The sequence below is a fragment of the Centruroides vittatus genome, unplaced genomic scaffold (genome assembly GCF_030686945.1).
Source record: "Centruroides vittatus isolate TY-2023 unplaced genomic scaffold, ASM3068694v2 contig_2873, whole genome shotgun sequence".
NCBI classification, from domain to species: domain Eukaryota; kingdom Metazoa; phylum Arthropoda; class Arachnida; order Scorpiones; family Buthidae; genus Centruroides; species Centruroides vittatus.
The window spans coordinates 1-53,531 of NW_027121825.1; the positions used below are offsets into that span (position 1 = coordinate 1).

The following is a 53,531-nucleotide window of genomic DNA, read 5'->3' on the forward strand; positions in this document are numbered from 1 at the left end:
TCTTAAACAGGTTCTACTGTATTGTAAGTTTGATATAATCCTTTTCTTTGCTTTAGAAAAGTTTGATTTTATTCAACTTTTTATTTTAATTAAACTAAATTAAATGTAGATTTAGTACAATGAGAGATAATTATATTTTTATACATAGATCATACAAAGTAAAATTGAACAAAATTTAAATAATTTCAAAAAATTAGAAAGTTTATATATTTATTTAATTATATCTGAATTTAATAATAAATGTTTTACTTAAAAATGTTTTAGATCATATCACAGCTAAATTATCAGTAAGAAAAAGGATAGGACCTGAATTTGTTTCAACAAATTTTACATTTTATGATTGCAACACACATACGTCGTAATATATTAGAATTTATTTAATAAATTGTTTATGAAAGAAGTTGTGTTTATTATTAAATTATAAATTTTTGAATGATAAATTTGTTAGTTGTACACAATGTGTGTCAAGTCCCTTTCCTTGTGATTGGTGTGTTCAAGGTCATCGTTGTACACATGACACTGGGGAAAATTGTCGTAATGATATACTTGTGACTGGTGTATCTGTAAGTATTTAATTTTTTATTAATGAGAAATATCTTCGTAATGGAATGGAAAAGCTATAAAACTTAATAGTGAATTACTTTTGCAAGAAAGTATTTTATTTATTAATTTTTGAAGTCATATTTAACTTTTGTTTTGTTAAGTATGCATATATTATAAGATTTTATTAAATTACATATATCATTTTTTTACTTAATATATTGTTAATGATTATTAATATATGATTATGTAGAGTATTGGTCCAAGTATAAGATCAGGTCCTGGATTTTGCCCAAGAATTAATACAACAAATGGAAGTTCACCTGTTATTTTAGTACCATCTGGTGAAAATAAAAGTATTGAAGTTAAAGTAGAAAATACACAGGTAAATAATTACAGAAAGTTTATTCTATTCAGAATATTTTTATAAAAATATTTTGTTTGCAGCCACTTCTTCTACAAACTACGTTTGTGTGTCAGTTTAACATTGAAGGTCGTGTTCGACAAGTTCATGCTCAGTTTATTGGTGAAAACATACATTGTGAACCAATGATGGTAAGTAAAATAAATTATAAATTCATAAATCTTAGATTTTACTCTGATAATGGATAATATTGACATTTGAAATTTAGTTTTCTTTTGGTACACAATCGCCAAATGTGACTGCATCATTTGCTGTTATTTGGGCTGGATCAAAACCTTTAGATAATCCAGAAAATATTCGTGGTAAGTATTAAAATTATAATATTTTGTAGTATTTCACTAAAATATTGATATTATATTTTTATGTTTTAATTAGTATTGGTGTACAGATGTGAAGGAATGGCAACAAATTGTGGAATTTGTTTAGAATTACATTCTAAATATAAATGTGGTTGGTGTTCTGATGGTATTGGGTCTTGTCGAGTTCGTGGACAATGTAATAGTTCTTTACTATGGTTAGACAGTAGTCAGACTTGTCCTAATCCTCAAATTACTAAGGTACTCATAATACATAGTTAATTAAACATGATTTACATTTATATATTAATTATTGAAAATTATTGTAGTTTACACCGATATCTGGACCTTGGGAAGGTGGAACAAATATCACCATCACAGGTATTAATTTGGGTCGTACATTTGCAGACATCAATGGTGGTGTAAAGATTGTTCAAGCTGATGAAAAAGTAATAGCAAATTGTATACCATATAAAGAACTGTATGAAAAAACAACAACGTATGACTTTTACTTATTTTCAGTTATATGCAATAATATGGATTTTGTTCATTAAACAATAATTTATTTATTTAGAATTGTTTGTCAAGTTGAAAGTTTGCATAATGTAAGTTCTGGTCTACTTACTGGACAAATATCTGGTTATGTTTTTGTTAAAGTTTTGAATGATTATAAAGCTCAGTCCACTTTCAACTATAGTTTTGTGGTAAGTTTAACTTATATATTTTTAATTAAATAATTTTCTTGTATATAAAATGTATTCAAAAAATGTGGTTTGTGAAAGATTCCTTAATATATACACACAACAATTTAGACAACTAAATTGCAATGGCAGACTTTTTCATTAAACGTATGCAGAAGTTTTCAAAATAACCTTCACTGAGACTAATAACACAAGTTTCATCTTATGTAGTCTGTTTTAATCAGGAGTAAAAGATCAATGCATTTAAAACACTTTAATCACACTTGTTAAAGCAGCAATGTATTTCAGGATTGAAAAAATCATCTTTCTTCAGGCTACAATGTATTTTTAATTGTTAATGTTGACTGTATACATTATTTGTAGCCTGAAGAGGGATAATTTTTTCAATCCTGAAATGCATTGCTGCTATAACAAGTGTGATTAAAGTGTTTTGAATGCATTGATCTTTGACTCTTGATTAAAACAGACTACATAAGATGAAACTTAGATTATTAATCTTAGCTGAGGTCATTCTTTGAAAAACTTCTATTTAATTCTTTAATGTGTGTTACATTATATTACATTTCAGTTTTATGTAGTAATGTAAGCCAATTTTGAAAAAGTAATATAAAATGCAATTCTTTACATTTCTGCAAAGTATAAAAAAATTGTATCTGTCATTTGTGTATTAATCTGTTGGCTATGGAGTTTTGAATTTCCTGTCATTCTCAGAATTGGAACCAAATTTTAAATTAATTTTCAAGAAAATATTACAAGTATATCAAAAACATGATTTGTCTTACAATTTTTTTAGTGGTATTATGAATTCTATTAGGATTAATATATTTTATCTTAGTAGATCTTATTTATCTTTAGGTAAAATACATTAGAAACTCATTAATTTGGCACCCAAATCAAGAATCTCCAAAAAACCAGCACCCTCTAAAAAGTAGCTGCATTTTGCAAAGTTCAAATTTTTGTTTTATACCAGATAATTTTAGCTGTGATTTGTACAATCTTAGCAAAACTGGTAACAGTGAACAAACTCAAAAGCTATTATGAAAGAACTGAATTAAGACATTCTGAAGTTCTGAAGAAAAGTTTGAAAGGAATTTAGTTTTCAAAATCAGTTACTAAATCAGATATTAATGCTTCCATTTTGAAACACAGTAAATAAACTGTAGATTTAAACATAAATCTTGCTCATCTTAGTTTGCAGGCATTCAAAAAATGAATGCAATCCTAGTTCAAATTCTTTTTATAATAAAATTTTTAAAGTATTATTTTATTAATAAATATTGTTTATTAGTTATGTTGTGTTGTTGTTTATTATTCTATTTTATTGTTTTTATAATATTGTATTAGTAAACTTTTAATCTGTTTATTCATGTAATTGAAATAATTTTGTGTGATTATTTTAAAAATTATACTTTAAGAAATGTTTAATAAAATTAAAATTTCTACAGAATCCAAGAATTATTAATATTACTCCTTCTGCTGGTCCTAAATCTGGTGGAACACACTTACATATCTGGGGAAGACATATGGATGCTGGCAGTAGTGTTGAAGCTTGTGTTGGTGGTTTACCATGTCATATCATAAAGTATGATATTATTTTATAATTTGTAAATTAAAATTTTAGATGCCTTAGTTTGGATTCACTGCAAGAGTTATATTTTAAGTAAGAATAAATTTTGACATTCTTTGGCATAAATCTTAAGAGATAAAGTTTTGTCATTTATTTTGTCCCTTATTATCTCAAATATACATAATATGTATGATTAATATAAATTATTTTATAATCTGGTTACATCGTTCTATTTTTTCCCAAATTAATTTTTAAAAAGAGCACTTTATTTTATAAGTAACATTTTCATTATCAATCCTCCAATCATAGAATTTATAAATAAAACCCCAAATAAATAGTTTTGATTTATTTCAACCCTTTTGCCGCCGTTTGCCCCACCCCCTGTTTACGTTTATTTTGTAAACCGATCGAGGGCAATATAGGTCAGTCAAGGTCAGTCAGGCAATATAAATTTAAAAATTCACCAAAAATCAAATTATCATATTTATATGAAAAAAAATCACGTACATTTACTAATATCTTTAATTTTAAATATGATATTTTTTAATAAATTTTATTAGAGAAATTTATGAAAAAAAAAAATCATCATAACTGACATTCAAACTTGAAAATTTTTTACATTTTGTCAAAATTAGCATTGTCAGTCACGGACAATGCTAATGTACTTCATTCTTATTGGCATTCTTATTACTTCATTCTTATTTTCACTGAGCCAGACGATGTAGAATATTGTTCTGTATAATTCGATATAACACTTATGCATGTACGTTTATTGGTTTGAAATTATCACACATTATATCAAACATTTGTTTGAAATCAAAACTTTATTCTGCTATCAACTAATATAATGAACTAATACACTTTATTCACTTCATATTGAACGAGATTATATATTTTTGTAATAAACATATGATTACCAGTAGCAATACATGTAACTTTTGCTGATATTTTTGATTAAAATTAAAAAGATATATAAAATATCAGAACTGAAGGTCATAACTTGAATATTTATAACTAGTTGAGGTATTATAGCTGAATAAACTTATTATAGCATGAATGAACTTATTATAGTAATATTATTGCATGAGTATGCTAAAAATTAAATAAAAAATTATCAGAAAATGACCTGGCCTTTTTGCTTAACAATTAGGCTTACAATAGATAGGGACCCCAGTCGCAAAAGGGTTAATAATTAGTTACACTTTACATCTCGTGTCAAAGAAAAAAATCTGTAACAGATAATAAATAAAAAAAAGTTTTATTTTTAAAGTTATTTTGTAGTTTTAGTGAACAATTTTGAGGTATTCATTTTAATAGAATGTCCATTTATCAAGTATGAGAGTTAATTTTGTATAGACTGATTTTATGATATTAATAATAAAAAATCAATCTATACAAAAATTGTCAATCATTTGAAATAACTTGTAATTTTTTTTGACAATCAGTCTTAGCATTATTATTATTAATATTTTTACAGAAGAGAACCAGAAGTAGCTGAATGCATTACATCACCTGCTCATAATGTTAAGAAAGGTACCGTAAGAATGAAATTTGATAATGGGTTGAGAGTATATGAAAAAGAATTTGAATATGTTGATAATCCTACCATCTCTTCTATTGAATCTGGACCAAGTGGCCAAAGAGGCATTCCCAAAGGCATTCCAAGGTATGAACTTTTAAAAAGTAATAATAAATATTTGTTTAACAGTAACTGTAAAATGAATGTAATTAATTTAATTTATGATTGTCTGATTACTGAAATATTGGTTTGTAAGATATACTAGGACTTTTGTTTTTGAAAATTTTATAAGTTTGTAAAATGAACAATAATAACTATTATATATTGGGATTCACTGTAAAAAGAAATGTTTGAAGTGAAATTCTCTTTCAGGTTAGGAGAATTTTATTTACATAATAATAAATTATATTATACTAAAAAAAATTTTAAATGATAATTCATTAAAACATTTAAAATTTAATATGCACTTAAATATTCTACATATAAAAGATTGTTTTGCTTTGAACATATTTCTTTGTGGATCACTATTTTAATTCTACTTGTTACAAAGACAAAACTGATAAAATGATACAATTGCTTATTTACAGTGTAATAATGTACTGTACAGTACAGCTAAGGCTTATTTGATATTTAATATCTATAGAATATCCATTATAATTAATCAACATCTGTTTTATTTTCATAATTGTAATGTTGATTGTTAATTACAAAAACAAACTAATTTACTATAATGTTCTTTACTACTAATTATTGTAAATTTTTTGTACATTTGAGAATTTTAAATTACATAATAAAAGCACAAAATCAGTAAATTATAGAAAATTATTTAAAATTAAATTTTTTAATAAATATACAGGGTGAGACAAAAATCACTTGATAGTGATTGATGTTGGTCTTCTAGTAAAAAGATTATGATAACATGTATCTGTAATAGTTTGAATTTGTTACTAGTTTGAATATTTGAATATCTGTGTAAAATATAACTACACAAATAAATAAAATAAAATAAAATTTGAAATTTTAGAATTTTATTTAATTGTGCATTACTATATACATCCTAACTGTCAAGTATTTTTTGCCTCATTTTGTATGCCAATTTTTTATACTAATTGTATCTTTTACAAAATGTTTATATTATAAGGGGCGATTGAAAAGTTTTTGTTTAAGGATGTGGCTGCAGCCTATATGCAAATTAGTGTATTGCCGATGTGGGGTATATAAGCACTGACAGTGAGGCATGGGATTATTGTGTGGAAAATGCTGAAACGTGAACAATGATGACGTTAATAACCACATGCGTCTAAACAGGACCAACGTGCTGTGATTTTTTTTTTTTTTTTTTTTTTTTTTTGCTGTCGAAGGAAACACACCCGTAGACATTCATTGGAAATGGAGAATGTGTATGGAGAAGCATGCCTGTCGAAAACCATTGTAGTGGAATGGTGAAGTTCGGAGCTGCTCACGATTTGACCCAAGATGCAGGTTGATCTGGGAGGCCAGCCACATCCAATACAGACAACAACAAGCGGGCAGCTGATGATCCAATTAGGGCGGATCGTTGCATATCCATACATGCGCTTTCAAAAGATCTCGACATAAGCTTTGGTAGCGTGCAACACATAATCCAGCAGGAGTTAGCCATCCAGTTTGATTGTTGTTTGGAATTTAATGTCCGGAGTATCTACTGGCTGCAGACCTTACGGTAGCCAGTTTTCCTGAAGTACCTGATGCATTTCAATGTTGAAGGCAAGATGTTCCTTGAGCGCATTGTTTCTGGCAACAAAAATTGGTGCCTGCAAAAATTGGTGCACCACTGGGAACCTGAGTCGAAAGTGGCAACCATGCAGTGATGTCATCCTTTGTCCGCTTGTCTTAAGAAGTTCAAGAGCCAGTCATCTGCTGGAAAAGTGATGCTTAACCCTGTTTTTCGATCACCAGGCCCATTGATTTCAAGGAACCAAGTGTCTCCGTCACTGGGGTATGGTACTGCGAGATGCTGGAGAGATTATGACATGCAATTAAGGTGAAATGTGCTGGAAAACTGCAAAATGGGGTGATTCTGTATCGTGATAATGCTGGTCCCCATACCACAAATGTCATAACACAGAAGTTATGTGCACTAATGTGGGAGACACTTGAGCAACCACCTTACAGTCCTGATCTCTCCTCGTGCGATTTTCACACCTTCAGTCCCTTAAAGAAGTCCTTAAAAGGTCAGCGGTTCCATCGAATGTAGAAGTGCAGCAGACAGTTTTGGACTTCTTCAAGCAGCAGAAACAGGAGTTTTACCAACAGGGTATATTCAACCTGGTGAAGCAGTGGGATACTTGCGTAAATGGTCATGGTGCTTTTGCATGACTGGCATACCAAATCTGGACTGTACAGCCTTCAAACAGAAACTTTTTGATCATGCCTTGTATTATATCAGAAAGTACACAAATATTTTAATTCATCATATTTGTTATTAATATTTGTTGTTTTCCTTTAAGCATGTCAGTACTAATTAAGTATACTGGTTTTGACTAGTCTGTATATTTTAGACTTTTATAAATAGGTATTTTATAATTGCACATTTATTTTAAAGTATTTGTAATTAGTTATTTAACAATAGTGTTGGTATTTAATAAAATTTTTATTAATTTTATGAACTTTCATCATACTATTTGTAAAATATCGTGTGTGTCTTTTGTTAAAATATAGTCAAATTATGCATGTATTTTGGAATTAAAATTGTTTAAATTAAATGACCATGTTATATTCACACACATTCATTTTCGTTTTATTTTTTAGTGGTGGGATTATGATAACAGTCAAAGGAACAAATTTAAATGCAGTTGTTGCACCTAAGATGTATGTAATGTATGAAGGTGAAGAGTATAGAAGTGAAAGTGTAAGTTTTTATTTTAATTTGATAATGAATAACATGAATTTTCATAATGATAGAATTGTAGTATTGTGTTGTCTTAAACCAATGAAAATTTGCTTTTTGTGTTTTTGTTATTCTTAAGACTAAGTTAAGTTTCGTTTTCTTGTGACTTTCCGAAACAAAACTCCTAATAATAAAATAATTAAATTTTCTGTATACAGTAAGACCCCACTTCACACGGGGGATGTGTTCCTAGATGACAGAGCGCTAAACAAAACAGCATTAAATGGGGTCATCTTAAGATGTAAATAAGGGGGATACGTGAAACAGAACAGAGAATAGGAAAATTTATCAGTTTTTTTTTGTTTTATTTTGTAACATTTATTGTTAAATACTTTTTTTATTACATTAATTATAGACTTATTTATTGCTAATATCGAAATTTATTCATAAAACATTCATGAAAATAAAAAAAAAGTTTGAGCAAAGAAGTTACGTATGTGGTGAGGAAGGTTCTTCCTCATTTGGCATCTTTTGTTTCTTTGTGAAGAAGTCATCTAACGTCGTTTGCCTTTTCCTGTTTTGTTCAGCAAGCAGTTGTCTATAGCAAGACATCGCATCCATGACACTTCGTCTTGCCTTTGAACTTCTATCAAAATTGAAATCATTTTGTATAAACTGATCCATTATTTCCATTATACCGGCTAAACTTTTTTTTAGAAAATTCGTTGAAAGTTCCTTTTGTTCCTCATCTTCAGAAACGCTAATTTCGTCATCTTCATGCACCTGTGTTCTACTAATTCTTTAAGATCGTCGTTGGAAAAACTTTCTCCAGTTGTAACTTGCAATAATTCTTCAATATCCTGCACATTTATATTATCCAACCCTGTTTCATTAGCTAGCTTGACAATTTCGTCAACCTCAACAATGGATTCTCTTGTGTCAACATCCTTGCTTAGCTCCAGCCATACATTCTTCCATACTCTTTTCAAAACATTTCTCAGTCACCTCATTCCAGGAAAGATTGATGTTGTGTACAGCATCTATGATGATATAGTTCTTCCAAAAATCTCTAATGGATTGTTTATCTCCTCCATCTGTTTTATCAATCAGTTGTCGGAACATCCGCTGCAGATAATAAGCTTTAAAATTTGATATTACACCTTGATCCCAACACTGCATGCAATCTTGGGTAATTCCAATACTACTGCGTAATACCGAAACAGCGTTAAGCAGGGTCTTACTGTATTATTAAAATTTTATACTTTCCTCTTTGAAATTAATTATGAAAATATGATGTAATAATTCTCATTTTAAAATTTAAAGTTTTTATATTAAAATTATTTATTTTTAGATTTTATTATTATATTTTCATATACAGTGGTGCCTTGTACTTTGAATTTAATTTGTTTCAGGAAGCTGTTTGAGTCAAAATCAGTTTTTTCCATTAGAAATAATGGAAAGTTAATTAATCCATTCCTAGACTGTAAACAATCAAAAAACCTAAATAGTCCAAAAAACCTAAATAGCACATAAACATAATTTAAGGTAAAGGCAATTAAATGCCCTAAATAGTAAATTAAAACCTGAAAACAATAAATAAAATACATAAGTACTGTATAATAAAATGAAAATTGCACTTATTGTACTTTAGTGAGAAATAATGATGATACATTTCTTAAGGTTGCTATGCAGCTGCTTGGCTTTCTTACAAGTACAGTAGAGTGTCGTTTATCTGAAAGCCGATTAACCGAAAGCTTTCCAGTCAGACTGTGTTGTGATGAATCGAACGTTTTTGATACTAGATTAACTTCTATAAAGTATAATTTTTTTTGTTTTTATATTTTTTAATATATTTATTTTGTTTGTACAAAATAAAGAAATAATTTTTAACGATACAATAGCCACGATTATTATTATAAAAATTTTTGTTAGGCTTAAAATCGACAAAAATTCAATGCATAGCGACACACAATGGAGAAAAATTTCAACATGGGATATGTTAATATATTTTTTCATACATAATCGGTTATCCGAACAACCCAGTCCCCAATTGATTCGGATAAACGACGCTCTACTGTAATTCTCTTGGGGATATCACCAGCCTTCTCATTTAGCCATACTAGGAGGAGTTTCTTCTCCATCTCAATAACATGTGATCTCTACTGGAGGTCACCATTGTCACATCTTTACATTTCACATTTGCTGCTTTTATTGCTTCTTTGTTCTTAAGAATGGTACACACTGTTGACTTTGGTACCTTAAAAAAAGAACTTATTGCAAAGTGTTAAAGTGGTACATGTACTCACATGTGTATGTGTACCACTTTAATACTTTGTGATAAGTTATTTTTAATCTCAATTATTGATACTAAAGCCTTTCTCTTAGGCTTCATTGCTTTCACAACTTCTTGGATGCCATGGTTAATGGCTGATGGCATAGAGCAAAAGATGACTTTGATGCACAACAGATGGTGTTTAAGCAATGAGCACATTTTATCATTGCATATGCAGCTTGAATGTAGAAGCATTGTTCAATCTTCAGGTCAAATTTCTTTTTTTGAATTTATCATTTGAAATCTGGAACATTTGATGTTAGTCATTCAAAATATGAGATACCACTGTATTATTAAAATATTAAAATCATTACATATTTTTTTTACATTATATTAAATTTTTACAAAATAGTTGAAAAATTTTAATTAAAATTTGTAATGTTTATTTTGTTTAATATAATAAAATTTATTTTTGACGTAAGACACTGCTTTTTTTTTTCTAATATTTTGAATAATAAAATTGGATTCTTTAAAATTACAAAATACAAAATATAAAAAATTACAAACATCAAGGTTTTCATAAAGTTATTTCAAATGTTAGCATTTAAATGAATACACTAAACTCTCTACTATTGTGCTCAGATTATCTGAGTATCATCAAAATATTAAAAGTACTGCAAAATGACAAAGTATGATAAGCAACATTCAGCTTTTCTTTTCTCCCTCAATTGTCAATTCTAAGGGACATAAGTGAGGTGATTCTAGAATATTATTTTGCAGTAGGAAAAATTGGTACTATAAATAACAGATTTGAAAAAATATCCTAAAATTAAAATGCAGTAATTTGGAAAAAATTAAAATTTTACATACAAATGTAAAATTTAAATTTCTATGTGATATTCTTGAAAATAAAAGAAATCTATTTTTATGTTTATTGATTAGTTATACATTTCAGCTTATACAGGGTGACAATAATTAACCCATACAAGTTCTTTGCATCGTAAATTTATTAAAGAAATAAAAATTAGGAAAATAACAGTAGATAGCAGTGAGAATACTTTATGTATTAACTAGATTTTCAGCCAGTTTCAAAGTGGCCTCCTTTTGCCTTGATGCAGAGTCCCAAATGTGTTTTGAAATTCTCGGCGATGGGCCGCACCTCTTCTGGAGACAGTTTGTCCCACTCCCGGCGCAAGGATTGCTTCAGCGACTCCAAACTTTCGTGGCGCTTAGTGCAGGCCCTGGCCTCCAAAATGGACCACACACTGTAGTCCATCGGGTTTAGATCCGGCGAGTATGGTGGCCATTCCACAGATGAGATGAAATCAGGAAAATGGGCCTTGCATCACTCCTGAGTCTTCTTCGCCCTGAGGCACTCAGGGGGAAGAAGACTCAGGAGCCGGCGCCGAGTCCAGTTGAAATGTCCATTTCGCACTGCCAAAATGATGCTGAGCCCACAGAAGTACCACGGTCTCAAGAATGTCACTGCGGTACACATCTTGATTGATTTTCGCCCCCTGATCAACGAAAACAAGGGCCGCTTGCACAAATTCTTGCCGTCTTGCCGCTTGCACAAATTCTGCCCCAAACCATGACTGACGTTGGATTTTGGCGATGTTCAATGATGGCTGAGCATCTGGGAGCCTCTGCAGACCAGTTCTTGTCGTTTTGATGGTTGTGCGCCTGTTGTATGGAGAAAAGCTTCTTGTTTGTGAAGAGAATGTGCTCCCATTGTCGACCCTGCAGCCCGACGCTTGAGTTGGCAGCATCTTTGGAGTCGCATGCACTTGTTTTCATTGGTGAGAAGCTGAATCTTTTGGAACTTGTAGGGCTTGAGTCCAAGTTCCTTTTTCGCCATTAACCGCACCAATTTGTGATTGATTCCGATCTCATGAGCAATTTTTCTCATGGAGATCTTTGCATGTCGGTCAACTCGCATTTTCATGATCTTGCAGTTCCTAGACATGTTGACGGTGCGCTTTCTTCCATCTCTGGGACGGTCACCATCATGGCCAAGCTCCTTGAATCGCCGAACTGCATCTGAGACTGTCATTTTGGGAACACCGAGCAAACGAACAATTTCACATTGTCGTTTTCCTTGCCGGAATAGCTCTAAAATTGCACAACATTTGTTCGCCATCCTTAAAAAAATAAAAAAACTAACCCTTATTACAATGAAAGCACATCTACATGTGCAGTAAATCACGGAGAATTAAACACAACAGTATGCAAATTAGTGACGTAAAAAAGTTCAGTTGCAGCATTGCTACAAACTTTGTACGGGTTAATTATTGTCACCCTGTAGAACTTGGGATTGTTATTTGCGTGGTTGTTATAATGTGGTTGAGCTGTATATATACTGTAGTTTATTTAAAACCTCAGAATAGTCTTTATATAGTTTAGAGGGCTATTTGGATATCAGTGTTTTTCAGTTTTCCATGCATACTTCTGCACTAATTAGCATGGATATGCATGGGGAGTTTGATGTATTTACAAAATTTTTATATTTGTAAAGTATAAAGTTCTCTCAAAACTTTTATTAGGCTATAGTATATCAACATGAGATTTCCAATTCAGGTATAAAGGAAAATTAAAAATTAATTAAACTAATTATGATAAAAGTTAAATGCTCAAATACTAAATTATAGTTTTCAATTTAATATATCTTTTTATAGAATTGTAAAGTTGAATCACCAAAGGAAATGAAATGTGAAAGTCCTCCAATACCTTATGCTGTTAAGGAAGATGAAATTTTGGAACTTGATTATGGATTTGAAATGGATAATGTGGAACAAGTTAGAAACATAAGTAGTAAACCTGAATTTCCTAAATTTCAAATGTATCCTGATCCTAAATATGAACCATTTAGTGAAAAAGATCATATAAAATATTACAAAAGTGATTATTTGACAATTAATGTAAGTAATTTCTTATTATATGAAACAAACAACTTATTAGTCTTAAAAACTTTGATTGAATTATTTCAGGGTAAAAATTTGGATCGTGCTTCTCAGGAAATTGATGTTATTGTGCGTATTGGAACTGAATTTTGTAATGTTACATCATTATCACGTTCTCAGTTGACATGTCGACCACCAACTTCACAGCCTCCAGCAAGAGGTTTAAATGGCAGTCCAGATAAGAAGAAGATACCTTATGTTATAGTAATAACTTTATATTAATTTGTATTATTTATTATTGATGGAATGATAATTAATATTATAATGCTATTTATATATTGTATTTAAGGAAACCAAAAAATACAAGATTCACGCACTATATTAGATTCTAGATACATAAATTTTCTTGCAATAGATTTTAATTTATAATACACATTTACAATATATTTCTACTTCAATATCCTTTTGTGTTGTCAGAAAATTTCTTGTTTAGTATTCTTCAGTTTCATTTCAAAATTAATGTGGTACAATATTTACAGTGATAAAATAATCAAAAAATATTTTTTCAGTATTGTAAAACAAACTTAAAGCTAAAGCTGGAAAATTCCTGAAAACATTTAACCATTCATTAAAGTTAAATATTGACTTCTAAAAACTGACAATATGATCACATAAATATTTACTTTATTGTAGACTAGCAGGTACTAGCAGGTAGGCCCGGCGTTGCTCGGGCAAAAGTAACAATAGCAAAGATTAAGAATTATGTTATAGTCACAAAAGAAAAAGAGTAATTTCATCACCGAACTAAGTATTACTAAAGAAAGGTCGAATTTGAAAATCGAATGTTCTAATATTGTTCGATTTTCATTGAATGTTCTAAAGAAGAATGGTCGAGAAAAACCGAACTAATTTGTTTAAATTTGAAAATCAAATATATTCTAACATATTACAGGTACTCCTCACTTTACAACCTATTTGCTTAACGACCACTCGCACTTACAACCAATCAAGTTTCGACCTGCAATTCGGGGAATCCCCTTTCTCAGCTTGAGTGTCGATTAGTGGCGAATGGTGACATGCGCACTAAGCATACTAAAGGTGTACTATAATAGTGTTATAGTATTATCATATGCTAATAGCATACTATAATAATCTTTTTATGAATAAATTTGAAGTTTGTTGCAAAATTTGTATAATTTTACAATGATCCTATATTCCTGGTGCAAGCTCCTCGCTTATCGACCAATTCGCTTAACGACGTAGTCGTTGGAACAGAACTCTGTCGTAAAGTGAGGAGTACCTGTACTCTTTTTCTTTCTTTCTTTTTTTTTCCAGCGCTCGTAAATCTTGCACGCCGCTTTCTCTTGTTCTCCATTGTTACTTAACACTTCCATTGCTGACACGTCCATTGTTACTTAACACTTTGGTAGTTAAATTTGGTACCCTAACTGTGTACCAAATTTCAACTTTCAACTCCTAACCGTTTTAGCGAATATTAAGATTATTATGTTATAGTCAACCTTACTCGTTTTCACAGAATACAAGAATTGGGTCCTCCCTGTTTCCAGACTAATTACAGAATTTTTAGATAGGTCTAAAAATATGTTCAATTTCCTGCAAAAACGAAAAAAACTGCATCTGTGACTTGTACGTCGCTTTCTCTTAACACTTCCATTGTTGATGGAAGTGTTAAGACTTAATCCTGTCCCTCTCCCCCTGTGGGGAGGAATTTCGAAAAATCCCTTCTTAGTGTACGTTCTCGTGACATACCCTAACTGTGTACCAAATTTCAACTTTCAACTCCTAACCGTTTGGACTCTGCGCTGATTTTTATTATTATCAACTTGTCTCCGTAATGTATTTAGAAGCCTTAATCCTGTTCCTCTCCCCTGTGGGGGGTTTCGAAAAATCCCTTCTTAGTGTACGTTCTCGTGACGTACCCTAATTGTGTACCAAATTTCAACTTTCAACCCCTAACCGTTTGGGCTCTGTGCTGATTATCATCATCATCAACAACTTGTCTCGATTATATATATAGATTATAAAAATTTTAACTGAAACATTTGAGATAAGATGAGTACAAAAAGTTAATTATATTAAAGTGTAAAGTCTATTTGATTACTTTAAATTATATGTATGAACATTCTAATAAAAAGTAAATGAGTAGCAAGTTATTTTGAATTTAATGAAAATTTAATTTAATAGGTTGAAGTTGGAAGTAAACTCAAATTTACCATTGGTCAGTTGAGTTATGAAATTCCTGCTGGTCAAGATAGCACTCTTTCTAAACCTGTTATTATTGGTGTAATTGCTGGAGGATGCATTTTACTGTTAATAGTCATATTAATATTGATTGCATATCGTAGAAAATCAACAGAAAGCAGCCGTGTTTTGAAAAACATGCAAGAACAAATGGATGTTTTAGAATTAAGAGTTGCTAGTGAATGTAAAGAAGGTAGGTTTAAAAAATAATTTTACAAAAGATTTTTTAATAAACTACATTTAAGGATAAACTCCCATTTTATATATATTCAATATTTATATTTTCCAGCATTTGCTGAGCTACAAACAGAAATGACAGATTTGACAAGTGACTTAACATCTGGTGGAATTCCATTTCTTGATTATCGAACTTACGCAATGAAAGTGTTATTTCCTAATTTTGATAATCATCCTGTTTTGAAAGAAATGCAGGTAGGAATCATAATAAAATTCTCTTGAGTAAAATATTGCAGTTTGATTACATTAACTATTGTATTGTATTGGTTGGTAAATTATAATAATAATAATAAATTAATAATAATTAACAGTAGTAGTCAAATGAGTAGCACTAATCACAAAATTCCCATAGAATAACATGTATGAGTAGCACTAATCACAAAATTTTCTCGTACGATAACATGTATGAGTAGCACTAATCACAAAAATTTTTGAGTAAATACATTTATAAGTTAGTTGATATTAATTTTTCAGAGTAACTTACCATTCGACGGTGTCCCGTTCGATATAATTTTTTAGATCGCAGAGTAACTTGCCATTCGACGGTGTCCCGTTCGATATAATTTTTAGATTGCAGAGTAACTTGCCATTCGACGGTGTCCCGTTCGATATAATTTTTAGATCGGTGTAATGTACGACATTTTCAAGTAAGTTGGTAGACTTACCATTCGACGCGAAATTTTTCAGATTAAGTCAGTTGATATTAATTTTTGACTTACCTTGTCAAGTAAATAAATTTTTGCACACACAATTTAAGTGTGTTAGATCACACGTTTATAAATTATTTTATTAAGTAAGTTGGTCGATATTAATTTAAGTGTTAAAAATTATTTTACTTTGTCAAGTAAATAATTGCCGCTTATAACGCGAGTCGCACGAATGAGGAGCTGTCGAGTAAATAATTTTTAGATCGCAAAATTTTCAGAGTAAGTTGGTTGATTTTAATCTAAATAATTTTTAGACGTACTTTTTGATATAATGTACGGATCGTTCTAATCACAAAATTGTTAAGTAAATAAATTTTCACCTTTTATAAATAATTTTTTATTTATCGAGTAAGTGTGGTAGAATTTATTTTACCTTGTCAATTTGCTAGTGTAGCGCTCCACTAGCAAGTTGACAAGGTAAAATAAATTCTACCACACTTACTTGATAAATAAAAAATTATTTATAAAAGGTGTCTCTGAAAATTTATTTACTTAACAATTTTGTGATTAGAACGATCCGTACATTATATCAAAAAGTACGTCTAAAAATTATTTAGATTAAAATCAACCAACTTACTCTAAAAATTTTGCGATCTAAAAATTATTTACTCGACAGCTCCTCATTCATGCGACTCACGTTATAAGCGGCAATTATTTACTTGACAAAGTAAAATAATTTCTAACACTTAAATTAATATCGACCAACTTACTTAATAAAATAATTTATAAACGTGTGTGTGTGCAAAAAATTTATTTACTTGACAAGGTAAGTCAAAAATTAATATCAACCGACTTAATCTGAAAAATTTCACCGTCGAATGGCAAGTTACTCTGCAATCTAAAAATTATATCGAACGGGACACCGTCGAATGGCAAGTTACTCTGCGATCTAAAAATTATATCGAACGGGACACCGTCGAATGGTAAGTTACTCTGAAAAATTAATATCAACTAACTTATAAATGTATTTACTCAAAAATTTTTGTGATTAGTGCTACTCATACATGTTATCCTATGGGAATTTTGTGATTAGTGCTACTCATTTGACTACTACTATTAACCTATTCATTTATTAGTGTTTGTTGATGTTATATCTTACAATGAATGAATAACCAAAGATTTAAAAACATGATATATATTTACTTTTTTCCCTGTTATGAAAACTGTTATTTTATCAATACTTTGTCCAACTTTTAGTTAAATATATTCATTAGATTTTAATACTGAGATTTATCAAAATTTATTAATGTTTATAGTTTCAAGAAATTTTTTCAAATGAAAAACCTATTATAATAACATAAATATCTTTTGTATATTAATTAAAATAGTAATGAACTCTTATAATAAATTTTAATTTGAATTTTTGTTTTAGTTGGATCCATTAAAAAAACCTTATATTGAGAAAGGACTTAGAGTTTTTGGCCAGTTGATCATGAATAAGACTTTTCTTTTGCTATTTATAAGAACATTAGAATCCAATCGATATTTTTCTATGAGAGACAGGTAAGTTCATTTCATTGATATAAAAATTATAGATATTCAGTAATGATAAAGTTTTCATTTTCATTCAAGTTATATATAATAATATGATTATAATTTGCATTATTTATCTTTATATAGGCATATCTTGCTAATATGGTAGGTTGGTTAGGTTCCAGACCACTTCTATAAGCAAAGATTGCCTTATAACAAATCATAGTATTTTTTATACTTGTCAGTGTAAAAGCCTAAAAACATTTTACTACCATTTATTAAGTTTACAATGAGGTGCAACTTTATGTGGAAAGTCTGCTCTAAGTGATGAAAATAATGATAGTTTTTTAATTTTGTTTTTATCAAAATGTGAATGAAAATTTATAATCAGAATCATAAAAAGGAAATAACACTTCCTTTTTGCCATATTCATTGAACCAATATAAACAATACCTTGTTTAAAGATACTTTTATTTTTTCAAAAATTTTAGTATAAATGATTTATGTCAGTTCCAAATAATATCAGAAAATAATAACAAGTGATATAAATTAATAACAGATAAATATTCACTTGATTAATGAGACTTTCTGATTCTTTTCTTATTTCTTTAATAATTTTTAAATGTTAAATAAAAAATTATTAGTATTATTATTTACTTTGAAGATATATTTTGTAAAAATTTAGCTGAACTTGTTTAATTAGTATTTTAGTTTGTATTTATATTCACTGCTAGGTGTATTAAGAGACACGAGGCTTTTTTACATCGTTATTTCTGGTTCTTCCATATGCCGATACACGTTTTGGGCTTAGGCCCCTCTTCTGTTGGCATGACATGTGAGATTTCTTCCAGGTGGTATTGATACATAGACACTTTGTTTAAAATTGCATATTTACAGTTAAAATTGTTAAGATATCATTACAGTTTAAAATATAAAATAAAATTAAAATAGAATTATTGCTGTGAGCTTCGTGTTTAATATCGTACATCTTCCGGTAAATACGATATTCCGATCTTCCGATATTAAACACGAAGCTCACAACAGTAGTAATTTTATTTTATATTTTAAACTGTAATGATATCTTAACAATTTTAACTGTAGATATGCAATTTTAAACAAAGTGTCCATGTATCAATACCACCTGGAAGAAATCTCACATGTCATGCCGACAGAAGAGGGGGCCTAAGCCCGAAACACATATTGGCATATGGAAGAACCAGAAATAAAGATGTAAAAAAGCCTTGTCTCTTAATACACCTAGTAGTGAATATAAATACAAATAAAAAGAAGAAAGTCTCGGAATACATATACATAGTATTTTAGTATTTTATTTTTATAAAATATAAAATAACTGTGCTTATATTCCAGTATTGTTTTCATGCAATAAATATTCTTAATTCTAATTATCAAATAGCTGAAATTAGACTTAATATTTAGTCATTTAAGATCTTAGTAATGATAAATATTTTAGATGGTTTCTTCAGCTTTTATTAGTTTATTTTTTCTACTTTAATGTGTTGTTAATAAAATTAAATAATTTTTAAAAATCTATAATAAATAAATACAGTTGAGTTTGCATAAGTCATCATAAGTATAACTTGACACTTTTGGTTAAGTTTTTAGTGGACCCGGTCAACTTACATAAGCATTAACGTTAAAAAAACTCTGGTTTACTCGACACTGTTTAACTCGTCGCCACCGGATAAATCAACATACTTTTTCTGTCCCACACTCGTTTAGATGTCTGATGATTTCTGTCCCCTCCTGATTAAAATGAGTTCATACCACACAGCTTAATGTCACAGCAGAATCCAATTTTGCATTTTCTCACCTTTCATTCACGCATTATTTGCAGCAAGTATTTCACATTTCTGTTAGAAATGAGTGTCCAAACCCTAACAATGCTTACATTGAAGGAAAAATACAAACTTATATCTGAATTTGAATGTAATAAAACTTTGCAAGCTGAATTTTCAAAACAAGAAAACCTTCCAAGAACAATATTGGTGAGAATTCTGAAGAGAGAAGAGGAAATTAAGAAACTTTTTCTTGGGTCTTCGTTGCAGCTGTCTTGAAAACGCCAGAGAAAGTTGCTGTACAAAGATGTTGAAGATGCTCTGGTATGTTGGCTAAAGCAAATTCGTTCATTGAATCTTCCTGTTTTATGGCTGATACTGAATCAAAAAGCGACGGAAATCGCTGAGGTACTTGGAATAGAAACCAACTTTAGTGCCAGTGATGGATGGTCAGAGAGATAAATTGCATGTACTGTATAAAGCACTGTATTTTCCTAATTTTAGTTTCCTGGTTTTTTTCAACTTCGTTTGTCGTCATATTAGATAACTCAACACATTTCCAGTTCCCCTTGAGGGTTTTGACTTATGTGGACTCAACTGTATATATTTATTTATTTATTTTTAAATATTACATAATTTGAATTCCACATTTTTTAAAAAAATTGAAACTTTAAAAATTGAGAATTTTTTAAAATTAAACATCAGTATAAATAAAAATAAATGTTAAATGATTTAATATGAATTAAGATATAATATAACACACTCTTCTGATTGTATTTTTTAAAATTTTTTCCTGTTTCCATGTTAGTGAGAGGAATTTGTTATACTTTAACATCTTTATAATTTTAATGGCAATAATAATTTTGTAAGAAAAATGATAAAATTGATAATCATGAGTCTTCCTCAAATTATCAAATGTATAGTATATCATTATTTATTAATATTTTTTTAGAGTAAATGTGGCATCTCTCATAATGGTTTCTTTACAAGGAAAAATGGAATATTGTACCGAGTAAGTTTTTAATTTATTATAATTCTATTACTATTACAATCTATTATTAAATTATTATAATATGTTTAAGTTGTTTATATATTTGTCCAATGTTTGTCCAATTGTGTTTTTTTTTCAAATTAGATATGTTATTTTATATAATCAACCAAATTTATGTCAATTTTTTTATTTCTAATTTTTTTTTTACATTAAGCTTTTTATACTATCAACCTCAACATGCTAATAATGCACAGTCATTATTAGTTACGATCATTCTTAACTAGTGCTTAAAATGTTAATTGTCAATTATTATTTTTTCATACTATGGAAGTTTAAATTGCTGTATTTTTTTTCTTCAAATATACATTAGCTATTGTTAAAGACAATGGCACAAAAAATAGCAGACAAACAATACTGAATGAATTAAGAATACAATTAAAAATATATTAATTAATAATAATAATTAATATATTTTTAATTGTTCTAACATTCTTTTAATTTTTATCAGTCTACAGTTAGTGAAAATCTTGGTGTTATTTATTTACCTACTTAATGTTACCAGTAAGTTTTTAACATCAGTATAGGCAAAATTAATATATTGTGACAATGTGTGAAGTACCCCATGTGCTTCTGCACTACAAGACCGAAGGGTTGACATCACATCAGTGATGATTTAGTTGTCAGTCACAGTGATGTCAGAAAAGTTTTGACATCACTGTGTCTTACGGACAGACTCAGAAAACCTTGATGGCCGTTAAGTTCGTTTTGCACGCAAGTGGTCACATGTGTGGGCGCTTGGACTTGGGATGGAGAAGGTTTGAGAGACAGCCAGTGAAAGAAGTGCACTCAACTACAAATTTAACATTTAACAATTTCTATTTATTTACATAGCAATTTACATTTCTGTACATAAATTATAAAGGAGCTTAGCTGAATGCTAATTTTATAAGGATTTATCATTAATATCGCAGATCCCTGACCAAGAGAGAGATCACAATAGCCTGCAAGTTGATAAATACCTTAGTTAAGTGAGTTCCTTTAGTTAGGTGGTAAAGAGGTTGGTTCTTTTGGAAATCAGAGGATCAGCGAATCAATGAACTACTGGTTCACCAGCTAGTTCGTTAGAATCTTCAACGAGGCAAAAGATTAAGAAAGTTTCTTGATGTCTTGAGACAAGTAGATAGTGGGCAACGGCAGTATCCAAAAAGATCTGGCAAGAACACTAGTCCAAAGACAGAACAAAGTTGGCAAACTATTGATGACAATTGCCGGTTGTTGTCATCAATCCTCTTCTTTTAATTAGGGAGTCCTCCCAGTTTCTTTTCATGTCCTTATTAGGAATTGTTATAAGTCTGGACCAATGGTTGAATTTCGATTGTAGGTTCCAGGTGACACATTTGTCACCTGGGAAAGGGAAGTGACTCCATTTAGAGATATAATCTTATCTTTTACAATTAATAATTATAGGAAAAATTATATCAAGTTTTAATACATTTTTTAAAAAATTTTATTGTCAAGTCTGGGCTCTCACAATATAAATTAATCACATTTTATATAATTCTATAGATAGTTTATATCTATAAAATTATATAAAATGTGATTTTTAATTTTATACAGACTTAACAGGAATCTGTAGAATATGAACTTTTCTATTTATAATTTGCTTGTGCCAACGATAGATCTGACACCTAGCGGTATTAGCATGAACTACATAATGGCGGCTGCTATGGGTATAAAGTAGTTTGTTAGAATAGAAAGTGTTCACCCTATTTAATATAGGCCATCGTCAGGTTTAATATTATAAATGTTCCAAAATGGAACGTACCGTTTTCGAATATTTTACATATTTAAAATTCAAAAAAATAATTTAACTTTAAAATAAATTGAAAGAAGTGTGTATATTAAATAAATAAACAAACAAATAAAACAGAAAACAAAGCTAAGTAGAAATAAATGATTTAAAGGTTTTTAAGTGCCATTCTTTTTTCTATTATATATTTCCACACTGTTGGAAGCGCATTAGCATCCATAGCATTTAGGCAACGGTTTTTCATTTTACTTTTATAAATTTCCACCTTTTCCATCTCCAATGCAATGGATAGAGAGTGCACTGTTTAAATGACTTTAGCCTCTTCTCATTTTACAATCGTTCCTTCAGTCTGTGCTATAATTGATAATATTGTGTTGTTGTGTCATTTATCAACGTTGTATCAAATGCTCTTTTTCTTATAAAAATCGAGAATGATATAAAAGAGCACCTAATATCTGTAGCTTGCTACGGAACGATAAAGACAGCGTAAAAAAGGAAGGTAAAGCTGGGGTATATAAAATTCCATTTGAAAATCAACAATTGGGAATCAAAAAAGATTATGTGGGTGTGACTAGAAGAAACCTGGCAGTATGTCTGCGAGAACACACACTATTTTGACAAAGCACACAACACTATTAGCAATTAAGGCACAGGCTGAAGGAGCGATTGTAAAATGGGAAGAGGCTAAAGTCATTTAAATGGTGCACTCTCCATCCATTGCGTTAGAGATGGAAAAGGTGGAAATTTATAAAAGTAAAATGAAAAACCGTTGCCTAAATGCTATGGATGCTAATGCACTTCCAACAGTGTGGAAATATATAATAGAAAAAAGAATGGCACTTAAAAACCTTTAAATCATTTATTTCTACTTAGCTTTGTTTTCTGTTTTATTTGTTTGTTTATTTATTTAATATACACACTTCTTTCAATTTATTTTAAAGTTAAATTATTTTTTTGAATTTTAAATATGTAAAATATTCGAAAACGGTATGTTCCATTTTAGAACATTTATAATATTAAACCTGACGATGGCCTATATTAGATAGAGTGAAAACATTTGTATAAAAGAATTTTAAGCTCAGCAAAATTAGCTGTGGTGAAACTGAATTGAATTGTTTGCTGAGAAAGAGCTGGATAGATGTGAAGTTATCAGTTTTAGTATTTCCTCTCCTTCTGTAAGACATCTTTTTCGATCAGCCACATATTCTAAAATGTCACAAAGTGTAATCATTCGTGACTTAAACAACTACGAAATCAACTAGGATTAATGTCGGATACAAATGCGAATAAAATGTTTTGACTACAGAGAGAAAAGTTATTAAAAAGACAACACACAAGTAACTCTCGTACGTTGTCAAGCACGCTATACCCTTTGTGGCAGCCATTTTGGTCGACTCATACGCCACCTATATTTATTGGCACAAGCGAATTGTTTCTAAATTAGGAAAATTGTTATGCAATATGTTTTACAAGAAGATAGATATTATGTTATAATATAGTTATTTATTGTCCACAAAATGATTAGAATTTATAAGATGCTGTACGTATCATTTTAATTGTTTTTCATTTTTAGTTATCAGAATTTTATGTCAGTCTTGAAAGACATTACAAAATTGTTAAATTTGCTTAAAATTCTGCTTTAAATATAATGATTACTTGAAATCAAATGCTGAAAAATTGCATATGAATTTTGGTAGTATCAAATATTGTTTCATTCATATATATAATGTGACAATTTTAGCATTTAGATAGATGACTTGAGATTAATTTCAAACTATTTTGATTCATGTTGATATTTGTGACTTTGTCTTTATATAATTGAAATAGCATATTGTGGTTATATTTTGAATAAAAATACAATGATAATTTCCTTACAAATTTAGATGTTTATTGTGCAAAAAATTGCCGTAGAAATGTTTTTGGATGATTATTTAAAATTTATAATAAAATAACAAGTATTGTCTCAATAATTTTATAATTGATTTTTCTCATATGATGATGAATGTTAAAACAGAATTTTGTTGCCATTAAACATCCACAATGAAATTCTGTCATCATAATTTTTAATTATTGATTTAATATATACACTTGATTTTGATTAATAAATTACATAATCATGTATTACTTAGTTGTTATGTTTATCAATTATCTATTATCAATTATTTGTTTATAATTATTAATTATTTCTTTCAAGTATTTTGAAGACATTGCTGGCTGAATTAATAGAAAAATGTATTGAAGGAAAGAGTCATCCAAAGTTGTTATTGAGGAGGTAAAATTTAATCTTAATTTGAATATTTATTTAGTTTGTAAAATGTAAATTATTTAAGTACTGAGCCTTGTCATAAATTTTAGGATATGATAAAATTTTGAGATTTTTCTGTTCTGTATGCACTGGAAGATCATAATTAACATATTTGTGATTGACATTCTTTTCATGCTAGGAATCTGTGGAACCTTATCACATAATGTTTGTTTCTCTGACAAGATTCAAATCAGTTTCGAAATACAGTTTGTCATGCCGTGCAACAACCATTATACCTGGAACTGATTTTACTTATATATATTATATATCTATGAGTTGAATTTTAGTTTTGCATTGGACAGGTTTCCAGCTTATAGTAAAATTTAGCATAGAAAATTACTCTGTTCTGAAGAATTTTTTTCAATTAGGTAGATTTTCATTTTATTTGGATTTCATTTTGGGCAGGTTTTACTGTATTAATAACAAAAAGAAATTATTACTATACTCTCATTTAAAACTATTTTTGCCTGCCAATTTTATACATCCGAGGTTCAGAATCCTAACAATAGGATCAATTTCCTATTTCTTCTTTGAAACCGTGTTTTGTTGATTGTTGGACTATGAACCCAAAGTTGAGTTTTAATTAAACACTTGGCTTTATTTCCATCTTTATTTAGTATCAACTAAATAAAGATGGAAATAAAGCCACGTGTTTAATTAAAACTCAACTTTGGGTTCATAGTCCAATAGAATAAATTTTAAAAAAAATTTCCAAAATTGATCTAGCAGCTTCTAGAAATAAATTAGATAATATACTTAGAATATGTTTTTGGAAACAAAAACAGTATCAAAATAAAATAAAAAAACTTACATGAAAATATTTTTAGTAAAAGAAGAAAAATTAAATAACTAAATACAGTAAAGCATCGATTATCCGACCCCCGATTAACCGACCGCGTTCTAGTCAGCAAATTCAAATGTCCGCTAGTGATGTGGCGTTACAATATTTGGTTATGTCTTGGCTACTTTAATATTATTTTTGTTAAATTTTTGCATGTTTTAGCTGGCAGCACTGGCTCGACCATGAAAGGGAGGCTAGTATTTAAACCAGGCCTAATACACTATACTAATAATGTATTTTTTCATACTTTTCGGTTATCCGACTTTTCAGTTATCCGACCAACCCCAGTCCCCAATTGAGTCGGATAATCGATGCTCTACTGTAGTAATAAAGACATCAAAAGTTTTCCATAAAGATCGAAAATAAAACACAATTTGTCCAAATGTTATAAGTAGATAATACCTGACTATTTAAGCATAACTAGTTTAGTCCTTTTCCCTAAGTAAAAAAACAACAAGAATTAATAACAAATTTTAGAAATCGGTCACCTACAAATTATAATTTATATATATAATTTTTTATTGAAAAATTTTAAGAAATAATTTTATAATAAACTTTTTACAATGGGGCTAATATATATTAAATTTAAAATATCTGAACGTAAGGTTTCTAGGTTATTGTTTTGCTGTTTGATTAAAAAGTAATTCTCAAGATTTTTTTCCTTGCAAGATATTTGTGTAAATATCTAATATGTATGTAAATATATAAGATTAAGTATAAGAAAAATATATTATGTAAAATTATTTTGTAGAATAATAATAAGAAAACATATTAATTTATAGGACTGAATCTGTTGCTGAAAAAATGTTATCTTCGTGGTTCACTTTCCTCCTGTACAAGTTTTTAAAGGTATTATATGTTTAAGCTTAAATGTTTCAGTGAAAGAATTACAAAATATTTTAAAGAAAAAAATTAATTTTATTATATTTTATTTATATTATCATCATTCATAATTTATATTCTGTAGGTTTGTCCAGAAAATAAGAGACTTAATTTCATATTATAAATCTTTTACTTTTTAAATTAATTACATAATAAGATTTATTATGAAAACCTTAATTTGTGATAAGTATGTAATATTAACTTGCAATTATATGCACTTTTTTTAATACACGTACCGGTACATGCATAAGGTGGCAATTTTCTGATTTTTTTCATGCATAGTTATTCTCCATATTGCATTCTCCTATTGGCTATTTTGAAAATGTCTTCTCTGCACATGTCAAATTTCAATGTCATATGTTGTTTTGTTTGTTGAACAGTGACATTTTCAAAGGTTTCCTATGGGAGCCCTTAAAACTTTTCAATAGCATGGGTTAATGTGAAACAAGTTTAGCTGAAATAAATGATGGATGGCTGAGGTGCTTTTCAGAAGGACCAGAAAATGATTTGTCTGTATTTTTGGACATAAAATAAAGTTGCATAAACATTTAAATTCTTGAAGATCATTGTGCCCCATGCTATCTTATGGAGACAAACATTCAACTTCATAGCAACTTGCAGACTGCCACATCATTATGTCAAGCATAGCTGAGAAACATCCATGATGCTCTTTTTGATTCTGTCATATTACCAAAAATAATATCAGAGTGGAAAATTGTACATAATTACATGTGCAAAACAGTAAATTTCCACAGTGATTTTTTGAGGACCTGTAAAAAGTGGAAAAAGTTTCTTTCAAGATGAATTTTACTGCTATTTGTTGAAGAAGGAGTTGCGCTGCATACTGCCAGAATTGCCACTTGTTGATACTTTTATGAAACTGGTGATAAAAGCCTTAGTCCTCAAAATGCTTGGCATTCAGTGTGAAACTGAATCACAGATCACACTTTGGGAAAAACAGGAGAATGTTGAGCTTCCATTCAATGGGAAAACAACTATAGGATTGTCCCTGTAGTTGTTTTCAGTAAACATAAATTATTGATGTGGGCTCTATTGCAAATTGTACTTATGACTGAAAAGGGATCGACGAAAAAGTTTGATCTGAACTGCATTTAAATAAAACATCTGAGAATTAATTGTTCCTGAGCGATTCTTGAACTTTGCTGATAGTCAGTTTTGAAGAACATAACAGTTTAGTGTACTTTTCCAAAATTCCCTCTTTTAGATGGTTAACAAAATCACATTATATGATTGCCATGTCTATATTCATTTTAAAACAGTAATCAGTTCAATTTTAAGACATTCTTCATATGCATTATATTATAATGCATAGGAAGAATTTCTTAAAATTGAACTGATTACTGTTTTGAAGTCTAAATAATAAATTGGAACATGCACAAAATTGATAGAAGTTATATAAACTAGAAGATACAATACAGCAGATTTCATTTACTTGAAAATAATGTTTGCTAAACCTGTTTAGTGTTTATTTATTATTATTTTTTATAATGTATGAATATTATTTATATATAAATAAGTATCTAGATTACAATGATAGAATAGATACTTTTAAAATTTTATCATATTAATTCTTAAAATATTAATTTTAAAAATTAAGAATAAAATTAAATTTTTCTGTTTTATCATCATATCTTTTTACAAAGATATTTACATATTTATAATTTTTTTCTATTTTTATGATAGGAATGTGCAGGTGACCCATTGTTTATGTTATATAGAGCAATCAAACAACAAGTAGATAAAGGACCAGTTGATTCTATTACCAGTGAAGCACGTTATTCATTATCAGAAGAAAAATTAATTAGACAATCAATTGAATATAAAAGCATGGTAAATGCTGTATATCAGCTAAATATTTTCATGTACATGCATAATGTGTTGTTATAATATTCTTATTCTATTTTAGTTAACTGTGGATTATACTTGTTTGTTGCAAAAAAAAGATTTATTTTTTTAAATTTTATTTGTGTGTGTTTTTATTTTATACTTTATTTTTATTTTTTTATTTTTTCAGATTGTATTTGTATCAATGTCACCACAGACAGCATACATGTCTGGTTTAGAACTTCCAGGAGAAAATATTGAAACTCCTGTGAAAGTTTTAGACTGTGATACTCTGTCTCAAGTTAAAGAGAAAGCGTTAGATGCTATATATCGAAATACTCCTTTTTCTCAAAGACCAAGTAAAGAAGGATTGGACTTAGGTAATGTATTTAAAACTTTGAAATAATTACTCATCATATGAAAAAAGAAAAGTAGATTATTTTGAAAATGAAATATTTAACAAATATATTTATGGTAATATATTCTTATGCTGTTAACTCTAAGGATCAAATATTATTTTAAAGACTATTTTTGGAAATATTTTTAAATCTATATATAATAATATCTGTACAGTAAGAGCCTGCGTAATGCTGATTTGATATAATGCAGTCTGCTCGAAGCCTAAAAAAACACTCAAAATTTATGCCAATTCAAATTATTGCGGCATTTTATTGATTCATAAATAATACAATTATCCCCAAACACGAACCAATCAGCAAAACATGGCAATTTGTCATAGTGCTGTACTTCCCTTAAATCTACGTTTGTTTTGTGCAATTTTAGAAAAAATATAACGTCATGGATGCCATAAGAAATATCGACTTTGCTTGGCAAGAATTAACTGATAAATTCACAAATGGAGTGTGGAAGAAGTTATGGTTGAAGATATCCAAGAATTCTCAACGAGAAGATCCCATCACTGTATCGTTAGGTTGACAATTTGGTCAACCTAATCAATACATCAGGATAGGAGATGTAGACAAGCAGGATATTGAGGGGTTATTGCAGGTTTCTGGCGAGAGCCTTACCAACAACAACCTTCAAGAACTGGCAGAACAAGGAATTCATGTAGAACTGGAAAATAGTGATTCTGAAAATGAAAAACCCAAAGAATTTCTATACAGATTACCTTAATAAAAGTTTAGTAATGATAACCGAAATTGTTGATCAAACTGTAGCGAATGATGCAGATTTTAAAAGGAGTGCAAAAGCAAAACACCTCGTTTTGCTTTTGCACTCCTTTTAAAATCTGGTAGCAATTTTCTGCTACCGACATTTACCTAAGAAAAGAAAGCAACAAATGAAACTATGTGACTTTATTGCAAAAAAACAAGAATTTCAAAAGAGCCAGGACCTTCATCACAAAAAATGAACTTTACATTTCTGTGTGTATATGTTTGTGTTGTTTAACATATTTTTATATTAATTTTAATAATAATATAACTTAAAATTAAAGTAAAATCTGTTTATTTTTGGTTGTGTGTTCCCCTTTCCCTATTTACTCTGTGTTAAAATGACCTTGTTTAATGCTGTTTTGTTTAGTGCTTTGTCATCTAGGAACGCATCCCCTGCGTTAAGTGGAGTCTTTCTGTATTAAAAATGTTCTCTCTATTCTCTGCTCTAAAATAAAGTCAATATTAATCTAATACTAAAATATACTTAATCATTATGTACTCAAAATTAATTATAATTTGGTGTAGATTAATATTACAGAATAACGAGCCCATACACACTGTAGTAGCACCCAAGACAAAAACGAAGAGATGAAGTACATCATTAAGTTAGCTAAGAAACACGGGATCAGTCATAAAGCCCTCACTAGCCTGACCACAACACGCAATAAGAGGCGAAACTTCCTAAATACAGAGGAGTTTACATTAGTGGACTACAGTGCAGCACTGAGCAACATATATAGATGTATGGGAATTGCTACAAACAAAAGAATAATATACAAACGGAATCCCACTATATACCAGCTGTTAAGAGCTGATAAAGACGCCCCGGACACCTACTCCCTCCCGGGAGTTTACAAAATCCCGATTACGGATGCACGGAGGCAGAATAAATTATTTTACATTGGAGCCACCAGAAGAACACTCAAGGAAAGGCTGGCGGAACATCAGAGAAACATAAGAAACGAACAGCCTTGTACAGCGTTGGCAACTTATGTCCTAACAGATTCCCAGGAAGTCCAAGCTGAATGGGCCCAAGCAAAATTAATACAAACAGTCCGTAACATAAAGCACCTTCGTTATACTGAGGCATGGCACATCTGCAAAGCTAGCCAGAAAGGACAATCCATAAACTTCCGAGAGGCCAGTAAAGTATCTGCGGCATGGCGCTCAGGAGGCACGTAAACGTCAGAAAGACGGATACGCAGAAGCCTACTCAAGGACTGAACCCGTCCGTTATAATCTCCACACAGCTCCCATCCTCTTTTCCCTCTGTTATGTGAGCCACTCGGCCCGCACCGTATTTTTCTGTTTGTATTTTATTTTTATTTTAATGTCTCCACGGAGCATATTATTATTTCACTGTTCATCTGCTTTTACTTTATTCTCATGTTTTTGTGTTATTTAATGCTCTTTGATGTAGAGATGGCGCACGCAATTCTATTTAGATTGCATTTAAAAAAACGTTCCAAACGCTTGTCCGTTACTGCAAAGTGTCTTTCTGTTCGATTTTTTTATGTTTTTTCCTGAAGAAGGTCGTTAAATACGATCGAAAATGTTAGTTAGTACCTAATAAACACGGCTGCTTATCTATAAGGTGTTTTGAGTTTATTGTATGATTACAGAATAAAATACAAAATTTGTTGGGAAAAGAAATTTTTTGATAAGTGCTTATTAGAATTATTGTAATTGATAAAGACTATAAAGTAGCATGTTTTGTTGACATAACCATTCTTAATGCCGATTACACACAGGCATGAATGTACTGTACATTTCTGTTTGTTTTCAGATTAAAGCTCATTGAAATATATATAAAATGATTACAATACCAGTTATAACCTCTGGATTATGGATATTTTCATTCAACTATACATGAAAATGCAACAATTTTAAAAATATGCAACATAATAATTTCAAATTTATACCAAACAATTATTATTATTTTTTAATAAATTAAATAAAAATTAATTTACTTATCTTTAAAATTCATCTGATTCATTTAAATTTTGTTTCAAAATACTAGAAATATTATATTTTTAAATAAATAATATTTTGCTAACATAGAAGCATTTTAAAATGCAGTTTGATTATTTTATTTTTAATTTCAAATAATTTCATATGTTAGCTCACTTTTAACACTACATTATTAGATATTGTTTTCCTGTAACATGTCATGATATATTTCATGACATATTATTGATATATATGATATATTATCAAAATTTTACACTTCTTATTTCTTACACATGAGTAAATCTGTATTTCCAGTTTATAATTAATTTTTCTAAAACATATATTTATGATATTTCTTTATTATTATTCCTTATTCTCTATTTTTAATTTACAGAATGGAGAACAGGTACTTCGGGTAGATTAATACTATCTGATGAAGATACCACAAATAAAATCGAAGGAGAATGGAAACGAATAAATACACTTGCTCACTATAAAGTAAGTCAAAATTTTTTATTTTGTATTAGGAAAACTTTTTTATAGAATAAAAATAATTTTTTTTTTAAACTAATGTTTTTGTTTTTGTGCTTAAAATACATTAATTTAATTCTTTATTTTTGTATTAAGTTTTATTTCTGTGTATTATGTCAATTCAGAGGAAGAAAATTTTCTTGAATTATCATTTGTTAATTAGATTAGCAATTTTTTTTTTTTTTTAAGAACTTAAATGTAAAAAAATAAATTAACAATTTTGAAGCAAAAAGTAATATACAATTTTTTACCATATTTATTTTATTTTATACATTTACATTAAAAATGTTTTGAAAGTATTTCAAATATTTAGTATGTCATAAAATAGAAAATTCTGTTTTATGATCTAATTATAATTAGTTACTGGAAAACTACTATTAAATTAACTGTTGCAAATTGGATTGTAATTTCCCGTAGAAATTAGTATTATAAGACTCTGTTCCTGGAAATGTATTTTTTTTTTTTTTTAACCATAATTCTGCATCAAAACATGTAATAAGATTTTATTAGTCATAAAACTTTGGTAATAAAGTTGAATGATCATAAAACAGACCAAAAAGTGAAAATATCTCAAATTTTTACAATGTACTAGATTATAACTTTTGAGGCTTTTTCATTTTTAGAATTCTTATTTCACTGGGTGCAAAAATTTGTTAAATAAATGTAAAAATAGCAATTTTATTACTATTTTTACATTTATTTATTTGTTTAATAGCATATTTTATTAGAAAAATCATTTTATTTTATTTTTTGATTTTCTAGATTAAAAATTTTATCTCAGCTTCTAACAATAATATACTTTTTTTATGTAATTGAATATTAGAAAATTTTTCTATTATATTTTTTTTTGTAATAGGAAGTGAAATATTTTTATAAAATTGAAAAATATTTTAGTTTTTAAAATCATAACTAAAAAGAATAAAATAATGAGATTGAAATAGTATTAAAGATTAAAAAAATGATATAGTGAAAATGAATAATAATACTCTGAATTATGTTCAAATATTTCAAAATTTTAAAATTAGATACTAATATTTTATTGTAATAATTGTCTTGTTATTATACAACTTAGTAACTCAAAACTACAAAGAAATTATCATTTCTATTAAAAAAAATTAACTGAAATTTTTGAAAGGTATTTTAAATTTATGTTTAGGTTCCTGATGGAGCTTTATTGACTTTAGTTCCAAGACAACAGACAATGTATAATATTCCAATAATAAATGAAAAAATTGAGAAATCTCACAAATATGGTATGCATAATTATTCTATAATGTTTCTTAACTTAAAGTTGTGAATTGTCTTGTTAAATAGCACTATTATAAGAAATTAAAATAAAGCATTATTTTTAATTAAAACAAAAAATGTTGAAAATTATTATTTAATATAATATTTATTAGACTTTAATATACTGTAGCTTCTTCCAAAAAATAAATTTGTCCAACAATCTGTAGCCGTTTTAAGTCTAATTCTTTAAAATTTAATGACAAAACATAGAAACAATCTTTATATAAGTTTTTCTTTTTTTTAACAATGAAAATTTGCCAAAAGCCCTTATTTCTTTAGGCAGTTTAATACAGCTTTATATGGTTCAGTGTATTTGATTGATCCAAAAAAATATAATTTTCAATGGTTTACATATTAAAAATGAATAAAATATTTTTTTAAGATTTTATATAGTAGTAATGTAGATATTTGATGAATAAATTTTTTTCAATTTTCATTTAAGTGTAAGATAAAGTATTAATTGGATTTTAGAAGATCAGAATAAGTGCATTAAAATGTTTTCTTCAATCATTAAACAAACATAATTTATAATTTTATTGATTAATTTCATTAAATTTTCAGTCACTTAAAATTATTTTGTATTATTTTGCATAGTAATATTTCTTTCAGATTAGTTAGTTTAATGAAGACAATATGAGGGCTGTTCAATAATTAAGATAAAAATTACATGTTAGAAAAAAAACTTGAAAAGTTCAATAAAGTAAATTTGTTGTACTTTTGATCCATGCCTTAATTATCAGACAGTGATTGTAATTGTTTATTGCTAATAAGCACTGAATAACATTTTACATAAATTAAATTTGATCATATTTAATTAATGATGTAAAGATTTTGGACTACTATGATTAGCTAATAATTTAATATCAGCTGCAAATAAAATAGAACATTAATTATTTGATCTAGATGAAATTTATTTCATGTCTTAATTATTTCATAAATAATAACCTGGTATGAAAAATCTTGATTAATAATGACAAGGGCTGCATATATATATATATACATACACACACAGTTTAACCTGATTATAACATCATCGGATGGATGTAATGTAACAACAACCCTAATATAATGTCAAATTTTTATCGATCCCACGATTTTACTTTACTAGATAATATTAAAAAACCCACTTGTAATGACATAAAACCCTGTTTTAATGTCATATTTGAAGCACTTCCAAATTTACAAAATTAGATTAGAAATTTTATTTAACAAAAAAATACTACATGTTCAGTCGTAGGGTCAGAATCTACTTCCTTAAACGACTGTGAGTGGTACTCTCACCACCTGACTTTGGTGGAGTGAGATTTGCCACACTTTTAAACAACATAACAATCAGTTATTATGTACTCATTTTTAAATTATTTTATGCTAAATTGTTAATTCTATTATTTTTAATATATCATATATTAAATACTTTATAAAGAAATAATTGAACCATTTTTAATTGGCATGCATTACTTTAAACTTTTGTTGCCTTTTGATTTGACATTATTCTCAAAACCGGAAGTTCCACCATTATTGAAACTTAGAACAAATAGAAATTTATTATAAAAGTAATTTTTGGATATTTAATTACATCAATGTACACTTAGACATAATAATGTAAATAAAGTTGATTTAAACGTGTATTTTGCATTTTTATACAAACGATAATAAATTATTAAATAGATAAGTATATTGTATTACCATTAAGAAATAATTTTATGGTAGTACATATGATATTAAATTACAATGAATTTTACAATAAATTTTTGAACACACTTGGTACTTTTTATGAGACTGAAATTATGACCCCTCAGATGATAACACTCATTTATAACATCAAAAAATTGCCGGTTCCCTGGATGACTGGATGATGTTATAATCAGGTTAAACTGTATATAAAGTTGAATTTTTTTATAATCATTATTATTTTTATCATATTAAATTCACATGTGACATTTGCTGCCACCATTTTTTAAATCAAATGATCATTTCTTAATATGTAGAGTAGTAAGTTAATTTTAATGAATTTTAACATTTCAGAAACATTACCATTTTCTCTGAAAACCAGTCCACCTCATAGTAGAGCAACGTCACCTCTTAATCATGATCATCATGATGGTTATAAATTTTGGCATCTGGTAAGAATTTCTATTCATTTAAGTATAGTAAATATATTTCTTTATTGTATTTATGTTGTTACACACTAAACAGTAAAACATGTTTAGCTTGTATTATCATTTGTTTTCAATCAATTATTATATAAAATCTCATTTTCTAGAATAATCTGATTATATAACTTAAATTTAAAGTAGAGATTGTTTTTAATATTTCAATAATAATAAAATTTGTATATACATTTTCTCTTTAGGTTAAGCATGATATGGAACCATCAAAAGAAGGTGAAAGAGGAAATAAGATGGTTTCAGAAATATATCTTACACGTCTTCTCGCAACTAAAGTATATAAATTATGAGTAATATTTGAATTTCAAATTATTGTTATTATTTTCTGTTACTGATTTGTTTTTACATTTATTTATTTAGGGAACTCTTCAAAAGTTTGTTGATGATCTGTTTGAAACAATATTTTCAATTGCTCATCGTGGAAGTGCTTTGCCATTAGCTATAAAGTATATGTTTGACTTTTTGGATGATCAAGCATTACAGCATGGAATTACAGATCCTGAAGTCGTGCACACGTGGAAATCAAACAGGTATAATTTTTTTCATGTGTGTTACAGAACATATAAGCTGCTGTATTAATATTTATTTGATTTATTTAGTTTGCCTCTTCGATTTTGGGTTAACCTTATCAAAAATCCAAATTTTGTATTTGATATCAACAAATCAAATATTGTTGATTCTTGTTTATCTGTTGTGGCACAGACTTTTATGGATGCTTGTTCTACGTCAGATCACAGGCTAGGAAAAGATTCACCAAGCAGTAAATTGCTTTATGCTAAGGATATTCCAGTATATAAAGATTGGGTAGAAAGGTATGTTTTTTTTATGGATTAAAATTTAAAAAATTATTTTATAAATTGCTTATATATGAATGTTTACTTTACAGATATTATCAAGATATAAAAATAATGTGTGCCATAAGTGATCAAGATATGAATGCTATGTTGGCTGAAGAATCTAGAGTATGCATTTTCTATATTTATTTTTTAATAAATAATTCACAAATATTTTTAAGTAAAATTAATCTATCATTTTTATTAGTAACTAAATTAATTAATATTTTGATAAAAATAATGTTTAATCTGTTCATTAACTCTGAGTTTAGTAATACTTTTTCTAAATTAAAGATTAATCAATCAATAAAATCTACAAGATTTTGACCATTGAAATTAATTAATGTATCAGTATCATTTTGATGTATGTTTGACTTGTATGTTTTAAAGAAAATTTTAAAACAATGTTATGAAAACAAATTAAATTATTACTAATTTTGTTTAATAGTAAATATATTTTCATTATATTTTAATTGAATGTGTTTATTTTCATATTTTCAAATATAAATCATGTATTTAACTAAAATAAATAAGAAGTCTGAAGAAATCAATATAAGATTGTTCTTAGTAAACATAGTATTAAAACTTTAGAGAATATAGCAGATTTGTAATGAATTTTGTAGTGCTGGTATGCTTTTTGTTTTTTTGGGAGTAGTAAAGAAAATTTAAAAAACATAAGGGACTCAATAATCATGGAAGTGCATAAGAAGCTTGGTGAAATAACTTATTTGGGAATGAATAAATTCTTTTTATGAATTTCAAGACATTGGTAGTTTTGAATTTTTCACCTTTATATATGCACAGTGGACTATGGTCGGGTGAAATATGAATAAAGGTACATAAAAGTCTGGTGAAAGTCAGTATATTCAAAAATACCGTATGATAGAAGCCATGACTTGACTTGAAGTGTTATGTGAAGTAAGTAAATAAGAATACAGTTAGGTTTCATTGACTCTAACATTAAAAGAACATATTAAGACAATTTAAAAATGTATAACTCGGAAGATTTATTGGATTAATTATTTATTAATTAATATGTGACTGCTATCAACTTCAATAAAAGCTAGCATAATGCCAGCAATATAAACTATTGTATTGTTAGCTAATAATGAATGATTAAGATGATTAACTTAGACTGGAATCTGGAAACAATTGTATGTTATCAGCCACATGTTGAGACTGCTAGCATCAAAGAAAGCGTCAAAAGAATTTTTTACCCAAAGTTAATGATATAGTAACTGAGTTCTGATTATAATAATAGAATTTTTTATAATATATAATAACCTTTTATGTTTTGGAACTTACTAATTTTGATCACTTACTGTAATCACAGATGTTGAGTCTATTGTATAATGAGTTCAAACTAAATTTGAACAATTTTTTTTTATAAAATACTTAATCTTTTTATTTAGAATTATTTTTTTTATCAAAAAATAAGCCTCTCGACATTTTTTATATATCAAGTGTAAGAAATATTGAAATCAATTTTTAATTATTATTTTTTATTTTAGCTCCATGCACATGAATTCAACACAAATGTTGCTCTATACGATTTGTACAGTTATGCTATTAAATATAATGATCAGGTAAGGTGGTTTTAAAATAATTATTTGTATTTTTATTCACTATATTTACATTTAATAGTGAAAATTTAGTTCAAATTGCAAATTGATTTATCTTATTTTCATTTCATTGTGTTTTTATATAACAAATAACTGTTTACACTACAAACTACAATACTACAAACTGTTTATACTACATTTAATGAGAATGATTGATGTTTTACAATAAATTTTATTGTCTACAAACTTAACTTGAATTGAAATTCATTTGAAAAATAAATATATCTGGTCTAATAAATAAATTTGAAAAATATATAGAAAAAATAAATGCAAATAAATTTTTAAATTTGAAAACTAAGAATCCTAATTACTAATATTTAAAAAATTTTTCATTAAACCTATCTTAAGTGTAAATATTCTTTTCAAACACTTTATAAATGCCCCTTTATAATACTTTTGTTTCAGATATTACAAAAACAGCAAAAATAAATTTTAAATAATATCATTCTGAAATGTTTAATAAGGCTATATGATTTACATTATTCCTGGTTTTCAATATTTTATTTTAAAATAACAGGTCATTAGAACTTGCAAAGTAGTGTGAAAAGAGCTTGGTAACATGAGGAGTTGGTTGTATATGACTACCTTGTATCAATCACTGACTTCTATGTCTAAACACTTAATTTAATCCTTTGCGATTAAATTGTGTTTTGGTAAATAGGAAATAAATAGAAATGTTTTGCACTACAGAACAAAGTCTTCATTGTGGTAGATTTACATACATTAGAAGTAAATCTAATCAATGTATCAACAGACTAGATCATTTTATGATTTGTTTATATATATATTGGTCAAATTGCCTAGGAGTGTATAGCAAACAAACATCCTCATTTATATATATAAATGAGGATGTTCGTTCGCTATACACTCCTAGGAAATTTGACCAATTGCAATGAAACTCAGCAGTTATGTTTTAAATACTTCCATCTTAGATAATGTCATACATTCCACCCTAAAATGTCAATTGTATTTCTATAAATCAATTAATTTCTATCTACATTCGATTTTGCTGATTTACATGTAGTACCATCTATTGGCAAAAAATGGCATCACCAACAAAGCTGGGCATGTTGAGTTTTTTTTGGGTCTTTTTCACATTAGTAACATCTAAATAGGGTCCAGCTTCCCATAAGTCTTCCTGGAATGCATCCTTTTGGCAGATTGCTCACACATTGCCGTATCCAAATAAACCAAACTAATTCTGAGGGGCTGACTATAAATGGCATCCACACTAGAGAGAAGGGAGGGAGGTTACAAGTCAGACAAAGTCTGATAAGGGGAGGGGAGGAGTTGATCTTCAGTGGACATCCAGTTTATTTCATTAAATTTTATAGTTTATGCATTTTATTATATTTATTTCAAAATTTCTTGTATGTATTGTTTCTACTTATGGTATCTGCTATCATTCATAAAATGGTGAAGATTTTAAGGGGTCTCGAGTTTTGTTGATGTCTGAAGAGGAGAGGGGTTGAGGAAACTCAGACAAGTGTGGGAGAATAAAATTTCAAGAAAAAATGTGGATATAATTTATGAACATCCCCTAACAAGTGATTATTTATTGTGACATTGTTACGTTCTCAATTCTTTTAGTGGTGGTCTTGCCTCTGTACATCATACCTGTCAGCAATAGAGCCATACCAGTCATTTATCTAACTCTGTTCAGGGGAAATTTCTAATTGAAATAACACGACTTCCAGGTCCAAACCAGACATTTGTATTTCGTTAATATGGGCCTCCTGCCCTAAGCTTTCCATATCTGGTCTCGTCCTTCATCTACCTAACTCTGTTCTTGAGATTAAGGAATGACAGGCAAATGACAGTTGGAAATTTTAGGTCTACAATTTTTTTCAAATTGCAGCACAATAATTTTTTTTAAATGTATGATTTATGAGAACATACTTCCCACATAGTTTATACAATCTGTTGCCAAAATTTTAACACTTTATTATCACATAAAAGCAATTATTCTGGCATTTTTACAAGGTATTTTTTTTTATTTAAACAAGTCATATGAAGTCCTTCGAACATTAAGGTTAGAAACTTCGATCACATGGCCATCACAACCTATCCAACGTGGAGCAATTTTCAAATATTAATAGCAGACCAGTATTAATTAGTCGCCATTGATCATCCTCTCTTCCGGGAGGAGGTCAATGAATAATTTTGGTTGAATTACTTCAAATCCCCTTCCATAACAGTCCTTTCTGTCTATCAGACCCAGCAGTATGGTGGAATAGGAAAATTACACAATACAAGGTTATTTGCCTGCACAAAAGATGTTTTAAGTGGTTTTCCAGGGTACCGAGTTAAAATATTTTGTCCATTTTTCACAAAAATCATATTTTCAATTGGTGTCTACTTGATCAATGAAATTGTACCATTTTGTATTCAAGTATTGCGATAAAGATGGAAATGGTAGATTGAAATAACCAAACTCTTTATATGGATTTTGTTGTAATGTTTGTTATATTATAGTATTTGATTTATGTAACTACAAAGGTGATCTTACTTAAGGGTTTATCATACTTAGTGACATTTAAAAAATTCTTTATTCCTCTGCTGTATACAATTTAAAAAAATGATTTAAATGTGTTAGACTGGTTGTTCAGTGTGATAAACCCTTACATAAGATAACCTTTGTAATTATATAAACCAGATACTGTAATGTAATATAGTAGAAGGGTTAGAGTACAGAAGAATCTAATAATCTTAATGTTTGTTCTTATCTTTTGCCCAGGCAACACTGGGCTTACCTGCTAGTACACTAGTACAGCTATAAAGAGAATCAAATCTTGTTCTTATAAAGTAAGAATTCCTGTAAACTTATTATGTATTTGAGTTTAAAATGTTGTTCTTTGAATCTGTAGCAAATAAACATTCAAGTTAAATGTTTTTCATAATACATAGTAAGGCAATAACAAGCAGAACTGGTTCATCGCATTGTCAGTTCTGAATTGAAGCATTTCCAAAATCCTTGCATTCTTTTTTGAGTTTCCTTTCATTTAATCATCTGGTAATGTTTAAAACACCATTTTTATGTAAAATAAAGAAAAATTTTAGTTTATTACATCAATCATTTCCAATACTTTAAATGAGATTTTCAAAAGATCTTGGTAGATCATTGATAGGCGTTTGTCTGCTTCTTTAACAGTTGTAATACATTTTGCATAGTTCCATGTACTTCAGAAATGTAGATCAGATCTCAAAGACTTCAGATAATGCACAGAATTATGTATATAATCTTATTTTAGGAAAAAATGTTTATTTGTTTATTAAAATAAATATTTAAATATAATAATTTTTTACAGCTCATGCTAATTCTTGAAGAAGACGAGTTTTCTCGAAAGAATAAATTGGCAAGGAAATTAGAACAAGTACATTCGATTATGTCAGGAGAATCGGAAGCATGACATTCCAATGAAATTCATCCATATAATTATATCCATCCATTTTAGTCCTTGTGGACTATCAATATCAGTTCTTGAATGAACTCTTCCCAAAGGACAATCATTATGTTCCAATTTTAGCAAGATCAAATATCAGGAAAATGTATAGCAAGCTGTTGTTTTTATATTTTAGATTTTTTCATTTTTGTAGATTTTATTTTGATTATTATTATTATTACTATTATAATTGTTGTTGATAGAAATTTTTGAATGCCCATCTCCCAAATACATCATTTTTATAACTTACAAAAAATTTTTTTTATATTGTTCGGATTTGAAAATCACAATATCATAATTTTTAATTACTCTGTTCGGGAGGTAAGCACAGTCAGTGCCTTGAGACGCTATGATACTTCCCATGGTTCCTTGTTACTATGTAACAGTAGTGATTGTAACAAATACACGGACAAAATTACATTTTAGTACAACGGAACGGTGGCACATTATGTTGCCGTCACGATATCTCCCCCTTTTTAATTTCTCGGCAGTCTCCCACAGTGTATCTCGACGTGTGAAAAAATGATGATTTGACGCACTGTGATAAATGTCTGTACAAAAAAAACAAATAATAATAATAATAATAAAGCCGGCATCGAGACTTTGCTCTTTACATGGATATGCACTGCCATAGATGTGGATGTCGAGGCAGACATTCTCGAAAATGCCTTGAATGCACAATCCTATTTGCCAATATTTGTAATAATCGCTGTCTGATCGTGGAATACAGTCAATAATTTGTATATTTTAATGTGTGAGAAAATTATTTGCAATAATAATGTACCGGTAACTTTTATTAATTATTCGTGCTTTCTACATAAATGAAATTATATATATATATAAATATATGTATACATATTCTTACTGTGTATACAGTGAAATCGGAGCAATACAACTGATAAATTTACCTCCGGTTACAAATCAGAAAAAAAAAAGAATTGAAAAGATGTATATTTCAAACAATGTCACAATTACTTTACAATTTTTGCAAAATATATCCTGGTATTTGTATTTTTGTTGTAATAAATGTGAAGGGACTGTATTCCAAAATTTCTGAACTCAAATTATGAATTAAGAAAAAAGGAAAAAGTTCATCTGAATGTTTTAGTACTGAGAGTATTATGGTGTACATGTGGGTTCTGATGTTTTAGCCCAATGGTGTATAGAATTTTGTGTGTTTGGGCGTATTTTCCAATTGTCAAAAACAAAAAAAAAACAAACTTTTTTGTACGATCTGACTTTGTAAAATATTCATAGCATATTTTTATTATGATATTGATTTAGAAATTCTGTACCTTGCTCAAATGATTTCTTGCATTAAAAATGCTATATTAAAAAAATTTTTTTCTTGTAAAATACAAATTAAAAAAAGAAAGGTTTCAGGAAACAATTACGTTTGACCCAACAGGTGTGTATTTAGGAACCTTAACATACTTTTATTAATGGAAAAGATCAACCGACTTCTTTTTTCTAATCAATCACAGCAAGAAATTTAACATTTTGGGAAGGTGTAATTTTCGATTCAAATTCAAAACTGTTTACGGTGGAAATCTATCGGCCGATCAAAAGAACAATTTCAATTTCCAAATGTTAAATGGGCGAGAATCCAAGGAAATCTTACATATCATTTAACTGTCGATACTGGAATCAAACTTAACAAATTTTATTTATATCATAAAGTTTATTAGAATTGGACCGTTAACTTAACTTTCGGAAAATCGAAATAAATTTCGGAATCAATTACCTAGATTGGTAATATTGGACATTACATCACCTTTCTGTTCAGATCACAGGATCAAGCAACAAAAACAAAATTTTAGAAATTTGGGTGTATTAGGACCCCAAACTTTAGTGTGAAGCTGTTGAGCATGTCTAATGTTTCGTAAACTTTAGGAAACAAAAGAGAGAACTGGAAAGCAATCAACAGCAACTATTTATGTCAGGTAAGTGAAGTATTAATAATCTGTGTATGTAAAATTTTTATTCCAAATTGCTTAAAATTTAAGTTAAAAAAATCAGTATACATAAATTAATGAGCATTGATATAGTTTAATATTTGTAATATGTGATATACAATATCTGATATGAAAGTCCTTAATTATACAAATCTACTTTAATAAAAAGTATTGTAAATTACAGTAGATTTGTAATTTAGAACTTAAAATTTATAAAATAGAATTTGATATTGAAATGATTATGAATAATAAATATACATTAAATATGCAGTATTTATCATAAGTCACTTATAATAAATTATTATTTTAGTTTAATAAATAACAATAATAATATGTAAGTATAATGTCTATTGTGCAGGAATTAAGTTGTTTTATAAATACACCTCACAGTAGAATACATTTAATAGCAACAGATAATTCTACAATATTTAATGAAGATTTCAGTTAGGAGAATGTAAAAATAAGGATAAAATAATTGATGAGTTAAAAAGTATCATATTGAAAAAGGATGATTAAAATAATTTCTAAATTACACTTCGAATTAATCTCCATAAAAGATTAGTTAGGAATTGAATACAAAAATTTAGAGATTGCAAAAACTATAAAAAAGTTAAGACAGCTGTAGTACAAAACACATTTAAAAAGGATCAACTAGCCTGCATTTCTTAAAAATCAACGTGTGTTAAAAAATGGTCCAATGAAATAATATGCACAGCATTAGGATTGAGATTTAGCTGCGGTTCAAAAGGTTACAACAGCTTACTCAAATGCAATCTGCCTTATCCATCTTTAAGATCCTTATGTAGGTGACTGAAAAACTTAAAATTTGAAGTACTTGATTTTCTTAAAAGTTGATGGTATGGAAACAGGTGAAGAAAAGCAATGTGTTTTTAATTTTGGTTGGCATCACTAACTCCAAGCACTAATTATGACACAAGTATAATACTAATACATAGTATGGCCAGGTAACATTACCAAATCATAGGCTTGGCTACTCATTCACTAGTCTTTGTTAAGTGGTATATTTACAAGGTGGAAACAAACCTTTGCATACTTTTATAATAGCAACTCCACAGATGGTTGTTTTAAAAAATATAATTTTTGATATAATTATAGCCAAAATGTGGGATTGCCAATACTGTAACATCTGATACGGATTTATAAATCAGACAATGTGGAAAGCCTTTGACATTGTTAGTGGAAAATTTAGTAAATGTGTATATTATATCCCACATCCTTATTGTTCAGAAGGAACCATTGAGTTTATTGCCGATCCAGTGCATCTTTTTAAAAATATTTACCGGGTACTTTTGTAATGATATAATTATGTACAGTACTGTTGATATTTTATGGGTATTTGAACTTTAGAAAATTTTTATTATTTATATTTCTACACAAATAAAAATGATATAAAATGTAATTTCTTATATAATTTTAAAAATAAATGGCATTAGTTTACCCGGTGAATAGGAGGAGGGACGACGCGATACTTTTGTTCTCCAAGACGTTTCGTATCATTTCGTTATGTTTATTTAACACTCAGGATATTAAAAAAAAAGGAATTGACTCGTTATTCGACGCGTCAGGTAAATGTTCATCATAAACAAAATTGTGAGAAGCCGGCGATCTATGGATATCTGTTTAAATCCTCTTGGATCGGCGACGACCTGGTAAAGGCCGCTCAATCGTAATCTACGAATTTTCGTCGAGATTGTAAGATCCTTTCGCTGTCAAGCCGATAAATTCCGCTGAATTTATCGTCTAATAGGAGGGCGTTTCAAATTTCTAGTGGGGAGCGCGATGGGTAAGTCCATAGGGTGTCTTTGGCGCCGGAAGTCCGCATAAAGCTCGTTTAACAAGTAAAACTAATGAGCTAAAGCAAGGAGTGCATAGTAGCTACAGCACTAAGCCTATATACCAGACATGGGCAAATGCGGCTCTTGCTAAAAGTGTTCATTTCTGTTTTTTATTATTATTTTTACAATTTTGTGAAAATATGTTTGTTAAAAAATTCAATATTTGTTTTATATTATATAATAAAATCGCGCGCCTTACCATACTATCCGCCACGACAGTACAGAACTGCGGCTCCCATGCGTTTTGCATACCCTACATTTCGGCTCCCCCTGAACTCTTGCTTGCCCACCCCTGCTATATACATTTACACTATTCATCTTCGTTTTATAGCACATTTAAGATCGGCTCGATATCAACTATCTAAGCACTTGTACAGTACCTTAAAGCGACCGTGTACATATACCGAAACGAGAGAGAGAGAGAGTTTACAATCATACGTCGAGACTCGATAGTTGCGGATCCTGTTTATTCGATGTTGGTAGGACGATCGTGGATCTAGTCGAGGTATTTTCCGAGTGGCCCATATCCGGATGGGAGCGGGGAGAAGGACGAGAAGTCACAATTCACCAAGTCAAAGCTACTCCTGAGGGATTGATTGGACTCGAAGATTGGCGCGCTCGCGTTATATGGGTAATTAGTGTGGGAATCTGATCAGGTGACCGTTTGTTTCGTAGCGATGACACATCAAAGGTGTCTATAGCTGACCGACGAAAACTAAACGAAGGTTTCGTATTTCTTTCAATTGTTTTAGATTTCCTCCTTAGACTAAAGTTACGTGTCAAGTTTCTCACATTTGACAGTCGACCGTTACAAGATTTGCGATAAATTCGCGGGTCGATGTGTCGATTAGGAAAGGACTTGTTGACCGTTAAGTTAACATCCGATATTCCCCGATATTTTACTCAGTGGTGAACCGATTGGGGAAGTAGGGTTTCTAAAATGTATTTTCGCTAAAAAATAAAAAAAATCAGTCCCTGGATTCCCACAAATTCCAAAACTTGTTAAATAAATAAAAATAAAAATTCTAAAAATCGAAAACGACATTTATTTTTTTGTCCGAATTTCCCTTTAAAACCCCTTCGTACCCGCAATCGAACTCAGTTCGATCGGTTTACATAGCGATACACAGAAAACGGGTTTTTAGACCCTCCGGGGAAAACATTTTTTTTTTGATTTTTCGGATGTTTTTTCAGTCCCCAAATTTTTTGAAAAATTTTTACCCGCGCGAAAAAATTTTATTGCGATTTTAATTAACCCTTAATGATGCGCGATTAACGCTTAATTGTTTTTTTATGGGATTTTTTTATGGAACTTTATTCATCCTTCTAAAGTTCTAGCGCGCCGATTTTACTTCGGTAAAGTTATTTAAAGCTATTTTCTGATGTAAAAAACAACATCCAATAGTTTTTTAATTTTTTTAATTAATAGATTTTTTTATAATTACGTTTAATTAAGTCGGGGGGTCGGAAATTTCAATTAAAATCGTAATTAAAAAAAAATTTGAAATATCCCGCCATCTAGTATTCACCCTACTTTTTACCCTTCTCCTCCCGAGAGTTTCATGAGAATGTCCCGCGAAACACGACACCAGCTGTTCTCAAGGTCATCCAGCTGTGTAAACAATGACTCATCGGTGTCAAGTTTCGCGCTAAGGCGAAAAAAAGGAAATTGTACTGTACTTTCAATCTTTTTCTTCAGAATTAACACATTTGTTTTTTTCATTTTTATTATTTTTAATGTAATTAAACATAATTAATTATAAAATTTTTTAAAAAAGTAGGAAAGAAGGTGTTAAATAAGTGCTAGATTATTTCCGTTTCCCCAACTAACTAGTAAGTATAGTATGTGGCTGCAGCTACATAAGTAGTCTGGAAAAGACATGGCGGCGCTTATCTGTGTCACCACTTTCTCATTGGCTGTGTTCAGCAGACTTAACAGTTCCTGAGCTGTTGAGTATTTTTCTGCGGAGCGCTCTCTACAGTAGCGCTCTTTCGGAACGTTTGGTAGCGTTCGTTTACGCTACCTATTGCTACCCGAAACTGACCAATGAAGCTTTTTGTTCCAACACGTCGTCACTCGTCGTTCAGCAGATCCAGGTTGCTACGTAACAGCTACCGATTTGCTCAGTTACAACTGTTGAGTCTGCTGAACGCAGCCATTATAGAGAGGTTTCGAGTCAACATCAGGAGTGATGTCATGGGCATGCACAATTGTCCGGCGCCATCTTTGTGGTTTGCTTACGTTTTATTTGTGTTAACTTCTTCGAAACCGCTTAACCGATTTAAATAATTTTTTGCATACAAATAGAAACCATTTCGATCTAAGTCGTGACGCAAACAGAGTTTTAAAATTTGACCTGTCACCGGAGATATACAATGTGAAATTTAAGTCTACAGGCGAGCAGAGCGAGGAGTCCGGCCCACACGAGCAGACATTATATATATAGGCCTACTAATAAATGTAATTTCATTTCACTTTCGTTTGTTTTTATCTAGCTGATTGCCAGTCATTTATTCCTTTCGTTAAAGAATTGTACCGGTAATAATTTTTATTGTTTCTATCCGAAAAAACCAACAGGATTCACAGTACGCAATATTTAGTTTGAGGGATAACAGTCATTTCTGTTAATTTCGTGTTCTGCTTTTGTTTTATATGAATATTATTTAACAAACAAAGAACGTTTGGTATCGAATGTTAAGGGAAAAGGACCTTTCGGTCTGTATGATTCTAGATTTAAAATTTGCTTTCGTGTATTTTTATCAGTAATATTGACTGGGTACAATGCGCGATTGGAAAACAATAAAATGTACTTACTGCTGTAGGACTTTCGTTGTTTTTATTTCTAAATGATGGGCTGTGGCGTTGTATCTGTACTCGCTCTTTCCAAACTTTCTGCTATTCTATACGACTTTCTTCACGTTCATCTGGTCTGGTACATTGTCAAAATCAAGTTTTTCAGCCGTTATCGATTTGAAAAATCCGTCTAGTTTTGGTACTTTTTAAATCTACTTTTCGCAATTTTGTCTTCTGAAAATCACTTAAATGTTTTTGCTTGAAACTCATTTTAAATTCCATGACATAAAATAAAAATACCAAGTTCTCTGGCATCAGAAAGTGAAAATATTCTCATATAACTATTATTAACACCACACGTTCTTCTGGAATGCAGAAAATTGTTAAGTTTTCGGGAACTTTCTCTTCGTTCCAGTGATAGTTCGTTTCAGATCACGCAGTTGAAAATGAACGATAGTTCGAAATTCTTATAAATTGAATTCACGTGATTCTGGGCTCATCCAATTGACGAGCACTTTGTTTTCGTTATCGACTAAATGCTATTTATCAGTCAAAACCCAGCATGCTTCACTGATAAATAGCATGCCAATACATACTCAATGTGTTGGCCATATGTACGAGTTATCGATCATTCATCTAATTTTGAAAATTTCAAAACATCAGACAGAAATTGTAATTGAAAATATTATTTGTATTTAAAATAATTATTCGTGCGTTTTATTATATTTATACATTCTATAAGAAATTAACTAGAATTTTTTACTTAAAATTGTTTCACAGTCCGATAGTTGACCGATCACCTTTTATTCGAGTCAGTGTTAGATTGAAATAATCTTATTTCTGTACATATTTATAAATTCTAATATCGTGGCATAAGATATCAATGTTTTGTGCGAATGGTTTAATATTTGTTCTATTGCGGTCGAAGTTGTACATATGGTTATCATTTTACTTTACTGGGTCGAAATGCTACCGCCCTTCTGTGACCTTTGACAATCAACTGTGAAATTCCGATCGTGAGTTGGGAAGGGAGAGAGTTGGTGGTAAGTCTTTTATATGTCGTGAATCGCTCTGAATCATTGTATTCGGTTCGTTTCTTTGTTCTTATATTTGTAACCAACGTAATTAAGTGCAATAAATATACTTTACTTGAGTTTCCAACTTATTCGAGTCAACGAGCATATTTATCAACAACGTAAAGTGTTTCTCGAACTTTATTCTTTACAAAAGGGATCTGTGTGTATACCTTATTACTAATTTAAAAATGTGTTTCAGTTGCGGGGTCTGCAAGAGAGAGATTGTCTCGTCCCTTGCCTGGATGCAAAACAAGTGGAGAGACAACTTATAAAATCATAAATAAATTGGAAAGCTTTTTTGAACGAAGTTTAATATCTAAGAAATTCAATATTTATAGCTTTAAAACAAAATTTTATAGTACGGTACAAATAATCGTTAATTTCAGCAAATCGATTAATTATATTGATTGATTTCTTTTATAATCGATTGTACAAATCGAGGAACAACCCAGTATTAGGATCAGCCTACTTCTAATTGGGTGAGCGCATCCAGTCGCCCAGTCCAGCAACCAATCCCAACACTCAAGCTTTTCAAGACGAGTAATTAAATTAAACATAACTTATTGTTTTTAACTGGATTTTCATATACAAACTACAATACATTTTATCACTGTTAAAAAATATAAACATTTATTTCTGTTATCTATTCTCTGTTTAGGTAAGCATTTTTACATTGCTTATAATTTTATGATTTTTGAAATTTTTAAATGTAGTTCAATTCATCTAATATACTATCCTCGTTAGTCTTCTGTGTATCGCAACCATCCAATTGTAAACTTTAACTTGCTTCCCACTTCAACCTAAAAAAAATTTCAAATATCTGTTATTAAAAAAGTTTTAATAAAGAAAATTAAAATATAAAATTTTAAATTAAATCAAATTATTTTAAAATTAGGCATTATAATTCTGTATATCATAATTAAAATGTAAATTAATTTTTGAAAAATTGTAATATAATCGTAATATAATAATATAATGTCAAAAAGGAAAACCTGCCTAAATGGAAAAAAATTCGGAACGGAGCGATTTCCTTTGTTAAATTTTAACTTAACCCAAATAAAGCGGAAAATTAAGTTCCACTTGCGGACAAATTAAAATTGCCTCCAGATATAACGCACATGAGCACGACAAACGTTCATTTTTATAGTAAAAGTGATTTGCTATATAAACGAACGTAAGTATGTGACGTTTATCTTTAAAAAAAATACAACCACCCATTTAAAACGGTAATATAAACTTCCAGTTTACAAAGGTTTTACTGTATATAAAGGTAATACTTTTTTTTTTAAATATTCTTTCTGTTCTGTGGGCACCAGAAGAGCCTTTGTATCGATCATGAGTTCGGTCAGGTCGACAATGAGAATGGCTGAGTAGCAAGCCACGGAGCAGCGCATTTAGGAAACAGGGCATTTATTTATTTCAAAAATACACGTAGTCTTACATTTAAAAAGAGATATTTTGATCCTATTCGTAAATTCATCATGAAATCAATATATATAATCAGCTGTGATATGACATATTTACAGTGGGCAAAAGAACAAATAATAACGAATATTTATTTATTGTGAAATCGTCGCAATGCTAGACTGCAATTTTTAATTTATTTAATTTAAAATATATGCTCTCCACCTAAAATTAGTAGTGTCTTGCTCTTGTTCATCATTCTTTCCCGTTAGCAAGGAGTCGTGTCGGTCATCTAACGCCTTTCAAAGGAAATTTTTTTTAAATTACGTGACTTTCGGTTTACATTGGACAGTTAATTGAAGTCTCCTGTGTCTAAGCTCTCCATATCTGGTCTTAAATTTAATTTATCTAACACCGTTCTCGAAATTAAGCAAAGACAAGCAGACAGCAGGACGACAATGGGAATTTTTAGGTCTACAATTTTTCCAAATTGCAGCCCAATAGGACACTGGCAAAATTCCAAATATCTATTCAGTTTCATACAAGATTATTTACATGCTTTCATGATTTGTACTTTCAAAAATCAGAGGTTAGCATTGACCAAAGATACTTAATCATCGATCTTCATTTAACCGCCCATTCCTACCATCGTATCGAAAAATTGACTGCGATTTCAGTTCGACCTTTTCTCCATTGTTAAAAAACATAAAATTACCGGTTCAGTCATTGATTTGCCTGGGCGCGGCCGAAAATGGAAGACCACTAGCACCTATAATCGAGACATCGTTGAAAAGGTTAGAAAAATAATGATAGTTTTCTATCTGAAGATCGAGGTGACTCCACAGTTCGAAATCGCATTCAGGAAGCTGGATTTAGGAGGAGTTTCACGAGGAAAAATTCTTTCTTGAGCAAGCGTACATGACGAGTCGATCGGCATTTGCAAAAAAAGCACGTCAATATGTCCGACGCTTTCTGGGAAAAAATTTTATGGTCCGACGAGTCCAAATTTAAACTTATGCTCGGACGGATGGCAGAAAGTTTGGAAAAGGCCCAGGAAAGAGTTCAAGCTGGCATGAATGCGTGATACCACGAAATATGGTGGTTGTAACGTTATGTTTTGTGGTTCCGTGGTAGCCAAGGATGTTGAGGAAGCTTGAATTTATTGAAGTATTGTCAATGTACGTTCTTAACAAAAATCTCTTTGTTTCTGCTGTAAAAGTGGACTTGGCTGATGACTTCATCTTTCAGCAGGATAACGACTCAAAGCACATTTCCGCATTGCGAAAAATTTTCTTTTTTTGTTAAAATACAAGTCAACCTTCTGGAATGGTCTTTGCAGAGTCCTGATTAAATCCCTTTGAGCATCTACGAACTGTTTTAGACAAACAGCTCAAAGACAAAAGATTTAAGAAGAAATAAGATATGAAAGAGGCGTTATTAGAGATCTAAAACAGCCTCAGTAAAAATACAACTAGAAAGTTGGTATAATCAATACCAAAGGACTGAGAACTTGTGATAAAGGCCCGGGGAGGTTCAGCAAAATATTAGAATATATCTTTATGAGTAAATAAATGTTTGTCTGCTTAAAAAGTAAAATGTTTGATTAATTTTTTTTTTGCATCTAATTTAGAAGTGATCAACATTTAACAATTCAAACTAGCTTTGATCTGCATAAGTCAATATAAGCAAACCCAACAGCTAAAATCTATCAACAAAAGTTCTATCCTATTGTATAAAAATCATGATGTTAGTTTTATGCAAATAATGATTAAACCAACTAAGCTGAGTTCATACGTGAAATTTTACCAGTGTCTGATTACTTTTCTTGCCCACTGAAAGTAGCCGATATCAATTTTTTGAGGTTGTAGTTAAAGTTTTATAAAATAAACTATCTTATAAAAATTTATATATGGGGATGCTCTAACAGATAGAGCATTCCTGTAAACCATCTCTATCTGTTAGAGCATCCCCATATATCTGTTGTAATATTAATAAATATCCTTTTCCAGAACTAACAAATGTTCAAAAATATGTTTTATCTGATTTAATATAACTTGGCTTTACTAATGAAATTCTGTGAAAAATGCAACGTACAGTATTTAAAGAACATTTGCCAATCAAATGCTTCAAAACATGTTTTATCTGGACACATTTTTGATTCTTATAATCTTTTGAGTGCTTGTTTTCGAGTTTTAATTATATTTTATATAGATTCATGTTTACAAAATTCTTTTTATTGCATAAAAACTACACGTATATTTTAAAAACCAAAAGAAAATTACTATGACTTCAGGAAGGTTTCCCTTATAGAATGCACCCGGTAATATCATCGCTGAAGGCTGAGAAGCTGGTGGTCGGCATGTCAATTGTGATCGTGAAATGGAAGTAATAACACAGTGTTCGGTGCCTATACGCACAAAAATATCCATTTCAGAAGCATAATCTAGATTTTTACCCTATAATTAAAAATAAGATAATTTATAAAAACCGGTGTAAAATATTTGTCATTTCAAAGTAATTTTCAAATTAAAACTTACAAGGATTGTTAAATAATCACTTCTAAAATTCTTTATACAGTTTTTGTCATCAAATGATAAATATGTAGGATCAGGATATATTTGGAATTTATGAAATCCAATTTTGCTACTCATATTTTTTACTTCTTCCACATTATCCATTTCAAATCCATAATCTAGTTCCAAAACTTCGTTATCCTTCACAACATAAGGTATTGAGGGACTTTCACATTCCATTTCTTTTGGTGATTTTACTGTACAGTTCTGAAATTTTAATTTTAATAGGTTGATAAAGACCATCTAAACTCTACCTTTTATATTTACTTTATGTAAAAATAATTATAATAATACAAAAAGTTTGGATAATTACTTATTACATTTTCTATTAATTTAAGTTTAGTTTTTCCCTTTGTTATTACAATAGAAAACTTACTTCTTGAAAAAGTATGTTATCAATTTCTTGTTAAAAGTATAAGTAATTGTTTAAAATACTATCTAGATTGGCAAACTAGAAAAGTTTTCATAAAAGGATATCACTAGGGATGCAATATTTGTTACATATTTAGCTGTTTTGCCAACAATTCCTTCATATTGTACTGGCATGTAATACAAATTTGATAATGTAGTACATAATCCAGACATATTGACATTATTGAATATAATTACATATACAAATTGAATGTA

The 53,531-nt window shown here is 29.3% G+C and overlaps 2 protein-coding genes across 2 annotated transcripts; one reads left to right on the forward strand and one right to left on the reverse strand.

The window, feature by feature from the left end:
- The first annotated feature begins 257 nt into the window (after positions 1 to 257).
- LOC136972241 (plexin-A2-like) lies at positions 258 to 42,586 on the forward strand. Its single transcript, XM_067266795.1, has 30 exons — positions 258 to 358; positions 449 to 563; positions 794 to 925; positions 988 to 1,095; positions 1,173 to 1,266; positions 1,340 to 1,521; positions 1,590 to 1,759; positions 1,835 to 1,964; positions 3,407 to 3,543; positions 5,006 to 5,194; positions 7,838 to 7,937; positions 12,864 to 13,106; positions 13,176 to 13,352; positions 15,294 to 15,543; positions 15,640 to 15,782; positions 17,667 to 17,797; positions 20,516 to 20,575; positions 24,559 to 24,636; positions 26,293 to 26,359; positions 28,097 to 28,243; positions 28,428 to 28,617; positions 31,757 to 31,860; positions 33,050 to 33,146; positions 35,206 to 35,303; positions 35,534 to 35,623; positions 35,709 to 35,878; positions 35,948 to 36,160; positions 36,235 to 36,310; positions 37,693 to 37,767; positions 41,112 to 42,586. Exons 4-30 carry the CDS (start codon positions 1,090 to 1,092, stop codon positions 41,211 to 41,213), a joined length of 3,519 nt encoding a protein of 1,172 aa, XP_067122896.1. The 5' UTR covers positions 258 to 358; positions 449 to 563; positions 794 to 925; positions 988 to 1,089; the 3' UTR covers positions 41,214 to 42,586.
- A 6,943-nt stretch (positions 42,587 to 49,529) lies between these two features.
- Positions 49,530 to 53,129, reverse strand: LOC136972243 (plexin-B-like). The gene is made up of 3 exons (XM_067266796.1): positions 52,869 to 53,129; positions 52,614 to 52,787; positions 49,530 to 49,727 (listed from the first exon to the last, which is right to left on the reverse strand). Exons 1-3 carry the CDS (start codon positions 53,082 to 53,084, stop codon positions 49,668 to 49,670), a joined length of 450 nt encoding a protein of 149 aa, XP_067122897.1. The 5' UTR covers positions 53,085 to 53,129; the 3' UTR covers positions 49,530 to 49,667.
- Positions 53,130 to 53,531: the final 402 nt, after the last annotated feature.

Excerpts from the sequence above, each read along its gene's own strand:
- LOC136972243 (XM_067266796.1), bottom strand. The coding sequence starts at position 53,084 with ATGGAATGTGAAAGTCCCTCAATACCTTATGTTGTGAAGGATAACGAA. Across the intron at positions 52,788-52,868 it reads GTGATTATTTAACAATCCTT|GGTAAAAATCTAGATTATGC; the intron begins GTAAGTTTTAAT and ends TTTTAATTATAG. Across the intron at positions 49,728-52,613 it reads GAAACCTTCCTGAAGTCATA|GTTGAAGTGGGAAGCAAGTT; the intron begins GTAATTTTCTTT and ends AATTTTTTTTAG.
- LOC136972241 (XM_067266795.1), top strand. Across the intron at positions 7,938-12,863 it reads AAGAGTATAGAAGTGAAAGT|AATTGTAAAGTTGAATCACC; the intron begins GTAAGTTTTTAT and ends ATCTTTTTATAG. Across the intron at positions 24,637-26,292 it reads CCAAAGTTGTTATTGAGGAG|GACTGAATCTGTTGCTGAAA; the intron begins GTAAAATTTAAT and ends ATTAATTTATAG.